At 47.8% G+C, this 71,610-nt stretch overlaps 1 protein-coding gene across 1 annotated transcript; it reads right to left on the reverse strand.

Moving 5' to 3' along the window:
• Window positions 1-7,400: 7,400 nt before the first annotated feature.
• Window positions 7,401-42,072, reverse strand: LOC129514425 (O-acyltransferase like protein-like). The gene is made up of 10 exons (XM_055332978.1): window positions 41,946-42,072; window positions 40,878-40,980; window positions 34,167-34,268; window positions 27,653-27,818; window positions 25,997-26,076; window positions 18,358-18,471; window positions 16,295-16,427; window positions 13,416-13,602; window positions 8,436-8,578; window positions 7,401-8,156 (listed from the first exon to the last, which is right to left on the reverse strand). Exons 1-10 carry the CDS (start codon window positions 42,070-42,072, stop codon window positions 8,031-8,033), a joined length of 1,281 nt encoding a protein of 426 aa, XP_055188953.1. The 3' UTR covers window positions 7,401-8,030.
• Window positions 42,073-71,610: the final 29,538 nt, after the last annotated feature.

Below are 71,610 nucleotides of genomic sequence, written 5' to 3' on the forward strand. Positions count from 1 at the left end.
TCTTGGAGAAGTTGCTATTTGCACATGAGTGTCATTATGTCATTAATTCAGACTCTGTGGCATAGAACAAATCCCATCACTCATTGAGTCTGATGGTTCAGAAACACAGGTGGCTACTTACTAGAATCCTTTAGGAATTTTCGAGAGTATAGATTTCTGAGTCCGACCCCCCACCCCCACCCCGGCAAATCCCCCAGAGTTTGTCCTGGGGGCCTGTATTTGTTCAAAGCTCCTCAGGTGTTTCTGCAGCCTGCACAGACCACCATTTGAGAACCTCTCATCTTGCCAAATGTCATCATTGCACAGAGAAAGAAACAGAGACACACTGACACCATGCCAAGATTGATAGCATGATTTTTTTTTAATGAACTACAAAGGAAACATAATTTAGTTGGGACCAGAAAATATGGGGTGCCTTTTGAAACAGAGCATGATGCAAATAATGCTCGTTGGAGTTCATCAGCATGGCAATAAGGCCCTGAGGAGAAAGCCTGGGCAGCACCGCTTCTCCCTCCTATTGTGATCTGAGCAAGGATATCAGGTTGTCTGGCAGACTCGGTCAAGTTTCCTCCAGTAGATTTGGTACACTTGGCTGGGGTGTATTTGCCAAGTTCAACACAGAATGACCCAGTGTTACCTGGCTAAGTGTTGGTGGCCCCAGACACCAGGCCAAGTCCCTCCATGTAGGGGCTCTGCACCTGAGAGTTCCTGGTTTTGAGAACATAGCAGTCAAAGTGATCATTCCGAACTCAGAGTTTTGCAACCTGTGCACTATTGACTTTTATCAGATAATTCTTTAATGAGGGAAGAGATAGCTATCCCATGCATTGTAGTATGTTTAGTTTTTCTGGAGTTTGTTTTTTTGTGGGGTTTTTTGTTTGTTTTTTATTTAAATTCAACTTGTCAACATATAGTACATCATTAGTTTCAGATGTAGTTTTCAATAATTCATCAGTTGTGTATAACACTCAGTGCTCATCACATCACATGCCCTCCTTAATGCTGGTCAACTAGTTACCCTATCTCCCCCCACCTCCATGTCTGTTTTTTTTTTTTTAAGTAGGCTCCACACCCATTGTAAAGCCCACTGTGGGGCTTGAACTCACAACCCTGAGATAGAGACCTGAGCTGACATCAAGAATTGGACGCTTAACTGACTGAGCCAACCAGCTGCATCTGCATTATAGTATATCGAACAACATCCATGGCTTCTGCCCACTAAATAACAAGAACGTCTGCAGACATTGCCATATCTCCCCTAGGAAGACAAAATCATCCCCTCTGCCCCACTAAGCACTATTTATTTAACCTTACAGATGTATTACATCATATACCTAACCTTACAATGAATCAAAGGACTTGTAGCATGAGATCAGGAATTTTTACTGGAGCCTTTTTCCCCATGGAGAAAATATTTTTAAAAATATTTCTGTGGATTTCATGAACCAAACCCAAAAATGTATGAGCCAAAAGGAAAAGAAGAGGCAGCCCAGGTAGCTCAGCAGTTTAGCGCCTGCCTTTTAGTCCAGGGCATGATCCTGGAGATCCGGGATCGAGTCCCAAGTCAGGCTCCCTGCATGGAGCCTGCTTCTCCCTCTGCCTGTGTCTGTCCCCCAACCCCTCATGAATAAATAAGTAAAATCTTTAAAAAACAAAACAAAAAACAAAAGGAAAAGAGGGGTAATTTTGCCTACATTAAGAGGTAAAGCACTTATCATTTACAATGTTGCCACAGATTGGGAGAAAGTATTTGCAGCACAATTAATCCACAAAAGATTAGTCTCTGGGATGAATAAAGGACATCTTAGAATCAATAATAACAAGAAAAACACTCAGTAGAAGAACAGGCAAAGGATGTGGCAGGCAGTCTCTGAAAGAGAAGCTCCAAAGGGCCATTACACACATGGAAACACTCAACCCCACTAGTAAACAGGGAAATGCAAATTGAAGTAATCAGACGCCATCTCACATTCCTCAGGGATTTAATAGTAAATTAACAGGTGGATAGAACTGAGCCTTGGGGAGGGTCTTGACTAATGGCATCCACTCCCCTCCTCCACTAGTGGCAGCTTAAATTGGCAAAATCACTTTGGAAAGCTGTGTAGTGTGATCAGGAAAGGTTGAATGTACATATACCTTTTCACCCTGCAATTACTCTCCTGACACTACACCCTGGACAACTAACATATCTCCATGAAGAAACACATGTGAGGAGTTTGTTACAACTCTGTATGCAAAAATAAAGAACTGGAAACATAGCAAATGCCTACCTACTATCTGGTGAATGGATAAATATGTAAATATGTAAGGCACACGTGCACTCCGTAAAACCCTATGAACATGAGAATGAATTGCCAGCTAGACGGACCATGTTTAATGGGGAAAAATCATATTTCAAAAGCATAGATCCAATTATATCGTGCTTAAAAACAACATACTGTATAACATTTATAGACATATGTGTGTTATTAGTAAAAATATAAAAACATGGATGAAACTTGGATAAGAAGGGAGGAAGGAAATGGGATGCAGGAGGTCTACAGTTGCGTTTTATTTTTTTATTTTTTTTTTTTTGCGTTTTATTTTTTAAATAAAAAGAAACACATTTAAAAGAAAAATGGCAAAATGTTAAGCCCGTGTTTATTAGGGATGATGGATGTGTGGGCTGTCAATTGTTTCACTTCTTTAGACTTGTTGGAATGTTTGAAATATTTATTTTTTTAAATTAAACTTCAAAAGATAAATATATTTGGAAAAGGCAGAACTATAAGGATGGGAAATAGATATTGCGAAGGGCTGGGGGTGAGTATAGATGTTGACTCTAAAGGAGACCCAGAAATGTTGAGAGGTGATGGAATTCTATATCCTGCCTATGGTGGTGACAATATATGGATTTGTCAAAACTCAGAAAAGTGTACACTTTTTAAAAAATGGATTTTATTGTATATAAATCATACTTTAATTTTAAAAAAAGAAAAAGAGGGACACCTGGGTGGCTCAGCGGTTGAGCACCTGCCTTCAGCCCAGGGTGTGATCCTGGGGTCCTGGGATCGAGTCCCACATCGGGCTTCCTGCATGGAGCCTGCTTCTCCCTCTGTCTGTATCTCTGCCTTTTTCTCTGTGTGTTTCTCGTGCCTTTCTCACGAATAGAATAAAATCTTTTAAAACAATTTTTTAAAGAAAAAATTCATCTAATAAATATAGGAACAAAAAGGTGAAGAATTCGACATTTTGTGAGCTGATCTAATAAAAACAAAATACTACATAAAATTCCATTGTTACTTGAAAGCCTATATTAATACATTCCTAATCATAATCAATAAATTTTTAAAATTCAAATGACATTTTTAGTAATAAAAACATACAGATCTACCCACACTGCACTGCACAATATGCTAAAATATCCAGCACTTTGTCCTTTCCTTAATCCAAAGCAAAATGCAGCCCCAGGCCACTCTTCCCTGCTCTGGCCGGCCTAGGAGATGAAAGTTCCTTCAAAACAGGATTTCTGATATTCACATGAATAGTCTTAAAGTCCTTATAAAGACGTGGTTATTAGAAATATTTGGTTTGGGGGGAACCTGGGTGGCTTGATGGTTGAGTGTGTTCAGCTCAGGTCATGATCCTGGAGTCCTGGGATCGAGTCCCGCATCGGACTCCCTGCATGGAGCCTGCTTCTCCCTCTGCCTGTGTCTCTGCCTCTCTCTCTCTCTCTGTGTTTCATGAATAAATAAATAAAACTTTAAAAAAAAGAAATATTTGGTCATTGAATGACTAAGTAAAAGAAAGAAGGATCACGGCTTTGTCTCCACATCTTTACTGGAGGCAGTATCTTCTCTCATCTCTTCTCATCTCTTCAAGGACAGTGATGGTTCTCGTAGCTTTTCTTTTTCCCTATGTAACCTCTTCCCTCCAAATTCTTTTGCTTTGTGTGTGTTAATTTTAGACTCGGTCTTCCAGATGTTAAAGACTTTTCGTAGGTTTGTGGGAACCTTGTTCCGCTCATGGTTAAGAGTGAGAAGCTAACAAGCTGACAGAGGGGCACCTGGGTGGTTCATTCAGCTAAGTGTGCAGCTCTGGATTTTGCTCAGGCCACGATCTCAGGGTGGAGTGATGGGAACCCGCCTGGGGCTCTGCATCAGCACAGAGTCTGCTTGGGATTCTCTGCCTCTCCTTCTCCCTCTACCCCTCCCTCTGCTCTCTTGCTCACTCTCTCCTTCTCTCTCTCTCTGGAGTAAATAAAATCTTAAAAACAAATAAATCAGGGCAGCCCCCGTGGCTCAGTGGTTTAGTGCCTGCCTTCGGCCCAGGGTGTGACCCTGGAGTCCCAGAATGGAGTCCCACATAGGGCTCCCTGCAGGGAGCCTGCTTCTCCCTCTCCCTATGTCTCTGCCTCTCTCTCTCTCTCTCTGTGTGTGTCTCTCATAAATTAAAAAAACAAACAAACAAACAAACGCTGACTGTATCCAAGACCTGGTGGAGAGGTGCCTGCCTGTATGCATGAGAAGCCTCCTGTGCAAGAATTCACTCCCCAAAAAAGAAGTAGTTGATCCTATCACTGTGCCAGCTGCCTTTTATCGAACACCTACTGGGTGCCAGCCATGGTGGTCAGGGCTAGTGGTGAACAGGATGCAAATGTAAAGAGGAAGCAATTGTCACTCTGAGCGCCCATAGACTCGCAGTGCACCCAAGGGAGAATGACCTCTATTAGAATAAGGCAAATCTGCAAGAGCAGTTTCTATAAAAATGTACTGAGCAGCTGAGCACTTAGCAGCACCACATCAAAGCCTGAATGAGAAAGCACAGGTGGCATAAGGGGGGACAGAGGGGACCTAACAGCTTGTGGTATTTGTGGAGATCATTTGTGCTCTGAATGGACACAGTGGCCTGAGCACCAAACTAGCCCAGCCCACAAGCTGCCCAGAGAAGTCAGAGGAGGAGGTGGCATGCTTTGGAGAGTGGAGTGGGGACAGCAGGTGTAGGGGGCACTGACCCCACTGGCAGGTCTCAGCAATCCAAAGGCAGGACTGGGGGAGGGGACAGCTCTGAGGAGACCCAGCCCCATTAAAAAAGGAACTAGGAGGGTCCAGGTGTTTATAAGACAAGCAAGATATCTAGACGCTCCCAAGACCAGCCGGAAGGAACTTAAGGAGGACTGGAGTTCCTTTAGATCTGCTGGGAACGACTATACTGTCAATGTGACCTGTTTTATCCATGGGTTGGTACCTGGGGACGAACATGGATTTCAAAATTTAGGAAGAATTAGAGGAGGCACCTATCAATTGAGGCTTACTCTATGCTGATGTTGCTGCCTTTATAAATTTGCTTGAGTTCATTATTTGCTTGAGTTTATTATATACAAAAATAGAAAAAAAAACAGTATAATAAGGTCCCACGTACCCATCACCCAACTTCAAAAATTATCACGACATGCCCAGTCTTGTTACGTCTATCCCACTTCCTCCTGATATTATTTTGAGGTAAATACGAAATTTTTATCATTTTGTCCATAAATATTTCACTATGCATCTAAAACATAAGAGCTGTTAAATATGACCGCAATACCAATATCAGATTAAAAAATTAATAAGTCCTTAATATGATCAAATATACAGGCAGTGTTCAAATTTCCAGCTGTCTCATAAATGTCATGTGCTTTTTTACAGCTTGTTTTGGAATCCAAAGAAGGTCCCCCTATTCTATAAATCTTAAACTCCTAGGGATTTCCCGATCAAAACAAAAGCCAGAGCAAAATTGGATTTCTCTGTCCCTACTTTATATTTTATGAAATTGCAGTAGTGGAGAGGGTATTTTTTTTTCCTTATTAAGAAAACTAACAGAGGCGATGTTGCTAGCAGTTATGAAAGCTATTTCCACGGGCCCCAGGTTTCTGGCCTCATAACTAGAAGCACTTGGCAATTTGACTGCCCAGCAGTGTTGGTAGGCCAGTCATTTCCCACGGGGCTGTCCAGATTGCAGTGTTCCTCCTGTAAACGCCACTGGCCCTCCTCTGAGGGCTAATGAAGTCGGAGGGGTCAGGTGCCACATCAGCCACCAGGGGGCTCCCGAGGAACTCCACGAACCTTGGGGTTCCCCAAAGAGCCCACGCGGTGTGTTCTATCTAACACAGATACTGAACCTGGCAGCAGGGACCTGCCTCCTCGCTTACCTCAGGTTCTTTCAGCAGAATAGACCAGGCCTCTGGGAGATATGGCTCCCCAAGGCGAGCTAGAAAAGGACAAGATTAGCTGTCAAGTGCTCTTTCAAAGGACTGGAGGTTAGCAGCAACCCCCACCCCCAGTGGTCCTCTTAGCAGATCCACTTGGAGAGTAGTGCCTAAGAGATGGGGAGCATTCCGTGCTAATTAGCTCCTTGTAGCCTCATGATTGTTAATAAATCCTTTGATTCTTAAGTACACAAAGAGAGTGTTGTTGTAAGTGATGTTAAGCATATGTGAGTAGGGATTTTTTTTTTTTTTAGATTTTATTTATTTATTCATGAGAGACACAGAGAGACAGAGAGAGAGGCAGAGACACAGGCAGAGGGAGAAGCAGACTCCATGCAGGGAGCCCGATGCAGGACTCGACCCCAGGACCCCGGGGTCATGCCCTGGGCCGAAGGCAGCCGCTCAGCCGTGGAGCCACCCAGGCGTCCCATGAGTAGGGATGGTTAATGTGAAATCACACACCCAGGAAGGAATACAAGGCTGACAGCCTGGACAGCCTGGCTTTATAAATCTCTCTGTTTCAAGGTCTCACTGCTGGAAATCAAGGGGCGGGATGGAAGCCACTCACTAGGTCTCATCCTTCTCCACTGGGAGTTTTGTTGACCAACTGTATTTCTTTGCCGGGGCTGCTGTAACAAAGCAACACAAACTAGCTGATTTACAACCACAGATACGCACCATCTCACTGTTCTGGAAGGCTGGAAGTCCTAACTCAAGGTATCGGCAGGCCTGTACTCCCTCAGAGGGCTCCAGGGGAGGGTCCTTCCTCACCTCATCTAGCTCTGTGTCTCCTGGCAATCCTTGGTGTTCCTTGGCTGGCGGGTGGCTTCCTTATTCCTGTACATTTTCACATCTTCCATCTGTGCAAATCTGTCTCTCTGTTCAGATTTTCCCTTTATATGAGGATACCAGTCATTTTGGATTAGGGCCACCTCCCCCCATGAACTCACATTAACTTGATTACCTCTGGGGCTCCTGGGTGGCTCAGTGGGTTAAGTGTCTGCCTTCAGCTCAGGTCATGATCAGAGTCCTGGGATCAAGCCCTGCATTGGGCTCCTTGCTCAGTGTGGGGTCTGCTTCTCCTACCCTTGCTCCTCCCCCTGCTCATGCTCTCTTTCTCAAATAAATAAATACAATCTTTAAAAATAATAATAACTTGATTACCTCTGTAAAACCCTGACCCCCAAAGAGGTCACATTCTAAGGTACTATAGGATTAGGACTTTATATCTTTTTCAGTGACACATTCAACCCCTACCAGGGATCACACCGTAAAACAGATAATGTTTGGAAGGCCTGTAACAACGCACCCGTGAACTGTACACGCCAATGGGTCATACGATCCTAGGCTCCAGGATAAAGTTACAGGTCTACAAATAATAACACAAAGACAATTATGATGTGAAAAACTGCATGCTGTGGTTTTTACCAAGAAAAGTGAACACTGTAACCTAAATTTCATTCAATTCGCTAAGTTTGATGTTTTCCTATGAGCATTGGTATAGAAAATACATGTAGGATGAGACCCCAGAAATCCAGGTTGGTTTTTCTTTTTCCTGAAAAGGTTCATCAGAGGTGATTATTGTGCTACTACAATAGGCTGTCACAGAATTCTTTTATATAGTAAACACTCGGCACTCATATATATTGAGCACAGAGAAGTTGTGTATCTTAAACATTCACAAAATAGGATTCACACCCCTTGTCAGGGGAGCAAACATTCATTACAGAAATGAAACCATGCTGGCTTTTACTCATCACCGACAGAACGAACCCATCCATTCTTGCGGGTTTTACCAGAACCTTCATGGCCCCGCAGGCAACGGCCCCAGCAGGTACCGCTTCAGTTCCTGACATGGTTTCTCAATGCACAGCGTCAGGGCCAGCCCAGTGACGAAGGTCAGCAAACAGTGGCCAAAGAAAAGATAGAACTGGAGAGAAACAGGGGCAGAGTGGACATGATCTTGCTACCGGATTCCTGGCTATAGGATATCGATCTGCAAGACCAACAGCCCCAAACATTAAATATAAGATAAATAAAATCAAAGAAAGCTACTATCCCGAAGCCTTCCCTCAAATAAGGCAAAGGACAGTAGGCTCCTAGCCACACCAACGCAACAAGCTTCTCGCCAGGCCGGTGGGCGGCTTGGTGGCTCCAGCAGAGAAGGGACAGCAGAGGCACAGCAGAGCCAAGAGCGGGACTCACTTACCATGTTGGTGTCGGTGTAGTGAATGGGCGTTTCCTGCAGCCCGTTGTAGAGCAGGATGAGGATGGGGTGTACCAAGTAGCAGGCGTAACTGATGCTGGCCGGGAAGGTCCAGATGCGGCAAGAAAGCAGCCGGTTCACCGGGCCTGGAGGGAACAGGCAGTGTGGTTCCTGGGGGCACGGGGTCCTCCCTGGCTCCCTGGGACCATCGCTGCGGCCTCTGGGCCCCGCTGCCTAAGTGTGTGAACTTCCCCTAGGAAGATATTTATTCTTCTAATTTTTAAGAGAATGTGCCAAAAAAGAAAAAGAAAAAAAAAAAACAGAAAGCGCTTCCCTTTGCAGGAGTAGGGAAAAAATAAGAGAAGCTAACAGGAGTTTACGGTCGGTTTACTTAGCACATGGCAAGCCCGGAGCACGAAACATGCCACAGGTAAAACCAGGTGCACAGGCCCGGCGCCAGCTGCGGTTCCGGCTCTGGGTGCAGCACAGGGGCCACTCACTGGGCCTCGGGATGAGGCGGTGGCATGGCCAGGCTGCTGACTTGTCATCCGCTAGGGACTGGCTTTGGGGCTTCTAGGTTCCATTCAGGACAAAAATTCTGTAACTCAGTGTAACTTCTAGAACTGTGCTGTCTCACATGATAGCCACAGCCCACTTCAGGCTGTTTAATTTAAATGAATGAAAAGAGGGGTGCCTGGGTGGCTCAGCGGTTGGGCATCTGCCTTTAGCTCAGAACGTGATCCCGGGGTCCTGGGATCGAGTCCCACATTGGGATCCCCGCAGGGAGCCTGCTTCTCCCTCTGTCTGTGTCTTTGCCTTTCTCTCTGTCTCTGTCTCTCACAAATAGGTAAATAAAATCTTTAAAAAAAATTTAAAAAGAAAAAATTCATTTAATAAATGTAAGAACAAAAGGTGCAGAATTCGACATTTTATGAGCTGATCTAAAAAAACACAAAATACTACATAAAAAATTCCATTGTTGGGATCCCTGGGTGGCGCAGCGGTTTGGCGCCTGCCTTTGGCCCAGGGCGCGATCCTGGAGACCCGGGATCGAATCCCACGTCGGGCTCCCGGCGCATGGAGCCTGCTTCTCCCTCTGCCTGTGTCTCTGCCTCTCTCTCTTTCTCTCTCTGTGACTATCATAAATAAATAAAAATTAAAAAAAAAAAAAAGAAATGACCTTTAAAAAAAAAAATTCCATTGTTACTTGAAAGCCTATATTAACACATTCCTAATCATAATCAATAAATTTTTAAAATTCAATTGACATTTTTAGTAATAAAAACATACAGACCTATCTTGATTGTACTGCACAATATGCTAAAATACCCAGCACTTTGTCCTTTCCTTAATCCAAAGCAAAGAGATGAAAGTTCCTTCAAAACAGGATTTCTGATATTCACATGAATAGTCTTGAAGTCCTTTTAAAGACGTGGTTATTAGAAATATTTTGTTAGGGCAGTCCAGGTGGCTCAGTGGTTTAGCACTGCCTTTGGCCTGGGTTGTGATCCTGGAGACCTGGAATCGAGTCCCGTATCAGGCTCCCTGCATGGAGCCTAGTTCTCCCTCTGCCTGTGTCTCTGCCTCTCTGTGTGTGTGTGTCTCTCATGAATAAATAAATAAATTTTTTTTAAAAAGAGAAATATTTGGTATTGGAGCACCTGGGTGGCTTGGTGGTTGAGTGTGTTCAGCTCAGGCCATGATCCTGGGGTCCTAGGATCGAGTCCCACATCAGGCTCCCTGCATGGAGCCTGCTTTTCCCTCTGCCTGTGTCTCTGCCTCTCTCTCTGTGCGTGTCTCTTATGAATAAATAAATAAAATCTTTTAAAAATAAACTAAAAATTAATTAAAATAAAGCACGGTGAGAAATCCCTCTCTGCACAGGACTTACTGCTGATCTCTGTAGTGGGTGGAATAGGGGCCTCCCAAAAGCTGTGTCCGCCTAGAACCCTGCTCTATTTGGAATGAGGGTCTCTGCAGAGAGAATGAAGGTAAGGAACCCGAGATTAGATTATCCAGGGTTACAGTGGGCCTCAAATCCAAAAATGAGTGTCCTTATAAGAGACAGAAAAAGAGACACAGACACATGGAGGAGACACACGGGACGAAGGCCATGTGGAGACGGAGACAGAGATTGGAGAGATGCACGCACGGGCCAGGAAAGTTGGGTCTTGCTGGCAGTCACGGGGTGGGGGTGGGAGGGTGGGCAGGAGAGAGCTCGGAACAGATCCCCCCAGGGCTTCTAGAAGGACCTTGCCAACACTTTGATTTTGGGTTTCTTCAGAATGATGAGAGAATCAATTTCTGTTGTCTTAAGCCACAAAAGAAAGAAAGAAGAGAAAGAGAGAGGGGAAAAAAAAAAAAAGTAAAAAACTTCCGTCTCTCCTTTCCAAGAGTCCCAGCTCAGGTATCATGTTGTTTCAGTTGCTCAGGACAAAAATCTTTGGCGCCATCCCTGATTCTGTTCTTCCTCCCGTATCCCACAGAGTGCTGCCAATCTATCCTTAAAAATGTCTATCTCAAATCAGACCATTTCTCCCCATCTCCTCCACTAACCCCCCACCCCATTGATTCCACCATGGCTTCCTCCTCCATGGGCCTGTACCGTAGCTTCCTCGCAGATCTGTTGGACTCTCTGCTTCGTCCTTGTCACCCTATAGACCCCATGCAAAATCCAGAGCAATCTTTTTTAACCACAGGTCAAATTATGTTACGTGACATTTAAAATAAGATTGTATTTTTAACTAATCTCCACACCCAACCTGGGACTCGAACTTCAAAACCCCAAGAACAAGAGTCACATGCTTTACTGACTGAGCCAGCCAGGTGCCCCATTTTTATGGTTACTTTTTGAATTTGTTTTGGCTTTATAAATTCATGTGTTATAAACATAAAAATTTGTGTCTAGGCTTATGCTTTCTCATGCTTAGGTAAAATTAGAATTAAAATTTAATTTAAGCCAATAATACTAAAGATCTAAAACACTTCTTATTCCTTTGGAATGGGTCCGTATGGTATTAAAGCTTGAGGATTGCTGTAGGAGAGTGGGCCCAGCACTGAAAGGTTTTAACTGGAGGAGTAACATGTCCGAAGATGCCTCTGGCAACTCAACGGAACACGACTTTGCACAGACCCACATGGTCTACACTGGTCCCGACTGATATGACGACAGATGATTCGAGGTATGGGGATCCCTTCTCTCCCTGAGAGCCTCCATGAAACACTTCTTCTTCAAGTGTCCCTTTATAGATGTACTTTTCTAAAGGTCACCAGGTAGACACATATTTTCTAGAATTGTATCTTGTACATTCATTCACTTACTACCCAATCTTGATACCTGAAAATAGTGTTGGAGATGCAAACCTAGAACATCAGTCACACCTAGATAATTGTGATTGGCTAATGACAACACATTCTGGAAAGCTGTATCACTCAAGAACAACCAAAGGGCTGGTCTGTCGCCTGGATTAATAGAGGTCTCATCCATACTCAGCCTGATGATTGATAGCACTGACTAGCTCCACTGTAACAATAATGCTGCAAATTCGATTAGTCTTCTAACTTGACCGAAGTCACTCCCTCTAGCAGGTTAGTTCTTCATTTAGCATGACTCTCCACATCAGACGGGAGTACTGTGGTGTTTGCCACCCCATCGTGGGCCAGGGGGAGTAGTTGCTTATATTCTGAGGCTCTAGGGACAGTTTAGGGTCATTGTCACCATGTGGAAGCAGTGTTGGGGTGTGGTCATGTGATTCAACAGCTGCCCGGAAATGCAAATACCTGTCAGAGAGAATGGAGCCCATTTCTTCCTTAATGTCATTTCTCCATATAAGGAAAAGCTTATAAATTTGAAATATTAAAGAACAAATCGTTCCTCACCAAATTCAAAAACAACTTTACCAATCAAATGTCTGAGAAGGGTACTGTTGCACAGAAATGAAGATCATGGGCTTTGGGCATCGCTTTGTGCTTGGTCTGGGATTCATTTTCTAGCTCAGTGACTACTGCACTGCGTGACCTTCACACGTTACCTCATCTCCAGGCATCATCTTTCTCACAGAGAAACAGCTCCTGATAGTTCTACCCATGGGGGCTGTGGCCAGTGTCACCCGGGATCCTATGGGTGAAGTTCTCCATGGGGCCTGGCATAAGCCTGCGCTCAGTCAGCAGGAATTGTGATCATTTTTATCATTTTTCTCTTTAAACCATGATTTCCAAACACCTTCGCTGAGGCTACCTGGGTGGCGTTCACAGGCCCAGGTGTAAACTCACCCTGATTATTTCCCTAGGGTCACAAGGTGTCATGGCTGCACCTGGCTGTACAGCCATCACTTCGGAGCTTCTGGGCACTGTGGGGCCAGAACTTTTTCTAGATGATTCTTGCCAGGCTTTCTCCTGTCATTTTCTGACACCTCAAGTACCCAGTTCTTACCTCATGCCAAGTGGGAAAGAAAAGGAAAGAGTGTCAGGTGACTTGAATAGACATTTCTAATCTGGAGAAAATTCCTTCCTTTCCATTTCAGCTCTTTTCTTGACCTTTCCACACACTGAAAACCAGCTCAATAGAAACGGGTTTTCCCAGATCAAAGGGCCAAAGGGGATCTTGGGAACTACTCAGTCTACACCCTCAGATAAGGAAACCGAGGCCCAGGCTGAGTGTGACCAGAACTTCTGTCCCTGGCACTGGTATTTTGTTTTTACCATAAGCCCCTGCCTGTTCTCCTCCAGCTTCTGAACTAGCTTCACTGGAGAGACTGCAGATTTTTCTTTCAGACCCTGCATTTGTACGTAAACCAGGGTAAAAATCTTAAACAGAATATGTGGCCAGTTCCCACCCACCCCCAAGATAGAAGCAAATTGATGTCATTCACCAAACACTCCAGCAAACAAAAAAGCCCCTCTGTGCACAACGTGTTCTCACATTCTTTGCCCTTAAAGGGACACAGTGTGAGCCCATGAGCAGCACCCCGTGCTGTGCCGTACCTCCGTAGCCCTCCTGACACGCTAGCATGATCCAGCCCACGCCTGCCGCCCACAGGGTCCGGTGGAGAGCCTGGTACAGAGCCACAGCAGGTGAAGAGGTGGCAAAGGTGTCATCCACCACGTATGCCAGAGCGACCACTGTGAACAGGGTAGACAGGCAGCAAATCCACCCCAGCACAGCCTGCGCCTACAGGGAGAGGAGAGACCTGGGTCAAGCCCATTTTGGACATCTACTTTCTTTTACAGTAATTCACTTTTCTGTGTTACTATTGTCACTTTAGGTATCGATTTGTAAACCCCAATTGGTGCCCAAGTTTGACTAAAATAGAAGGTTCAGACTAGTGGTTATGAGAGGTTAGGGTTAGGGCGGGGTAGGGGAGGGGGGGAGTGTGGCCAACAAGAAGTATCACAAGGGAGCTCTTTGCTATGACAGCAGAGCTCTGTGCCTCACTTGTGGTGGTGGTTATGCAAATCTCCACGTGCTAAAATTACACAAAACTATATACACGCACAAATGAGTGCACATAAAACTAGTGGACCTGAGGCCTGTGGATTGTGCCAGTGTCAATCTCTTGGTTGTGATCATTTGCCATAGTTCTGTAGCATGTTGCCAGCGAAAGAACCTGGGTCATGGGCACACAAGACCTTCTGTGCTGTTTTTGCAACTTGCCATGAACCTTGAATACTTATGAAATGAAAGTTAAAAGGGAAGAAAGAAAGATAATGTTCTAATCCACTCCTGACCTCCCATTCTGTTCCTTGACCTAATAAAGCTCCTTGACTGGTTCTGTGTCTCCCAACAACGCACACGGTCTCTACCTGGGCTGGACCCTTGTCCTTGGGAGTCATAAAATAGTGGAAGAGCGAGAGAATGGAGAACTCTTCAGCTCAGAGAACAGCCCCGTGGGTTGAATTCTATTATGGGCTCAGTTCAAGATCTTAGATCTTATGTCACCTAATTTGACCGTTTAGACCCAGACCTGTCTTCCAAGAATCTTTCTAGCTTCCTTGTTCCAATTTCAAAGTTGCTATGATGACCTCTCCATTGAACCGAACTAGCGTCTTATCAGTCCACCATCTAGTCTCCAGAGAGAAGCTCTCTTCTCCTTGGCATCAGATTCCTGCACTAAGCTCTGGCTGCATGAGAAGAAAGGTCTGTCCTCGGGAGATCCCCACAAGCCCTCTGTTTTAGGCTAGGGTCCCCTTCACTCTTTCACTGAGCATGCCCCCTCTCATCTCATTCCTAGCATATGGCATAGGCCCCCGCTGCCTCCAGCGTGGTCTCTGTGTCCATCTTTCCTGGCTTCTAGAGGTTTGACTTTGGTCTACCCATCCCTTCTACCTTGTTTCTCCAGCTCAGCCTGACTTGTGTTCTGGCTCCATACTCCCTGATCCTGACTCAACCCCTGGAAGATTCGCAAATGCTCTGTCCACGTCTTAGGTCCCCCCACTGCTCCCTGGGTACCATGGAGCCCGGGTGACACTGAAGCATGTCTTTAATGGCATTCTGTTTTAATCTACAACTGGATTATGCGTCTTCAGGGGATCAGCATAACTCCAACCTACAGGAAAAGTCATGCAGCCTTTGTGTATCCATTCTGTCTTGTGAAGCTCTATCTCCTGTTCCTGCCATGAGCAACACAAGATTTTCCAAGGACAGAGGCCTCTTCTCTGGAGCATCTAGGTGAGGCACCCACAAGACCTAGGTAAACAAAGGTAGGGCCTAGCAGAGAAGATTTGGGGCTATCACTGTACTCTAATAGTGCAAAGAAATTTTTGGCCTTTTGCCCATTGAAAAGCAAATTAACCTTCATTCATTCATTTATTAAGTGCCTTCAGTGATTTCAGAATCAGATGTTGGTAATTCAGTGGTAAGTCAGACCTCAAGGTCTTAAGGGTCAATTAAAGCCACATGAAGAGCTTTTGTACAGTTCAAGAGCAACACCAAAGTAGAGTTTTAAATAGGTTGGCCCAAGGGTGGATTATGAGATGCACAAGACAAGAAGTCAAGGCAAGAGATGAGAAGAGCTTCAGTGAGGTTAGTTAGGCCAAGAGAGGACAGCAGAAGAAACAATAACGGGGGGCCTGGTGGACATTTGCATGGGAGGAGTGGTCAGTGAGGAGGACATGTCCAAGATAAACCCAGGCTTCTGGCTTGAGTAATAAGCCTGAGTGGCAAACCAGAACAATTACCCATTTTTTACCTGGGAAGCAATTTTACCTGGAAGACAAAGCAACAGCTTGTTTCCCCTTAGACATCTTGATTCCCAAATGGAACCATTGAATCTGACCAAGATCTATAGAAACCAAGAGTTTGTGCTATTAAAAAGTAACTATGCCCTTCCAGGGACGCCTGGGTGGCTCAGCAGTTAAGCGTCTGACTTGGGCTCAGGTCCTGATCCTGGAGTCCCCGAATCCAGTCTGCATCGGGCTCCCTGCATGGAGCCTGCTTCTCCCTCTGCCTATGTCTCTGCCTCTCTCTCTGTGTGTCTCTCATGAATAAATAAATAAAATCTTAAAAAAAAATAACTATGCCCATCCAGAAGAGAGTCTTGCCATTGCAAATTCACTAGGTGTGTTTTTCCTATAGCAGTGAGTTCTCTGGGTCTGTACTAAGGCTCCAATGGGTGGAACACCACAGGGGGTCAATTCTGGAGCTTTCTTAAAGGAACTCAGTGAGGAAAGCAGAGAATCAGGATCCAGCAGGAAGATAAGATCTCTCTTATTCTCTAGAGCCAAGAAACATTGCTAACATACCACAGCACAATAAAGTACTGAGCAGTCTGATTCCTGCCCATGGCTTGTGACGAGCCTGGCCAAATGGGCCACTCCGGTCCCAAGCAGACCCGGCCTTACAGCGAGGTAGGGGGCAGGCTTACCTTGGTTTTAAGAATGTTTGCCTGGTGGTTTTGGTGCATGAAAATGCTCAGCAAGAGGCCCACGAGGAATGGCCCATATCTGCAGTAGGGCTTAGTGTAGTACTCCGAGAAATACAACATGGTCGCATTTTCACTGAAAAACACAAAAACGGAAGGCAAAAGTTTCTTTTTGATCTGGACCTGAGAAAGGGAATCTCTCAGATGTCCATTGGTACAGTCAGCAAATCCAAAGGAAAATTTGGGGTACATTTGTTCATTTCCTCAGTAATGATCCCCAAACTATAATCTCATGATCTTACCTTAGAGACACAGCTAACTTGCTAAGATTCCAGATTTCCCTGGGCAACCCCACCTTGGCTCCCAAGGAAATATGAAGACTGCATCCATTTTTTAAGGAGTTGTTTCTGGTAGCTGGTATGCCAGGCTAGCTCTAGAAACGTGGTTCTCAGGACTGCACCTCTTCGTGGAAGCGCTTACAGAATTTGGTTGCTTGGGCCACACCCCTGGAGATTGCGATTCAGGTGGTCTGAGGCGGCGCTGGCTGGAAGCAGCGGTGGATTTAAAATCTCCCCAGGTGACTCTCTTGTGCTTCCAGAGTTGAGAACCCCTGGGCCAGGTGGGAATGAGCCTCTTCCTCAGTCACCTGGCAATGCCCACAGAGGCTGGTGACGTGATGAGAAGGGCATGGTGCTTGCTCCCCGGTCACAAAATCTGGGATGCCTTCCTTCCTTCCTCCCTCCCTTCCTTCCTTCTTTCCTCCCTCCGTCCCTCCCTCCCTCCCTTCCTTTCTTTTCCTTCCTTCCTCCTTCTTTCTTTCTTTCCTTCTTTCTTTCTTCCTTTCTTCCTTCCCTCCCTCTTCCTTCCTTTCTTCCTTCCTTCTTCTCTTTCTTTTTTCTCTCCCTCCTCCTCCTCCTTCTTCTTCCCTTCCTTCCTTTTTTTTTTAATTTATTTATGATAGTCACAGAGAGAGAGAGAGAGAGAGGCAGAGACACAGGCAAAGGGAGAAGCAGGCTCCATGCACCGGGAGCCCGATGTGGGATTCGATCCCGGGTCTCCAGGATCGCGCCCTGGGCCAAAGGCAGGCGCCAAACCGCTGCGCCACCCAGAGATCCCTCCCTCCCTTCCCTCCCTTCCCTCCCTCCCTCCCTTCCTTCCTTCCTTCCTTCCTTCCTTCCTTCCTTCCTTCCTTCCTTCCTTCCTTCCTTCCTTCCTTCCCCTCACAAACAGAGTGCACACTGTGCACAGAGTGCCAGATAAGGTTCAGGGCTATTTTACATCGGGAGGTCAGTGAAGGCCGCTCTGAGAACCGCTGTTTGCACCGACACCTACAGGAAATGAAGGCGCAAGCCCTGCATTCTCGTGTGGGGAAACAGCAGGTGCAAGGGCCTGACGGAGGAAGGAACATGCTTGGCATGTGGAGGTTTAAAGGCTAGTCTGACTGGTCCAGAGCCAGCAGGTGGGGGAGTGACAGGGGAGGTCAGGCAGGAATTCCACTTCGAGAGCAACCGGCGCCGTGGGAGGAATTGGAGCCGGTGACTGAGAAGATGGGGGCTCCATCTGCCCCACTCGGCTGCACGGAGAGCAGATCCGCGAGGAATGGTCCCACGTTCCCCATGTGACAGGCAGGCTGGTTATAAGGGAGAAGGGCTGCACGTCCTCCCCCGGGGGGGAGCACAATGGCACAGCGGGTAGGGCCGCGGGTTCCACTCCCTCGTCCCTGCGTGGCAGCCTCTCCATCCCCAGCGGGCCGCGGAGGAGAACCCCCGGCAGCCACGTGGGGGCGCGCCCTTCCTCCGAGAAGCACTCGCACGGGGCGGCCCCTTTCGGGCGGGACAACCCCCCCCATTCCCCCTCCCCCCTCCACCTCCACCCCCATCCCCGTCCCCATCTCCCCCATCCCCATCCCCCCATCCCCCCTAGTGCACGTGGGAAGGCTCTCGAGTTTGGCCGCAAGGCCACCTGCGGGCTGGGCCGCTCCGGGGCTCCCCGGTGCCGCCTCCGCCCGGCCGCCGCCCGCCGCCCGCCGCCCCCTGCCCCCGCCCGCGCTCACCTGCCGCGCTCACCTGGCTTCGCTGACCGCCGCGACCGGCAGGCTGTGCGCGCGAGTGAGCAGGGCCGCGGCGGCGGCAGGTGCCAGGAGGAGCGCGGCCCCGAGCAGCGCGAGGACCCGCCTGCTTCTGCGGAGACAGGGACGGGAAGGTGGAAGGTGCGCGGCCGCCAGGCACCTGCCGCCTGTGGGCCCCGGGCCGCCGCACCTGGCCCTTTGCAGGCCCCGGGACCCGAGGCTGCATCTCCTGGCTCCCCCCGGAAATTCCCGCTGCAGCCCCAAGGGACGCCAGGCGTGGAGGTCCCCTGCCGCCCACCAGGCACTACAGGGACGTCGTGGGGGGTGACCTCGGGGAGAGGTGACTGCCAGGCACAGGGGGACAAGGGGCAGCGCAAGAGGGGGATCCCGGGGTTCTTCCCCCACCCGGACGCAATCTGAGACAAATATCCGGGTGCTGGTAGTCCACAGGGGGTTGGGAATGAGGGATGGGGTGTGAAGCGGGAGGCAGGGCAAGCTAATACAAGGATGCTGCGCCGTCCAGGTGGCTGATGCTCCGCTCTTCCAGAATGCTCTATGGAGCCTCAGGCAATGCGCCCGAAAACTGTTCTTGAGAGACGAAAGAAAGAAGCCTTTTCTAGTGTCTTCTATCCATCCCCCGTGAGTCAAGGGTGGCCCCACAAAAACTCATTCTGCCTCACTTTTGTGACTAAGGCCAAAAGGAGTCCTGAAGGAGTCCCGGCTGTAGGAGGTTCTGGGGCAGGAAATGAGACTTAGAGACACAGGCTCAGAGCGAGGCAATGTCTGGTTGTACCTGCTCACAATCATGAGGGCCCGAACCCAAATGATCTGCAGTGGCACAGGTGCAATGTGAAGCACAGGTGCAATGTGAAGCACAGGTGCGATGTGAAGCACAGGTGCGAGGCTATCCAGGCACAGCCCAGCCGGGAGGATGCCTCTGACAATCCCATGCCGCTGCTTGAAGCTGCCCTTGGTTATTCACGCAGAGGGGATAAGGTACCATCCCTATATGGTGAGGGAGGCAGGGAGCAAACCATCTTCCTCCAGAGTGCCAATCCTGCTTGGAATGGAGGAGTGGTAGCTCGGTGGTGCTGTGATGGATTAGTCATGTCTGCTGTGAGCGTGGGCTGGGAAGTTATGACAACTATGCTGTCCACTCACTGTGCCTTTTGCCAGACCATCTAGTGCTGCCCTCCTTGAATTACTGGCATTCCATACGAGTGGGTTCTCCAAAGAAAAAAGCCCTACCTTTCATACCTCCCACAATTTTTTTTAATTTTAATTTTATTTTTTTTAAATTTATGATAGTCACAGAGAGAGAGAGAGAGAGAGAGAGAGAAAGGCAGAGACACAGGCAGAGGGAGAAGCAGGCTCCATGCAGGGAGCCCGATATGGGACTCAATCCCAGGTCTCCAGGATCACGCCCTGGGCTGAAGGCAGTGCTAAACTGCTGAGCCACCCGGGCTGCCCACCTCCCACCATTTAGAAGCTTAAATGTAGTTGTACGGCCACAAGCTTGGAGAGTGCTGATTTTTTCTTTTCTTTTTTTTTTTAAGATTTTATTTATTCATGAAAGACACACACAGAGAGAGAGAGAGAGAGAGAGAGGCAGAGACACAGGCAGAGGGAGAAGCAGGCTCTACACAGGGAGCCCAACGTGGGACTCGATCCCGAGTCTCCAGGATCACACCCAAGGCCCAAGGCAGTGCTAAACCGCTGAGCCACCGGGGCTGCCCGAGAGTGCTGGTTTTTAGCTGAGGGATTGAAATCTGCCTTCCAGGACAGCCTCCAGGGAAGATGCTGATATTGGGGCCAGGGCTTCTGAGTCACAAGGCCACTCAAGTAGGTCCCCACCAGGTCTAGAGTTGGGAGGTACTAAGACCTCATTGTCTCAGGTGGGTGGTAAACCATCCAGACAGGCCATCCAATAAAAACCCACATTCACCCAAGTAAATATTTGTCTAACTCCCCGGGGGACTTGAGCCCAATGCACAGCACCTCCTCTCAGGAGTCCGACGGGTCTCCACTGGCCAGCCACTGCTATGATAAAACTAATAAAGCCTCCTAAACAGACTATTAAGGCTGGATGGTGTACCCCCCAAATTCTAACATCCAGAACCTCCGAATGTGAGTCTATCCGGAGACAGCATCTTTAAAGGGATAATTAAGGTGAAATGAGCTCATTGGGATGGGCCCTCATCCAATCTAAATGATACCATCCTGAGAAGAGGAGATTAAGCTCGGACAGCCCGGGCGCCTGGGTGGCTCAGTGGTCGAGCATCTGCCTTTGGCTCAGGGCATGATCCTGGGGGCCTGGGATCAAGTCCCACATCAGGCTCCCTGTGGGGAACTTGTTTCTCTCTCTGCCTTTCTCTCTGTGTCTCTCATGAATTAAAAAAAAAAAAAAGACTTGGACAATCACACGGGGAAGACCATGTGAAGGCATGGGGAGAACCTCAGAAGAAACCAAACCTACTGACACCTTGATCTTAGACATTTACTCTCCAGAACCATGAGGAAATGAATTTCTGTTGTGTCAGCCCCTTCATGTATGGCACCTTGTCACGCAGCCCAAGCCAGCGAATGCACGTAGGTACCAGGTGCCCTGTGCCCCGCCTTACGTCCTATGAGTCCCATCCTCCTGGGCCCCTGAGCCCACAGCACAAATGGCCCAGTGCCAAAGGGCTCCCCTGCCACCTCAGGTCAGCAGTTACATTTTCTGGCTTTTTAAGGGGACTAGTCCTGCGACAATGGGATGGAGAAAACCCCAGAGCTTCAGGTGCCGACCGCCATCCTCATTCTCTCCAGAGGTTGGTCCCTCAACAAGGTCCACTGAGGGGCCATAGCCCAAGAGGAAGGAATAGCGTAGTGTCTCCTGAAAAGTAGTTGTGTCTGAGAAGATCCCAGTCTTCCTTGCAAGCTGTCAGCCCCCAGCGTCCTGGCCAGGATCCCCTACAGGATTTCTCTCGCTCTTTCTTCACAAATACCTGGAGCAGCAATCAGCACGTCCTGCTGCAAACGCCACCTCCGAGGAAGCCTGCAGAGGCTTGCCCTTCCTCCCCTGCCAGGGCTGCCGGGCCTGCTGAGGCCTCACGCCTGACACACCTGTTCCCGCAGGCACTTGCCAAGGTCTCCAGAGCCCTTGGAGCAGCCGTACCCCTCAGGGAGCCGAGGCCTGTGACAGCGCCCCAGAACTGGTCCGCCTGGCTCTGCTGGGCCCAGCGGCTCCCCCTCCCCTAGGGAGCTCTCAGGGTTCACTGTCTTGTAGGAGGGAGAATCCACCCCTGTGGGCCTGAGGCCTCTCCACTCCTGTTTAGGCAGCAGGAGAAATCAGCGACTCAGGAGCACCCCAGGAATCAGCCTGCCCTCTCAAAGGGGCCTGGGGGGGGGGGGTTGGTCAGCATCCCAGAGCTATCTCTACTACCTATCTTGACTTTCCTTGTCCATCCATGTGAGGGGGAGGGTAGGAGGTCACACTAATCCCTAATTCCCAGCAGTCTTGGGGATTTCATCCTGGGACGTGTGAGTATAAATTAAGCAGGCATCCAGTGGTAGGTCTTTCTTCTACCAAAGGATGTTCAGAGCTATTTTTTTTTAAAATCTCTGTTTCCAAAATAAATAGCAGTGTAATTATTAGATCTCATTTCCATCTTATTACCAGATTTTTTCTCTCCTCTTTCTTTCTTTCTTTCTTTCTTTCTTTCTTTCTTTTTCTTTCTTTCTTTCTTCTTTTCTTTTTCTTTCTTTTCTTTCTTTCTTTCTTTCTTCTTTTTCTTTCCTTTCCTTTTCTTTTTTCTTTTCTTTTCTTTTCTTTTCTTTCTTTCTTTCTTTCTTTCTTTCTTTCTTTCTTTCTTATCTTATTTATTTGAGAGAGAGAGAGCACAAGCAGTGGGGGAGGCAGAGGGAAAGGGAGAAGCAGAGTCTCCACCCAGCAGGGAGCCATAAGACTCGATCCCAGGACCCTGAGATCATGACCTGTGCCAAAGGCAGATGCTCAACCAACTGAGCCACTCAGGTGCCTCTCTTTTATTTTATAATTTTATTTATTTATTCATGAGAGACACAGGGAAAGAGGCAGAGACACAGGCAGAGGGAGAAGCAGGCTCCCCACAGGGAGCCTGATGTGGGACTCGATCCCAGGATCCCAGGATCACACCCTGAGCCAAAGGCAGATGCTCAACCACAGGGCCACCCAGACGTCCCTACCAGGTTTTATTTCAGTCTCATATGCTTTTCTCAGTTCTGTTATGCTATCAAAAATTATACTCCCTGCCCCTGAACCCCCACTCTGAGAAAATAAACCATTTGAATTCAGATGCTTTTGTTTCAGGAGACTGGGTAAGGGAGAACTTGGACCTCCTCGCTCTCCCCACAGCAATCACACAGAGGCAGACACCCCCCAGCACCGGGCACTGGTTCGGGTCTCCACACAGGCTCACCTACCTCAGAGGAGTGGAATGAAGAAGGGGTGAAGCGGCAAGTGTATGGGAAGGGGTGAGGCTGAGAAGAGGAATGCAGACCTTTCAATCTGGGAAGCCTTCATTAAGAACTGCTCCACACCAGCACCTTCTGGAAAGGGTGTTTTGAGAAAAAGCCAAGGAAGGGGACCAACTGCCCAGATAAGGGTACCCTTTGTGGAATAGGGATGGTGCAGAGAAAATAGGGAGATGGCCACTCCTGAATGGGTTTAGTGAAGCAGATGCTCACAGTGGCTTATCCAGCCACCCTTCCCCCACCTCCCTGTGCGACTGGGAGGGGCAAAGGGCTGCCCCAGCTTGGGGACAGCAGCTGGGGACAATGATGATCACATGGAATCTCAAATAATAGGTAGCTGAGTGACATGTGGTTGCACATTACTGACAGGCAAGCCCTGTGCTGGTTCCCATGTGTATGATTTGCTTTGTCCTCCAACCCCGACCTGAAGCACCACCATCTCCATTTTATGGACATGAAAGCTGAAGATGAGAGTCTCACAACTTACCCCGGGGTCCCCTCACCAGTGACTTACCAGTCATGATTGGAACCCATGTCTTCTGACTTGAACTCACTATACCAGCAAACTGCCTTTGTGCTTAGTGGGAGCCATGGAACTTTTTTTAATGACTTAGTAAACAAACAAACAAAACACCTCTTTACATTGAAAGTTAGAAAGCATTGTGTGTCTAAGATACGTGAAGAAGCAGATTTTCCTTTTTTTTTTTAGGTGCTTAATTCTTAGATTAAATGAAAATTAGGATGCTCTAAAATAAATAAAATCTTTTTTTAAAAAGATTTTATTTATTTATTCATGAGAGACACAGAGAGAGAGGCAGAGACACAGGCAGAGGGAGAAGCAGGCTCCATGCAGGGAGCCTGATGTGGGACTCGATCCCAGGACTCCAGGATCATGCCCTGGGCCGAAGGCAGCTGCTCAGCCACTGAGCCCCCGAGGCATCCCATAAATAAATAAATCTTTAAAAAAAATTAGGATGCATTTCCCTTGCCCAGGATGCTTGAATGTTTGCATGTGGCTGGAATGGGCAACATCGTGGGTCAGCCTGTGATTTAAAAATCTGTCCTGCAGGGGCAGCCCGGTGGCTCAGCGGTTTAGCGCTGCCTTGGGCCCAGGGCCTGATCTGGGAGACCCGGGATCGAGTCCCACGTCAGGCTCCTTGCATGGCGCCTGCTTCTCCCTCTGCCTGTGTCTCTGCCTCTCTCTCTCCTCTCTGTGTATTCTCAGAAATAAATAAATAAAATCTTAAAAAAAAAAAAAAGTCTGTCCTGCAAAGAGCATTAACAGGTAACCGTGATGCAGAGCTGGTCAACACATATTTGGAACTTAGCTGCACCCCTACTAAGTGAAGACTTGGAAGTCAGATGTGAAAAATGACTGTTTCTTATATATCAAAATAGCAAGGTTTGTATTTTGTTTTGTATTAGTATTAACATTCCATACTGGCAACTAATTAGATGGCCAGAGGACTGAATATTGATAGACCTTAAGGGAAGTGATTTGTCTTTATGCTTCAAGAGCCTAGAAGCCATTCATGCTCCTTTGACCCAGTAATCCCCTTAAAGATATGCATTCTAAAGAAATACCAGAATTGGAGACAAACGGTTACCATGAAAATATTTATCAGACTATTATTGATAAAAGCATAAAATTGGAAATAATCTAAGTATTTAATGATAGGGGAAGGTTTGACTAAATTAGAGTTCATTCATGGAATGGAGTGTTACGCAGACATTAAAATTATGTTTACTTAGAAGTAAAATAATCTAGGAAATTGCTTATGTCATAAAACTATTAAAAGAAAGATATTAGTGTAGAGATACAGATTCCTTTCACGTATAAAAAGTTGTGCAGGGGGTGGGGGTGACTGGGTGGCGGGCACTGAGGTGGGCACTTGACGGGATGAGCACTGGGTGTTATTCTGTATGTTGACAAATTGAACACCAATAAAAAATAAATTTATTTTTAAAAAAAGAAGTTACTATATCCTAATTGCAACCAATAATAGTGTTATTGAAGCTTACCCCAGTGTCTTGGGACTTCTGAGGTGACCTGCCACAGTGAGGCCAGTGCATATCTCCAAGTTCACATAGAGCTTGTTCTTTAAATTAATTTTTTATACACTACTAGTGGTATTTCCCTTGGAATACTTATCTTGGTTTTCTATATCCTAAAAATACTGGGGACCACTACTTACTAACCATGATTCTCATATTGTTAAGTCTGTTTTTACCCCTCCATTTCAATTATTTAAAAACAGTTCTTTTGGGGTTTTGTTTTTTAAACCATGAAATAAAGGCTTTTTTTCCCTTAAAAAAAAAAAAGGTTGTGCAGGAAAAGATCAGAAAGATATTTACAGAGAGTCCTTTCCTTGCATGAGGAACAGATCAAGGTGATAGGGTTTTCCCCTCTCTTCATCCCATTATTTCCTGTGTTTCTTAAATTGAACAAGTATTTGAACAACAAAAAAAAGAGATATCTTTTAAAATATGGCATGGATAACTCATAAGCTAGAAGTCTCCTTGTGTATTATTGAGGCCTTAGAGCTTTTCTAGAACTAACAAAAATTAAGCTAATAAATATCGGATATGGGGAACAGGTACACTGATGCATTGCTTGGGGCGCTGTAAATGACCTCATTCTTTCTGGAGAATAACCACACAATTTGCAACAAGCGCCACAAAATCGTTCCTACCCTTTGACCTAGTAATTCCTCTTGGAAATAGGACCCCAAGGAAATGAATAAGAGGGAAAAGTAGCACATTCAAAGACAGTATTGGGGTGTCATTTGGAGTCACGAAAAATTGGAACTAATCTAGACGGCCAACCACAAAAATGGCACAGAACTCCTAAAATTGAGAAGTAGGCAGATGGCTATGTGGAAATGTTTACAAGGACCATTAAGTTGGAAAAGCAGAGGCTATTAGTGCCCGCTGGTGAGAACTCTGCAAGAACACAGGGGCAGTTGTGTAGGACAAAGATCAGAGGAGGACGCAGAGAAAGGTAAACAGGAGCATTCGGTGTCTGAACTGTTCTAAAAGGTTCGTCTCCTACATCATAAAAGCTGCTCTTTTACTGCAGCGCTCGCTGAGAGGTCAGTGGGAGACATCCCACGGGGCGACACTCCTGTCGCAGGGACACTCACTTTCTGTGGATGAGGACGATCGCCGGCGTGGTGAGATGGAACTGAAAGTCATTGGCGAGGTACCACGTCCAACCATTACACTGAAATGAGAGGAGCCGAGGTTACTCCTGCCCCTGGTGCCCGGGGCTGCCCCACATTTTCTAACCTGTCGGGAGCTGGATGGAGGAGGAATCCACAGGGCACCTGTGGGTGGAGGGTGGGGCGCTTCCATGGAAAGACAAAGGAATTTGGGGTTACAGGTATTTCACGTACCTCACTCATTTACTCATTTAACAAGCCTGTGTGATGGGGGTGATCATTGCCAGCTTACAGGATGGAAATGCAGACAAGTTTTCCCTCTTGTTGGAAAAAGCAGTAATAGCTAAGCTCCCAGGATGGTTGTGGGAGCTCAGTGCTATCCCATGACACGAATGTTAGGAGCAGTCATCGTTTTGGTGCCATGGGGGTGGGAAGGGTCCATGCTGCTCCCTCTTCCGGGCCTTGCCAGCCCTCCCCAACTCCAGGGGAGGGGCGTGCTCATTTAGGATGGAGGCCTGGCTCCGGAAGCCCCAGGGTGCCCACGCATGCCTGACAGGTGATCGGCAGGCTGAAGCCCCGTCGGTCCGCTGGCTGCCTGTGTTTGTGTGAAGCGAGGCAGTTACCTGTATTTCTTCAATCTCTCCAGGGCTTCAGAGATAAAAGTCTCCTTTTGCATCCGATCCACCCCCACCTCCCCACTCCAAGGGAGACCAGACTCATCTGGTGGAAGGGACAGCTTTCCTTGTCCCAGTTAGGAAGAAGTTCCCTTGATGGGGAAATCTGTGAATTCTCACGGCTTGACGGCCCTCACATCTGCTCTCAGGGGCCCACGGTGGGCTGGCTCACATCCTTGCCACCGATTCTCACCTATGGGCCAAGCCAGTGTGCATCTGGGCAAACAGCCAGCCTGTCCTCCCGGGGCCTTGTCACAGACCCACCCGAAGGCAGTTAGACTGTGATGTGCGCCCTGCCCGAGCTGCTGGGCACCTGCTCACGGAAGGCAGTCACCCGCTTGGTAAGTCGTCACGTGCAGGGATTAGCCACACTTTAGTGGTTCTCTCTGCAGCCCTGCTTTCAAGGCATATGCAAAAGTCAGTGACATGATCTAATCAGAATGATTTCCCTTCCGTTTACTCCAGCGTCTTCATGAGGATGGGAGGGCCCTGGGGAGGCCACAACCAATGTGCGCAGATGTGGTGGCCCTGCCACATCTGGCTGGAAGCGGAAAAGAACTCATCACAGCAAAGGTGCAGTGCGATGTTCTGTCCCAGTGACAGGCCGTCTGCGTAGAGGTGGAGAAAGTGTCCTATCTCCATGGGGTGACACAGACTGGAACCCAGCGGAGCCAGGCCACTGGGCCCTAGATGCCCGCTGCTTTGCTCCGTCCCTGCCTCCCACTGCTTTTCACAGCAGCTGCACCTGCCCAGACGGTTTGGTTACGCTCACCCATCCTGGGAGGCTAGTCTCCCTGCCCACAGCCCACCCTCCCGTGGCTTCACTGTTACTCCGGAGAATATGCCAGAAGAAAGGGCATCAGACTAGGGCTGGTCCTGGGAAAGCTCACCAAACCGGGTAAAGTGAGGCCCCGCGCTTGCTCACGGCCCCCAGCCTGGCCCCAGCCGAGAACCTGGGACTCACCGCATTCCCGACGGACAGGAAATCGTTGAGCAGCAGCAGATTTGTCCACCATGCGAGCCGGCAGTTATCCAGGTGGGACTTGGGCACCTCCCAGACGGGCCCCCAGGGGGCCAGAGAGAACAATCCAACCAACAAGCACACGGAATACATGTGCAGAGGCTGTAACCTGGCAGGGGAGAGCCGGGGTGGAGGCCAGGGAGGGTGACTCTCCGCGCTGGTCCCACTCTGTCCCCTGGGTGAGCCACAGAGAGGCTCCAAAGCACATTGTGCGGGTGGGAGGCCAGCAACCCACCCACGCCTCGAGGCTCCTCTGTTCGTGGGTAAAGCATCGTGGGCTACCACATGAGCCGGTTCTGGGGCCGCGATGCAAAACTCTCAATCATTGAGCAAGTGGTGCGTGTCGGCCACCGCGCTAGGGCTTCTCAGATGCCTCTACGCCTCGGAAGGTTCCTGGCAGGGACATAGTACCTCTGCTCTACTGATGGGGACACTAGAGCTCTGAGAACTGTGGCCACTTGGCCAAGGTGGCCCGGCCATACAGCAGAGCTGAGATGGGACATGTGCGGTCCTCTCTGCCCCGGTGCCAGGACAATACCTTTCCTCCCTCCCTCTGTCTTTTCCTCTCTCCCTTCATTGCTTTATTTCTCCCTCCCTTCCTTCATACCCTACCCCCTTCCAAGCAGGACTTGAAGCAGCTACAAAAATGATGGGGGGAAGAAAAGCACAGGTGTCCTTTAGAAACAGAAGAGCCACACCTGCCACCTGGTTTATACTTTCTAGTAGCCGCATTTGTCAGTGGAAAGAAATAGCTACAACGAATTTTAATAATATACTTTATGTGGCCCAATGAATCCAAAATATTGTCATTTCAATAAGTAATCAATCTAAAAAATTACTGAGCTGCTTTACATCCTTTCTTCTTTGACTAAGAATCCAGTGTGTAAACTGCATACTCGCCACGCGTTGCCATGGGCCACGTGTCTGGTGGGTACTTATTGGACATCACTGGTGTCCAGTTTAGAAGTGAGGTTGGGACACAGTCCTGGCATTCTGGGTGAGCTATGATCCCAGCCATCTTGTAAAAGAACACATGTCAAAATTCAGAGTACAGCATGTGGCCCAGCAGCATCTCCGAACATCTCAGGGGGCATGTCAGGGAGGTGACAGATGGGAAGGGCAGGACTGCTGCAGGCACACCCCCCAGCAGAGTCATAGGGCAGCACCCAGCCTCCGCTTGGTCCCGGGCCCCAGACCTGGTGGCCTCCTGTCCTCCCCATAACGATAACATCCTGGCATGTGTCTGGTAGGCCGGAGGGCTGGGGGCATGCAGGGAGCAGGCTGGAGTTGCAGATCACAGTCAGACAGAAAGGGCCACCGACTGTGCCAAGACGCGTCTCCCCAGATCGGCTCAGACAGCAGCCTCAGAGCCCTCCCTGGGCCTGGGCCCTGCCACATCAGCCATCTGACCGTGCTGCCCCGCAGCTGCTCCTACAGGCCTGGGCTCCGCTTCCCAAGCCTCTCTCCCCACCATCTGTCACCTCCCTCGGGGAGAGTAAGTCAACCCCCTCCTCCCCTCAGAGCCAGAGTTCAGGTCAGATGCCCTCTGGAAGGAACAGGGTAGGGGCAGGGCCTCCCCGACAGGCAGCCTCTGGGGTGGGGCCTGTGCGGGCAGGAGACCTGCTGGGGTGGGCCCCATCTTGAGGAGGAGCAAGGCTCCAGAGATGTGTGCTCTAGTTTTGTCTAAATTTTCACACTGAGAAAATTACAAGACTTCTCTCTCTTTCACCTGGAGAGGAAATGGGGGGGGGGAATGGTAATCCTTCAGATCAGTTTTTTTTTTTATATTTTATTTATTTATTCATGAGAGACACAGAGAGAGGGAAAGAGATGGAGAGACCCAGGCAAAGGGAGAAGCAGACTCCATGCAGGGAGCCCGACATGGGACTCGATCCTGGGTCTCCAGGATCATGCCCTGGGCCAAAGGCAGGCGCTAAACCGCCAAGCCACCCAGGGATTCCCCCCCTTTCAGGTCGTTTTAAGAAGAATCATGATTCCCACATCCTGAGATTTTTTTTGAGAACCAAAGGAGATGGGTGAGACAACAGTTGGAGGGCACCTGGGTAGCTCAATGGTTGAGCCTCAGCCTTCGGCCCAGGGCGATCGAGTCCCACATCGGGCTCCCCACAGGGAGCCTGCTTCTCTCTCTCTGTCTCTGCCTCTCTCTCTGTGTCTCTCATGAACAAATAAATAAAATCTTTTTTAAAAAAGAAAACAGTTGGAAACCTCAAAAGCATCATATAAGTGTAAGTGCTCTTCATTTTTGTTCAAGCTTCTGGAAGATTTAAAGTCAAAGTTTTCAAAGTTTAAAAAGTACATCAGCTGTTGTAAGGAGCACGAGAAGCAGGTGGGAAGGTAAATTGGAAAATACCCATCGAAATGTTAGATGCACCAGACTAGCAATTCTACTTGTAGGCATTTACCCATAAACACTTTCAGAGGGCAGCCCGGGTGGCGCAGCGGTTTAGCGCCGCCTTCGGACCAGGGCGTGACCCTGGAGACCCAGGATGGAGTCCCATGTCGGACTCCCTGCGAGGAGACTGCTTCTCCCTCTGCTTGTGTCTCTGCCTCTCTTTCTCTCTGTGTCTCTTATGAATAAATAAACAAAATCTTAAAAAAAAACGCTTTCAGAAAAGTGCACAAAAATGTATAGACATTGCATTATTGTTTAAGATAACAAAAAAACTTGGAAGTACCGCCATGCCCATTAATAGTGACAGGTGGAGCTCCAATGGCCCACCCACACGGCACCTTCCCAGGCAACCTTTCAAGTCAGTAAGATGGGTCCTTTCTTTCTTCTTCTTCTTTTTTTTTTTTTTTTTTTTTGGTGGGTCCTCTCATGCAGAGACATACCAACAACCAACATTCAATCAATAAGTGAAAAAAAAAGGTACATGCAAAATAGCACAGCATATAATGAGAAAAAAAAACAATGTATATAAATACATGGAAAGCATCTGCAAGAATTCACAAGAAGCTGTTAACAGAGGTGGCCTGCGGGGAGTGAGACGGGATTGGGTGTCCTTACTTTTAGTGCATAACCTTCTGTTACAGACATTTTTATCAGAAATTTTTTACTTATATTAAAAAAAAGAACCTCCTGACTTTTATTTATTTTATTTTATTTTATTTTATTATTTTATTTTATTTTATTTTATTTTATTTTATTTTATTTTATTTTATTTTATTTTATTTTATTTTATTTTTTACCTCCTGACTTTTAAAATGTGGCTCCTGGTTGGAATAATCACACAGTTTTAAGGGTCAGGAACATCTACTCCCCTCATTTCCAGTTACATAATCTTTGTTCTCATTTGCCCCTGGAAGCTGGGTTTTTGCATTTTCTTATAGCTGCAAAAGTTCCCAGCTGCCTCCCCTCCCTGCCTCTGTCCTCTCACTGTCTATTCTCAGAGTGATTCTTGGAAAATGTAAATCTGACCGTGCCACTCCCCTTCTGGAACCCTCCAAAGCCATCTTGTCTCCAAATAAAATAGAAAGTCCTTAAGGCAGCTAAGAGGTCCGGAACGACCCAACCCGGGCCCTGGAGCCCATGCCCCACCTTCCTGACCCCACTTCCTTCTGTTCCCCAAGTGCTGCTCACTCCACTCTGGTGGGCTCTCTGGGGTTGTTGTTGTTGTTTTTTTTTTTAAGATTATGTATTTATTTATGCATGAGAGACACAGAGAGAGAGGCAGAGAGAGAAGCAGGCTCCCTGCAGGGAGCCCAACAGGGGACTAGATCCCGGGACTCCAGGATCACGCCCTGGGTTGAAGGCAGACGCTCAACTGCTGAGCCACCCAGGCGTCACCTCTCAAAGACACCAACCGTGTTCCCTTCTCTGCACCCACTCCTCATATAGGCCCTTCTTCCATCACAGCCTTCTCTTTGCATAGAACCTTCTTTTATTTCCTTTGACAAATGTCACCTTCCCTGACTACCCTTCCAGAGGAAGACTGCATCGTGCCTCCCTCTCCACATTAGCACTTTGTGACACTTCTCATCACTGACCTGTAATAAATGTATTTGCACGTTGCAACTTAATGTTGCCTGTTTATTTGTTGACTGCCTGTCTCTATTCTCTAGAACATAACCCTCAGGCCAGAAGGCACCGGCATGGTCATCGAGTGCTGAGTCCCCAGGGCTTACAACAGCGCCTGGCACACGGGGGGTCCTCAAATACAGAGGAGAGAGTGAACAAATGATCTTACTTCCAGGTAAGTAGGCAAGCAATCCATCGTAAGTGAATAATAACAAGAATGAGAATATCAAACAGGCTAGGAGCGTGGCTGCTTTCTCACTGGGTTTACCTCACAGAGTGAGTTCAAACTCAGTTGGTGATGCTTCTTCTAATTTTTATTTTCTTTTCTTTTTTTGGTTTTTAAAGATTTTACTTATTTATTCACGAGAGACACAGAGAGAGGCAGAGACACAGGCAGAGGGAGAAACAGGGCCCATGCAGGGAGCCCGATTAGGACCTATCCCGGGACTCCAGGATCACACCCTGAGCCAAAGGCAGACACTCAACCACTGAGACACCCAGGCATCCCTACTTCCTCTAATTTTTCAACAAAATTTTGTCCTAGGTTGGACTCTTTCTTCCTGGCTCCCATCTGCCACCTTCCCAGAGCTCCCTATCTCAAGAGCATTACCACCATCCACCATGTTGTTCAGGCTAGAAAATCTGAGTGTTCCTGACTTGCCCTCTCTCCATTCCCAATGCCAACACCAGTCCAGATCTGCTGTCCTGTCCAGATATGGCAACAATTTAATCATGGGATCCTCACAGGCATCTTGCCCCATGAGGCCTCACACACACACACACACACACACACACTCTCTCTCTCTCTCTCTCTCTCTCTCTCTCTCTCTCTCCCCCGCTACTGCTGTATCTGCCGGCTAAAACACATCCCACTCTTCAGTCCCCCGCTCTAGGACTTTCCTTCTGAAGCAGGGTTCCCAGCCAGAACCCAGTGTGCCATTGGATCCCACGCCCCACCCCACCCATCAACATCCCCCACTAAGAAACTCCAGTCTGAATGCCAGTCCCTCTACAGAAGACCCCAGGGTAGAATAAGCTAAACCCAGTGCCAAGGACCCAAAAGATATTGAAAGACTAAGCACTCTGCCAAGTGTCCAGGTCAAGGGGCTGGATTTAGTAGCATTTGGAAGAAACCACAAAGGTCATAGTGAAAAGAAATCAGTAGAGGTCTATTCTTAGCTCAGACTCATTCTTACCCCATTTACCAGAAAAGTTACAAGGTGCAAGTAGCAACCACAGTAATGATGGCAGCTTGTACTTATGGAAGGCTTACTGGGTGTCACACATTTTTTCTAAGTTCTTAGCACACGTTCTCTCATTTAATCCTCACAAGAGTCCAATGGCATGAGTGCCATTATTCTTCTCATTTTTTGAGATGAGAAAACTCCAACACAGAAAGGTGGAGCCACTTTCTCAAGGTCACACAGCTGGTGGGGGATTGAGCAGAGTCAGATCTTACCTACTGCATTTTACTAGGTCAGAAGACTGTCCCCCCTTCCTGTTTCGTGACAATGAAGCGTAGCAGGAGAGGCATAGACCATCAGTAGCAAGAGCTGGCTCCAGCTCAGCCAGCAACATCCCACGACTTAGAGAAAATACAAAAGGGTTGAGTTGACGTCTCCTCTTCTCCCTACGCTCCGTGGGTCTGATTGCATCACTACCTGTCTGCCACCCCACGGACTCCATACTCCGTCCTGATACTGTATCCCCTCCCACCCCAACCACCCACACATTGGTGAAGAGGACCATGTCCTCCCTGCCTCCCTCTGAGCAGAAGGACCACCGTCTCAAGCTTCACCTGCCCCTCTCCTTGTTCGATCTTATTTTATTTTTTATCATTACCATTAGTACTCTGACTTACAGGACCCATTACTACCAATTTAGAGGAGCCATGCACATTCCCCTGTTGAATACACATTCCAGGGAAAACTGACAGTACATTTATTGAAATCTGCTGCCCATCAGCTGAGGAAGAAGGCTGTTTTAATATAGATCAAATTCTCTTAGGATAAATACCAGGAAAATTGGAATCTTCCACTGACAAAAGCCATTAAGCCAGCAAAAATCAATTTTATGAAGAAAACTATGTCTCTCGGTTTCTCTTTGAAAATTATTTCAAAAGAGGGCTGAAGACCAAAAAGTAATAAATTGTTACACAGTAATAATTAATTAAGAAATTATACAGGGTGCCTGGGTGGCTCAGTCAGTTGAGCATCTGCCTTCGGCTCAGGTCATGACCCCAGGGTCGTGGGATCGGGTCCTGCATCGGGGTCCCTGCTCTTCGGGGGCCTACTTCTCCCTCTCCCTCTGCCTGCAGCTCCCCCTGCTTATGCTCTCTCTTTCTTTCTCTCTCAAATAAATAAATAATAAATAAATAAATAGTCTTTTTTAAAAAAGAGATTATACAAAGAGACCTACCTTGTAAGGCGGCTGAGGACATATCTGAATATGACGCTGAGGGTTCTTCCTTGGTCTGAATCCTGGTGTATCTTTAAAAATGACCTTGCACTTAACCAGCCACTGAGAGAGAGAGAGAAGACCAATCACAGGAGGAACTTACCAGTGATGCAGTTCACTGGATGGTTAACTTGGCTCTCTATCACGTTACAGTAAGTTATGCTGTAGTAACAAGATACCTCCAATACTAAAACCATAGGTTTTTATCATGCTTAGGCCGCATGCCCATGGCCAGTTACCTTGAGGTCAGCATCTTCCTCACCGGGAGACCCAGGCTGGGGGAGCAGTCACTATCCAAAAGGTCACCAGCAACCAGGGCAGAGAACAAGAACATGTGGGAGGGCTTCAAACCAGCAATGGAAGGTTCTAGCCCAGGGACACCTGGGTGGCTCAGCTCTTGAGCATCTGCCTTTAGCTCAAGTCATGATCCTATGGTCCTGGGATCAAGTCCCATGTCAGGCACCCTACATGGAGCTTGCTTCTCCTTCTGCCTATGTCTCTGCTTCTCTGTGTGCCTCTCATGAATAAATAAATAAATAAATCTTTAAAAAAATAAAAATAAAAAAATAAATGTTCTAGCCCAGAAGTGACATGTTTAAAGCTCTTTAGCATACTGGCAACACCAGGTATCCATCATCGGCCAGACCTCATTCCCACCCAACTGCAGTGGGGCCGGAAGTAGTAGACTGTTATCAAGGGACTGGAAGAAAGAGAACCAGAAATATTTGGTGAACCACTCTAAGAGCTACCACATTAGCCTTTTGAAGTAATAACATCCAAAGCCCTCTACTTCTATAGGGCCACACTGTTTTCTTTTTTTTTTAAGATTTTATTTATTTATTCATGAGAGACACAGAGAGAGACAGAGACACAGGCAGAGGGAGAAGCAGGCTCCCCACAGGGAGCCCAATTCTGGACTCCATCCCAGGACCCCGGGATCACACCCTGAGCCGAAGGCGGACACTCACCTGCTGAGCCTCCCAGGCGTCCCAGTACCACATCATTTTCAAAGTACTTTCACTAATGGTGTTGCTTTTGCTTCTAGGGCAATACCAAACTACTTGACAATAAATGTTTGTTGAGTGAGTGATTGGTAAAAGGGAAGATATTACCATCCCTGCTTACCTTGTAGGGCAATAGAGGCTCAAAGACTCAGTGAGGTTGCCCAAGATTCTCAACCAACACATCCTGATGACAAATGTGTTCCCCAGCATGTTCAACTAAAGAAACAGGCTATGTCTCTTGAGTGCCAACTTGATGACAAGCAAGTTTGTGAGTGAGTTTCCTGACCTTTCGACATTCATGCCAATGATCCTTGTGGGTGTTTCCCTAAGGAACGAATGCATTTCCTATTGCAAAAGAAGGCTGTGTGTGTGTGTTGGAAGGGATCGGGGAGGGTGAGAGAATGTTTTTGTTCTCTGCCAGCACGATTTTCTTTTGAAACGCAGCAAGTTGGGTTCACTATAATAGGACACAATTGATAGAGACATGTTGAAGGGAGCACTGGGATGTGGAAGTAGGACAGCCAATTCCAATTCCGGCCTCCTCTTCATTTCAGAAAAGAATGAATCGGGGTCCCTCTCTGCGGGCCTGCACCATCCAGCCATTCAGTTCATCCAGAGGACAATGAGAAAGGCTGGTAGGAAACAGGCTGTGAGCAGAAGTCGCTATAGGATGCCGGGAAGACCCAGAGACCTGACCCCACTGGGGAAGAGTACAATCCCGCAGTAGAGATGCGCGAAGTCAGAGGGCTAGAAAGGGACCCCCCCAACTGTCACCAGGGAGAGTCAGAAGTCTTTAGTTGTACTATGTAAACATATGAGTGACATGGTGGGTAAGACACACTTCGGACACAAAACAGACATTATGCTTCCATTCTGACTCTCACTTTCCTAGCTGGGGGGACTGGGGCAAGTTATTTCATCTCTGCACATCAACTTTCCCAGCTGTAAAAACGGGCATGATATTCATTCCAACCTCCTAGGTTTAGTAAATGTAATTAAAAAAAAATCGTAGGCTCTTAGCGTGATGGCAATACAAGGAATCACTCAGTAATATGTCCATTGTCCAAATGAAAATTTTATTTAAGAGAATATGTGCACTTTCTTTTTTACTTTCTATTTGTTAAAGTTTATTTATTTAAGTCATCTCTACCCGCCACCCCCCCCCCCCAATGTGGGGCTTGAACTCACGACCCTGAGATCAAGAATCACCTGCTCTTCCGATTGAGCCACACTGGCACCTCCAATGTGCACTTTCTAAGTAAAAAAAAAAAAAAAAAAAAAAAAGAATACTGGAGGGGGAAAAAAATAGTTCCTGAGCCAGGCGATGAGAAAGAGAAGAGGGAAAAGAGATGGATGCCTTGATCTCTTAGGCTGGGTCAGGAGCTGCTGGTTTCCACTCTGCCTTCCTCAGCTCCTCCCACCGTGGTTCGCAGACTTTAGCAGATGGCAGCAGCCAGAAGCACCCCAAGGGCTTCTTACAGCCCAGACTGTATGATTCAGTGGGTCTGGGACGGGGCCCGAGAATCTGCATTTCTAACAGCCTTCCAGACGATGCTGGAACAACTGCATTGGGGCTATATTCTGAGAACCGATAAAAGGCCCGGCACTTCCCAGGCCCCAGAGCGACCCAGGAGTCAGATAAGTAGTCTTTACAATAAAGGGGCGCATATTTGTCATTTTCTTGAACATCTGAAATTTCAGGGCCCTGGCCTGTGTTTTGGGATTCTCAGGGCTGACCCAATGGCGTCCCTGTCGTCTCAGAGATTCACACCGATAGTCCAGGCACGACCAGTGGCTTCTCAGGCCTTCATTCTTCCCTCCTGGTGGCAGTCCTCCAGCTTGAGTTTTGGCTTTGCTTCCAGCCATCCCGATCCGTCCTTGCCAGCCTCCCTCCCACGGCTTGGAGCTGTGCCACTCAGTCCCATCCAGCATTTGGTGTCTTGTTTTGCCTTGTTCTTACAGTCCTCTTGCAGGGAACAGAGGTCCAGACTTTGAAAGCTGTCTCCGGGGCAGACTTCCCACCCACCAGGTCCCTGCAGTTGGGCTTTGCCTGCCCGGTTAGACTCAGCTGTGCCCCCTTGGAAAGTCTGGTGCCTAGTGGTTCCCATATCACTGCAGACAGTGGCCTCTGACCCTTGCCTGTGTGGACCATTCTACTGTCACCCTGGCCACCTCCTAGCATGAGCTGCTGCCCTGGTGGCCTGGTCTCAGCTCGTTCTGTACCCTACTTTTTCTCCATTAACCCCAAGAAACTATCACACCAGAATCTAGGGCTAAAATAATTAAGAAATAATTTCCAAAACAAAAAAGGAAAGAAAGAAAATAATTTTAACAGCTACTTATTGAGCAATACACTTGACACTGATTTAAGGCACCAATGTCAGCAGGACACAAAGCAGAAAAAGTCCTACCTTATGTTCCAGTGGGGAGACACAGATGATTAATATGAAGTAATAAGTAAGTGGCATCCCTGAGCATGTATGATAAAGAGAAAAAATAAATCAGGCAAAATGAAGCTAAGAGTGCTGGTGGGTCCGTTTCCGACAAGGAGAACAATCAAGGAGTCGTTGGGAAGGGAACGTTTGGGTGAACATCTGGAGGAGGACGGGGAGCAAGTCACCCAGTAGGTAAGTGCTGCAGAAACTGGTGGTCAGTAGGCCCCCTCCTGACGCTCCGCCCTGTTTGTGGGCTAGCTCCCTCCTAGTCTGGTGGCTCGTACACTTTGGAATTTCATAGACCTTTTTTTTTTTCAAGATTTTATTTATTTATTCATGAGACACACACACAGAGGTAAAGACACAGGCAGAGGGAGAAGCAGGCTCCATGCAGGGAGCCCGACATGGGACTTGATCCTGGGACTCCAGGATCACGCCCTGGCCAAAGGCAGAGACTCAACCGCTGAGCCACTCAGGCGTCCCAAGAATATCATAGACTTTAAAATTAAAAAAATAAAATTTTAATAAAAAAAAAAAGCCAACTACGAGGCCCTTATCAGAAGCTGGCTGCGGGCCCTCTGGCCAGCAGCACTGTGCAGCTGCGCGGCGCTTCCCTTGGGTCCTTCCCAGCATGTGATGCAGGTATGTGGTGGGGTCCCCTGTCTTTCCTGGGACCCTCCCCACACACGGCACGGCACCCCCGCCACGGTCAGCACCTCCACGCCACGCCGTCCTTGCTGCACCTGCCAGGCGGCCACCCCCGGGCCCCAGACGGGGACCCCAGTAGCCTCCACCCCAGAGCCATACACAGAGGTCGCCTCTGTGCACAGTCAATGCCCGTCCCGCGGGCCTGTTGATGACGCCCATCCTTCGTGAACCACTTTCCTGTCTTGGCTCCCTGGTGCCTGCAGCGTCGCACTTGTCCTCACATTTCACCGGTCACTCCTTCTCAGACTCCCTAGGGAGCCTACAGGCCGGGCGGCCGAGGCCTTGGCACCCAGGCCTGACCTGCCGTTCTGCTCTCCATCCGGCACAATCTGCCCAGCTCTGTGGCCTCCACGCTGCCCGTAACTCAAGGGCTCCAAGGTCGCCCTCTCCGGCCTCGACATTCCCACTGAGCTCCAGGTTGCAGAGCCCTGCCGACACCTCGACGTGGGCGTCTACGGGCTCCCTTTATCTTCACTTGGTCGGGCCGTTCGATTCCAGCAGAAAGCCTGAGTCTCCCTCCAAACCCGGCTTCTCCTCCAGGCTCTCCACTCAGTGAGTGTCACCTCCGTGACCTCGGTCACCCAGCCACACCAGAAATCCCTCTCCGGTCCCCTCTAGACAGAGGACATCGGACACATCTCGTCCGATGAGCAACAGGCCTGCTTCTGCCTCTAAAGCCTATCTTGACCCTGACCTTCTCCCTCTGTCCCTCACCCCTCCTCCGTCCCCTCATTGTTTCTCATCCAAAGCACAGCCAAGGTCACCAGACTGACCTCCCTACTTCCATCCTGGCCTTTATCCTTAGGCCTGTTACTAACACAGGAGCCAGAGTGATCGCTTTTCAAATGTCAGATGATACGGCTTTTCAAAGGAGACTGTCCAACTACTTCTTGTCCCACCAAGCCGAAGCCCAAACTCCTGAGTCTCGCTACGTGGTCCCCTGGGGTCTGGCCCTGCCTGGCTCGCTCTTCCCTCTCTCCCCACCTTCGCTATGCTTCAGCCTTCTTTCTGCTCCTTTAACAAGACACACACGTTCTCTCTCTCTCTCCCTCCTTAGCCCTTCTGCACTAGTGGCTCCCTTTGCCTGAAACCTTCTCATCCTGGATTTTCCCGTGGCCAGCTCCCCTTGCCACTTAGACCCAGTAGCCCCTTCTCCGATGAGTCGAAATAGTTACCCACTTGCTCTCTACAACCACTGTTCTATTCTTTCCTAGTATTTATTACTAAAACATTTTTTCTTGTTTATTTGCTTGCTTATTGCTGGACACACACACACACACACACACACACATTACTGGAAACCCCATAAGAAGTGCCTGTTTGTTTTATCCTTGGTTGTCTCCCTCAGCGACTAGAACGATGCCCCGCAAACAGGGACTCAGTAGATCATGGTTGGATGGATGAATGCTTAGCATTTGATAAAAACAGCTGCCACCTACTATCACTATCTCCCTGTGAAGGAAGAGGCATTGATCCCCAAAGAGATCAAGGCAGGTCAGCATGGGGACTAAGAATATAGACTCTAGAGTCAGATTGCCTGGGTTTGGATAGCGGGTCCACACCAGGAACATCTCCCTCAGTCTCAGAGGTCTTACCTTGGAGGTAGAGATTTTGTAGTCTATCCATACAATGGAATATTATTTGGTCATGAAAAGGAATGAAGTGTTGATACATGCTACGATGCACCTGAGTGTCTGGAACATCATGCTAAATAAAGGAAGCCAGGCACAGAAAGGCCAAGCATTATGTGGCCCATTGGTACAAAATATCTAGAAGAGGTAAATGCACGGATTCAGAGAGCAGATTTCTAGGAACTGGGGTGGGGAATGGGTTAGGAAATAACTGCTGAGTGGGTATGAGGTTTCCTTTGGGGATGTTGAAAGTGTGTTGGAACTAGTTAGAAGGGGTGGTTGTGCAATCCTGGAAATGTGCTAGATGCCACTGAATTGTTCACTTGAGGCGCTTAATTTTATCATGTGAATTTCACCTTAGCAACAAAAAGAGAAGAAAATGGGGATTTTAACAGTGGTCCCCACTGTATGGGGACATCGTTAGGATTAAGCAAGGTAATGCGGCAGCCCTCAACATGGTGCCTGACATTTATCACACAATTAAGAAGATGTACCTCCTAGTAGTTAAATTAAATAAAGATAGCTTCATGAAATGTCACATCATATTTGTTCACACTTCACTCTAGTGAGAACTGTCAACTTTATCACGGATTTTCATCAGTCCATGGGCCAGAATTTGAGAACCACTGAAATAATCAATTTTGATTCAAATAAAACCACCTTTTGGAAAAAAAATTCAGAGAACCATTCTAACTCATTTAATAAACTGAAGATACAAAAGAGAGGAGCTTATGACAGCAGTACTATCCACAGTTGGACAGAAGCAAAGGCCAGGTGAGGAAATAAATAGGAGTCATTCGGTTTTTCTCACTAAAGTGATAATGGCGTCCCAGGCATGCACCCGTCCCCCGACAAACAGAGACACGTACAGTAGCAGAGAAAACACCCTATTACCTGATCAGGAAAAATGTGTCAACCCCAAGATAGAACGGGCCACTCCGAGAATAAAGGTACAGTGGGTTTTTAAGCACTCTGGTCTTCCACTCGAGCACATTATCTGCAACAAACATAAAAACAGTGTCTTGGTTTCACGGAAGAAAGTCATGTGATTTATGTCTTCAAAAAACCAAGAGGAATGCCTTCAGCTTTCACAGCATCAAGGGGATTTTGGGCAACCCCACAACTTAAGAGGAGAAGGTAGGAGCGCCTGGGTGGCCAGTTGGTTAGACAGTTGCCTTTGGCTTGGGTCGTGATCCCGGGGTCCTGGGATCAAGGCCCGAGTCGGGCTCCCTGCTCAGTGGGGAGTCACCTGCTTCTCCCTCTCCCTCTGCCTACAGCATCCCCCACTAGTGCTCCCTCTTGTCAAATAAGTAAATAAAATCTTATAAAAAAAAAAAGAGGAGAAGGTAGATTGGCATTGGAGGTGGTGATGAGCACCGTGGAACCGTGACCAAGGCTTTGAGCTGCTTCCTGCTCTCACGGTGCCCACGGCCACTCGGGGGCCCCAGCTGCATTGCCTGCCCACGGACTGGGTGCCGATCCCCCAGGGGGTCCTTCAAGCCCCCCCAGGCTGGCCTTCCCCTCAACGCTGACCACGCTTACGCAGGGTTGCTGCTGCTGGCGGCCTTCCACCAGGGAGGCAACCGGCGGAGGGCCGAGAAACGCTCGTGTAACACCAGCGCACAATCCTTATTTATGCCTGTTTTTCCAGGAGAAGGAAGCGTTCGTTTCTGGCCTCGTTAATCATCACTAGAAGGAACCCAGCTCTCTGGACAACGAACGTACAATCCTCAGGCATCACTGCTCACCTGGTAATCAGGTGCCTGGTTCACACTCGGGAGGAGGTAATGCAACCACAGGCACCGGCCTGTTGGCCTGGAAAACTCACTCGTGGGCGGTCCCGGCTCTGTCTCTAAAACCGAGGAAGGCTGCAGCCTCACGTCTGGAGGCCCAGCGTGCTCCCCTCACTTGAAAGCATCTCTCTTCCTCGACTGCTCACAAAGACCCATCAGTCCTCCTCACCCAAAGACAGCCACGCAGTCATCTGACTGGTGTGCCCCGACAAGATCCAGAGGAGGCTCAGAACTCGGATGCCATTCAGCGCAGAGCACGTGCTTCTTGGCGTCCTTGTGGTCCAGATGGCCAGCATGTTCTTCTGCCAAGAAAAGCATGTCAGCGCACGCCCCGTGGCTCCTAAAAACCCTGGACAAGAGCACAGGTATTACAGGCCACGCTGAGAGCCAGACCAGCCCACACGCTGGCCCGCAAACAGGAGTCAAAACACACACACCAGTGATCCTGGCTGTCACGCGGACACTCCTTTGCTGTGGCCCTGGACTGCTCCACCCCGTGCTTCACGGCCCCCTCTTGATCTATCTGTGCACCTTTGGGTGTGGTCTCCCTCCTTTTCCCTAACGTGCCCGATTTGACGTTGGTGTCCACACTGCCACGCACAGAATATGCTAACCGAGCTCAGGCCCCCGGGATGCCAACACCTGACCCCAGTCCTGTTGGACAAAAGTGGGGGGTTGGAGGAGGGTGGGGAAGAGAACTTAGGCATCCTTCAGAAACCACATGCTCCATAAAGCCAGCATTTCACTTGACAATGGCATTTCTTCCGTCCTCCCAAGAACGAACTACTTGCAAACAGCATCCCTACCTGTCAAGTACAGGTGTGAGAACAGGGGCAGGTGGTACAGCAGCTAAGGATGCTGGCTTTATAGTTGGCTGCTCGTGGCTCTGACTCTGGCTGTCCTTTGTTGGATGCTCCGTAACCTCTGGCAAGTGAATTAAATTCTCCAGCCTATGTTTCCACATCTACAAAACGGGAATCGACGTAGATCTTGCAACCGTAGGAATATCGTGAAGAACAAACGAGATGCTAGCACACCTGCTCGACTCACTACATTAAGCCCTGCTGCTCTAATCCCTTCTCCTAACTCATGTCTTCTCATTTAAAAAAAATTAATTGGATGCATTTAGATTAATTCCAAATAGCTGGAATCGCGAGCCGGCACCTCCGAAGGAAGGCTTGAGCGAGCTGCTCCACGAGACTCCTATTTTCCTCTTGGATGTAGCTTTGGTGCTTAAACATTGCAGGTGCAAGGGTGTAGGATTGAGACTTCTTTACAAATGAGATCTGGCTTGTCACGGGGCGCCAATTTCTTAAATGGGAGGATGAAATTGCCCATTTCTGCACATTTCTGAGGTTCCAGCTGTCCATAGGAGTCTCTCCACTGGGGTCACTCCCACCGTGGGCCTGCCCGGAGGCTCGGAGCTTGCTCCGTCGGCTGGAGGCATTTGCGCTCACCGGCACCTGGCCCAGCCCTGAGAAGCCACCTGCCACAGCGGAGAGATGTGGTCGGGCTCTCTCTGCCCGGCCCCAGCTCACTCTTCACCTCTCAGGACCCCTTCCCTCACTTTTAAGCCGAGCACGCTTTTTGGCGGTGCTGCTGTGAGCCTTTGAGCACGTCTGTCAAACATCTGGCCTGATGTCCACCTTGGCAAGCGAGCACTGAATACGTTTTGCTACAATTTGACTTTTTTCTATCTAAATTCTACTTGTGGGTGAACTTAACTAGTAGCAGCTTCTAACGTTGTCTGAAAATAACTGGTCCTGTGGGGAGGACGGCCTCTGGGCCCCGTGTACCCATTCATAGATGGAAAGGATGAGCCAAAGGGGCATGGGGAGGATGTGATCTGTGGTTCTCAAAGTGAGGGCTCACCAGTCCAGCAGCTTCAGCATCACCTGGGGACCTGTTAGAAAGGCACAGTCCCAGGTCTCATCCCAGACCTACTGTCTCAGAATCTTCGAGGGCCAGGCCCAGCAATCTGTGCTGTGATGTGCTGAAGCCCTCCAGGTGCTTCCAATGCTCCCCAAAGTTTGAGAACCGTGGGGTGTGACGGTGCTTTGGGAAGCCTGGTGGCCCCTTTGGATTTTCTCAGTGATTATTACTTGAGGTGAGCCCACCTCAAGCAATGGACCACAGACCAAGAGCCCTGTTTCAAGGGCTGAAATCCAAGCTATTTACTTCATGGAAACTTCCTCAAACACGAACTCATATTTTTGTCATCTAAGTAGGAAAGGACAGACTCATGTAACAGGAAACTGCCCTAAGCGAATGCAATGATTATTTGGAGGATAAAGAACCAGGAATCTGAAATACCCAATTTGGCTCTGAACTTTGAGAAGACACGGTAGTCTTATGTTGATTTGACTCGCTGGTGAGTGTAAACGTGGAGAGGGAAAATGATGCCAACCCTAGGGCTCTCTCCGCCTTGATTTTTATTTCCAACCGTTCAAGATGTGATATTTTATTCTGATGGTATTAAATACAAAAAAAAATTGCTACAGCAACAGAACACAGAAGACACCGCCCCCCAATATGCCTTTTTGAAGCCACACTTAAATGTCATTGCTGAAAAAGCTAACATGACCCTCCCGCCCCGATCACAGACAACCCTATTTTGGGCTAAATCCCTAACGTCTCAGGGGCTCATTCCTGACACCATACCAGGTGTGCCTGCCTGAAATCCTGCGATCTGGCCTTAGAACATCAGGTTCTGAGGCTCAGCCTTCCCCCGAATGCTAGCCGAGGGTGAATCTTGGTGACTGTAGGCTCACCCCCAGTCTGACAACCAGAAGCATGTGGCAGGTGCCCGGGACCCAGCTGACCTCAGCAAGGTCAGTGTTAGTGAGAGGTCTTGGCCAATTAAAGCTGCTACCCTTTCCTCCTTCTGGCTTAAGGGAAGAGAATGAAGAAATGAGCAATGAATCAGGAGGAGGACAGCTCACATTATCTCATTTACTTCCTTCAACAAATCCCAGCGTATGCCCCTGTTTTATGCACGTGGAGACTGAGCTCCTAGAGGTCAAACAACCTGACCAAGGGCAGAGTTAGAAACCAAGGCAGGTTTGACCAAGGGGTGGGGGGGTCACTCAACATGTGCTGTTTGTGTCATGTCCATGGAACCTTCTAGGTGGCAGCCAGGTAGCCGAGTTCTTGAGCCATGTCACATGAGGAGTGAGCAGGGAACTCTGAGACGTGGCGGGGGCCCATTGTATCCGTCCCCGGTATCTGATGTGATGGAGTAAAAATAGGGCAAAATGATGGCCAGTGGGTAGAAATTACGAAGCAGCCCAGGGACTGACCCCCGTGCAGGAGCTGAACAATGAGCACTTCCCTTGAGGATGATGGGTGCCGGGGACCCGCCAGGCCCCTGGGCGCCCTCGGACACGTGAAGGAGGGTGAGGATTCTCAGCTCTTCTATTATGTCATCCTGACACAAAGCGTGCTTTGTGTTGCTTTCCTTGTTGGGAGTTTGTGGTGGTGTTAACATTCGCTTTTGTCTTTGCCTGAAGATCCAGAGGATCTGATCAAATCATCACTGTGCCCTCCGTTGTGCAGGTGGACATGCTGCCTGAAGCTACTCGATCACATAGTCATAATCTGTTGGCCTGGTCACTGAAGTTGTGTCTTTTTTATCCTCTTAGGTGGAGTAAGGGAAGGTCAGCTCCGTGCCCCTCCAGGGGCTCTGCTGGACGTGATTCCCCATATTCTAAAGATGTTCGCACGGGGACGCTATTCTTATTTCAGAGGGGGTGTGTGGTCTTTGCCTCGCCATATGGGCAGGCGGAAATGAGGGAAATGCATTTGACTTTTAACCACAACCCAACGCAAGGCGGCCACCTGCTCACTGCGGTCCAGCTCGCTCTTCGTTAAGTGGGTTGGTTATCTGGTCCTGGTTCAGCTGCCCCTGCCAGGCTCTAACTGGTTGCACAATGACTCCCCTGGCTTCGATTGACACGTAAATCCTTTACCTTAGTGATGCCAGGAAGGTTCTGTGAGTCATCTGCGTAGCTGTGACACTGCAAATAGGCACTGGGATCATGGGATTGTCCTTTAAAGGATTACTCCAGTGAAACCCAAGCTCTGTTCCGACCTAGTCATTGGGGAGCACAAAGGACACTGGATAATTGTACCCAAGAAAGAAAGCAGCATTTTTAGTGACCTCGCCTCAACACTTTGACAGCAAACAAAGATGGGATTGTAAAGAGCAGAGACCCAACCTCCACATTGGCATTTGGAAGCTGCTGGGCTTTCACTAGATTCCAGCACCGAAGTATTTATTTTCTGACTGCAACTCGTCTGAGTCACCTCTCGTGAGTGGCCTTAGGTTCTTAGAGTGCCTACCTTTTCCTCTGCTTGGGGTTCCTGATAGTGAGGGCTGGGCCAGGCACCCTGCTCCGTGTCTCAGTTCAGTCCTCTGCATCTCTCTCAAAGGCAGACTTGGGTCGGTGGCTGGAGGCAGCGGGGAGGCCGGCCATCAGACCCCCTCCGCCTGGCTGCCTCGTAGACAGTCCCGGCCAGGGGCAGGGCCAGGCCCAGCGCAGTGAGGCATCTGCAGGGAGAAGACTCGTGTGAGCAAAGCCTCATCACGCCAGCACCAAGGAACATGCAGAGAAAACAGCCCAGTGAGACCCAAACCACTACACCCTCACTAAAATACAGATAAATAATACCTAACAGTTTTAAGGGGGAGGGGGGTGGCGTTCAAGAATAAATAATGAAAAATGATAAAGTCAAAGATTAATGGATTTAACTAAATTCCATATTATAATTGTAAAGAAAGATCATAAGCCAAAGCACCCTAAACACTGGGGAAGATACTTGCAGCTGAGAGGACTAAGGATTCCTATCTTTCATCTACATTATATGGGTTCAAAATCAGTAGGAACCCAACTCATACACACATGGGGAAAGAGGAATGAAAGGTAGGAATCAGATAAACTTGGGGAGAAAAAAAAACTTGGGGAGAAAACTCTTTGTTATCATTTTTTTAAATGTTAGTTAAACCAATTTATTTAACCTACCTAATTGGTAACCAGTTTTAATAAAGGTGGCTTTTTTTTTTTGAGATTTTACTTATTTATTCATGAGGGACACACAGAGAGAGGTAGAGACATATGCAGAGGGAGAAGCAGGCTCCCCATCGGGACTCGATCCCAGGACCCCGGGATCACACCCTGAGCCAAAGGCAGATGCTTAGCCACTGAGCCCTCCAGGGGCCCCTAAAGGTAACTTTTGATGCGGGTGACGGGGTGATGGTATAGACGTGGATGTCTCCGAGGGGGCAGTCACATAAGTGAGGTTTTCTTACCAGCAGTTCCAGCTACGGGCCAATTCTATCCATGTATCCTGAGGACCAAGGTGTGATGCAAACAAAAAGTAACAGGCAGGATGGGGGAGGTGCTTGTGGGAGAAGCCCTGCCTCAGACAAAAGAAATTAATCTTCAGAGGTCACATGACAGGAACAGGAGTATTTTGGGACAGGAGACATTTCTCAGAGACTCTGAAATTCAATCACACATGGGTGTGGCCAGCCTTCCCCTCCCACACTTCCGAATTTTCTGGGTTAAGGTACAAGGTGACCTGCCACGGAGCACGTGGCCAGACATCAATCAGGAATAAAAAGTAAATGACTCCATGTAGTTGGCGAGTGGCAGTTGATGACACGGCCCGGACACAAACCTCCCAACCAGGTACCTCGGATGCACGTGACTATACTCACAGACACACGGCAACAAAGGTGTCGAGGGGGAACATTCCAGCAGCACATCTAGCCACACCGGTGCCAGATGAGGAGGAAGGCTTTCTTGTAAAGAGGGAGAGAGAAGGGGCCGAAAATGAAGTGTTTCTGAATCTTAAAATATCTACGAAGGGGGGGGAAAAAGAGAGATCGTGTTAATAATACGATAAATAGACTTTTCAAAGAGCCTTAAGTCTATTATTTCAAAACAAAACTTTGATATTAAAAGGGCAGTTGGGTTTTCATAAATCTAATGTACAGATGGGGAAAATAAGGCACGAAAATGCTGAGATTCACAGAAGGAGGAACCCAGCCCAGCACGTGGTGTGGCCTGAGCTCCCCAGAATTCTTAGCTCGCCCAGACTCCCGCATCCTCCCCCGGCACAGCGCTGGGAAGGATGATCCAAAAGGCACCATTGCCAGCTCAAATCTGTTTGTAAACAGGTTCCTACCAGAGGGAGAGAAACGCAATATGAGATGAAAAAAATGCAATGGGAGCCCCCAGGCCGGTGAAAGGTGCTCCCTAAAACTGAAGCTTAGAAGCACCAACCCAGGGCACGTCTATTGTCATTGCAAGTAGTTCGCAGGGACATTAGTGGTAAAAGGAGGGCATTGATCCCAAACTTTCGAGTGCTCCAGAATTATCTGGAGGGCCGCTCCATCGAGGGCTCCCTGTCTCCCCTCCCCTGTAGGCTGATGCAGTAGGTCTGGGGTGGGGCCTGAGAATTTTCTAAGCAGACACCCAGGTGCTCATGTTGCTGACCAGGGCGCACACACTGAGAACTGCACGACCAGCAAACTTGCGAAGCTTCAGCAAAGGTTGGGGGGACACAGTGTGGCTTCATCAAACAGCAAATCTGATTATAAATAACAACAACAACAAAAAAGAATAAAATATTAAGTGCCCACTGGATATGAGACATGTTTCGGTCATTACCTTTAATCCATCAAAAACCTACAAGGATCTATTATTTACCTTATTTTACAGACGGGGAAAGTTCTCCTCGGGTTAAGTTCACGCACTTAAGCATAGTAGCTGAGAATACAGGTTCTGCAGTTTTGCGCCTGCATCTACCCTTTATAATATGACCATGGACAAGTTACTTCGTTGCTCTGTGCCTCAGTTTCCCCCTTTGCAAAACAGAGATAACAGTTCCTTACAGGGTCGTTGCAAAAACCAAATGTAGCAATAACTGTAAAGCACTTAGCAAACACCTGGTACAGTCAGAGCTCAATAAACGTCAGCTGTCTCTCTTATTGCTGCTACGTGGCCGGGACAAAACTCACCCAGGTCTGTATGAACCTGAAGAGCGCCGTCCTCAGGCTACCTCGTTTCACCACAATGCACTGCCTAGACTGGCACTCAGGAGGCTCGGGTTTGAGCCAGCTTGCTGTGTGACCCTGGGTAAGTTACTTCACCTCTCTGGGTCTCGTGTCCCCCTCTGGGTAATGAGGAAGGGTGGATGGGACACACTGTCTTCTAATGTCCCTTCTACCTCCAACACCCATCGTTGCCATGAGTGTGACCAGAGGGTTTCTGAACTGTGCCAATAGGTCACTACAAGATTAATAATATGTATTAACCGTGATTCTTAATTGTAACCTGCTAAGGGTGGAGGTAGGAAGGAAGGCGGAGCTGTCCAGGTGTCCCCAGCACTGGCCAAGGGGGGGTGCTCCATCACGCAGTTCCCCAGAGGGGACACAGCAGCAGACTCCTCGGTATCTGATTCCATTTGCTCGGAATCCACGCCCCCGCCCAGCTGCTGCCTGGCTGTACTTGAATTTACCAGACTCTTCCACTGAACACAAGCGTGCGCACCAGCCGCCCTGTCTGTCCCCGTTGGAAGCTTTATGTCTAATTTTAAAAGGAATCAACTGGCAATCTGTTGATCCATGAAGCACTCGGGAGCCTCTGGGGAGGCTGCAGCAGGCCCTCCGGCCTGACTCTGGACGCACTGGGAGCCTCCTGGACCTACAAAGCAAAGCCCTGCTCCATCCCTGTGGTGACCAGCAAGCATCCTCGGAGGTCACAGCAGCCAGGACCTTCCTTTGTCAGCTCGAACTGCGCAGCACGTGCTGGAGGCCACAGAGAAATCCAAAACCAAGATGTTACAAAGCCTTGTAGCTGATACTTTTAAAAATCTTAAAAAATTTTTTTTTTTTTTTAATCCAGGAGGCCCTGGACATAATGAGAACCACAAGACCATGGAATTAGGAACTAAATGATAAAGTGTACGTCTGTCTGGGCTGCCAGACTAAACTTCCTTCCTTCATCTTCCATTATTTTTAAAAGTCTGCTTCTCGGGGATCCCTGGGTGGCTCAGCAGTTTAGCGCCTGCCTTTGACCCAGGGCATGATCCTGGAGGCCCCGGATCGAGTCCCGGGTTGGGCTCCCGGCATGGAGCCTGCTTCTCCCTCCTCATGTGTCTCTGCCTCTCCTCTCTCTCTCTCTCTCTATGTCTATCATAAATTAAATAAATAAATCTTAAAAAAAAAATGAGGGATCCCTGGGTGGTGCAGCGGTTTGGCGCCTGCCTTTGGCCCAGGGTGCGATCCTGGAGACCCGGGATCGAATCCCATGTCGGGCTCCCGGTGCATGGAGCCTGCTTCTCCCTCTGCCTATGTCTCTGCCTCTCTCTCTCTCTCTCTCTCTCTCTCTGTGTGTGTGTGTGTGACTATCATAAATAAAAATTAAAAAAAAATGAAAGTCTGCTTCTCCTGAGACCTGCAGCTTCCCGTCTCCAGGGGCACTGGCTGCAGGGCGGCTGGAACACGCTCGCAGATGATGGTCTTCCTTTTTTTTTTTTTTTTACATATTTATTTTTTATTGGTGTTCAATTTGCCAACATATAGAATAACACCCAGTGCTCATCCCATCAAGCGCCCCCCTCAGTGCCCATCACCCAGTCACCCTGTCACCCCATCCCCCCGCCCACCTCCCCTTCCACCCCCCCCCTTAGTTCATTTCCAGAGTTAGGAGTCTCTCATGTTCTGTCTCCCTCACTGATATTTCCCACTCATTTTTTCTCCTTTCCCCTTTATTCCCTTTCACTATTATTTATATTCCCCAAATGAATGAGAACATACACTGTTTGTCCTTCTCCGATTGACTTACTTCACTCAGCATAATACCCTCCAGTTCCATCCACGTTGAAGCAAATGGTGGGTATTTGTCGTTTCTAATGGCTGAGGAATATCCCATTGTGTACATAGACCACATCTTCTTTATCCATTAGATGATGGTCTCCCTGCATCCCCGTCACGGGGAGTCTGCACAGGCCCCAAGGCCCACGAAAGCCGCTTACAACCCACGTTGCCTCAGTCTCCCTGGGGGAATCTCTCCCGGAGGTCAGCGGTCGCCCCTGGATGAAATCTAAAGCGCTAAGCAACAGTGTCCAGACCCGGACAGCCAGAAGCGGGATAACCCTGCCCCCCCCCCGTGACCCCAAACATACTCCAGGCTGTTGGACACCAACCATTAGAGCACTAGGCAGCCCTGGGCCAGCCCAAGAAGCCAGAACAATGTGGCAAGTGTGTGTGTGTTGGGGGACGTAGCAGAAAGGGTTGACCTCGGTCGCGCTGCAATGGTCATCAGCTTTGGCCTCCAGACACTCGGGCCCCTCCTCATTCCCATGGGGCAAGAACACAAGTGGGGGGCTCTGCAGGATGCCCCCACCAGCTCCCACCCCACCACTTTTCTCTTCCCACCTTCTCCCTATTCCAAACCACTAAGTTCCTTACCTGTGGAGTGTGGACAACCTAAGCCCCATCTCCCTAGCCACCCCCCATAGCCCCCCCCCACTTAAGGGGGGGCTGGAGGCCAGCTGGGCAGGGAATTCTGGGGTTCCAGATGCCCAGAATGTGACCAGAAGAGGAGAGAAGGTGGGCATGGCCCCGCAGACACCTCATCCCATGGGGAGGACACAGCGAGAGGAAGGCCAGAGGGGTGGCCCTTAAAGTGTGGGGCCGAGGGCCGAGGGCTGCACTGCAGACAGCACCCCGCGTCCCCAGCCTCCAAGGCACCCACCCTCCTCTCAGGCCAATCCCAGGGCATCAGGGAGTCCAAGGGTCAGGAGAGGAACAGAGTGAGTAGAACAGAATTGAAAGGACCCTAAAATCAAAGGGACTCCCAGAAGAGACTGTTACAGACTGAATCGTGTCCCCCCCTGTGCCCCCAAATTCCTACTGCAGCCCTAACCACCAGGACCTCAGATTGCGGCTGGAGGTAAGGCCTCTGGAGAGGGGACTGGGTGAAAGGGATCTGGTCCAGCTGGGGTCCTTATATGAGACGAGGCTTGGACACACGCACACACACACAGACACATGTGGGCACACGCGCAGCCAGTGAGCCCGGCAGAGAGGCCTCAGGAGAAGCCAACCCTGCCGACACCTGGGCCCTGGACCCCGGATCCCCAGGACCCGAGAGGTGCATTTCTGTTGCTGAGTGCCCCGGCCTGTGGTATTTTGTCAGGGCAGCTCTGGCCAACAATCCGGAGACTCGCCCCATGTCTACACTCGATGAGTGGACACTCGGGCTGGGTGGACAGTTGGGTTTCCTGGGCTCGCCCACCCTCCCCAAGGGTCCGGAGTCAACGTCCTCTGTCCTAGCAGCATTGAGAAGAAGCGCCAAGTCCCGTGCTAAATCCTGCCGCCGGAATAAACCCAACCGACGGCCTGTGCACGTCCAGTGGAAGTGTCTACACTGCCAGATTCTAGGTCTCTACAGGGGGAACAGGAGAGCTCTGTTTGCTCTGTTTCCCACCAATATCTCTCCACGCACCATCTGCAGCCCCTTCGGGAACACAGGGCAGCTCTGGCCCACACACCCCTTCACCCTAACCACCCTGGTTCTCTCCCGGCGGCCCCGCGGCACCCCAGAGCACCCCAGAGCCCCTCTGCTCGGCTGCCCGACCCGAGCCCTCGGTGGGAGCTCCAGCGCCGACTGCCCCGCAGCCTTCCGCTCCAGGCACACACCTCCCCTACTACCTAGATTGTAGGGTCCCCCAAATGAGCGCCTCCCAAGTCCTCTGATTCCCCCTCACCCGGCGCGCACAGGTGGCAGCACACAAAGGCCAGACAGGAAGAGGCCAAGGAATATTTTCTGGATTAAACTGAGAAACTGGTGTTCCGAGAAACGTTTCGGAAGCCTTTGAGTCCTACTGAGGCGCTCGTGCGGGTGATGCCGGAGATGCTATTAAAATAGCTCCATTTTCTCAATCAGAGCTCAGGGACTCCCTGAGAGACAGTGGGGGGCAGGGGGAGAAGTCACCCCTCGACGTGCCAGCGCCGTCGGTCTATAGAGGCTCCTACTCTTGATTACACGAGGCAGGGAGGGATAAACTAGCCTAAGGGAGCACGGGAGAGAGGACGCCTGTCAGGGACGGTCACACATTGAGGGTCGGCAGCTCGGTTCTCATTGCTTTGGGCCACTGACAACAGAGACACAGTGGCCACCATATAATGTCATAAAGTTTCCGTGAGGGGGGCACCTGGGTGGCTCCGTGGGTCAGGCCTCTGCCTTCGGCTCAGGCCAGGATCCCAGGGTCCCAGGATCGGGCCCCGCATCGGGCTCCCTGCTCAGCGGGGAGCCTGCTTCTCCCTCTGCCTGCCTCTCCCCCTGCTTGTGCTCTCTAGCAAATAAATAAATAAAATCTTTTAAAAAATAATAATAAAATAGGGGCACCTGGGCGGCTCAGTGGTTAAGCGTCTGCCTTCGGCTCAGGGCGTGATCCTGGAGACCCGGGATCGAGTCCTGCATGGGGCTCCCTGCATGGAGCCTGCTTCTCCCTCTGCCTGTGTCTCTGCCTCTCTCTCTGGGTCTCATGAATAAATCAACAAAACCTTTAAAAATAAAGTAAAATAAAATAAAATTTCCATGAGGACAGGGGACTGAGAGTGAGTCCCCAAGAATGGAAATATGTAGCCCTTCAAAGTGGAGTCTGGATAAAATTTGCTAACTCGAGCTTATAGACCCTTCCCCAAGGCCCCTGCTTCTCCAGCTCTGTGCTCCCCATTAAACTCCAGGCCGATTTGCCCGCCTCGCCTCAGCCTCGTAGCAAGCACATTCTAAGTGCAGGGCCCCAGGGCGTGTGGCTGTGAGTCACTGTGTTCCCGACTCCCTGTGGCATTTAAGGGACCTCAGGGATGGAGGCAAACTAGGAACTAGGTATTGGGTAGCCTTCTGGGTTGAAAACAGTCCTGCTTGAATTGTGTTTCTCCCCCCCCCCCAGCTCCCTAACCCCTCGGGGCTATGATTGTGGCCTTGGGGGAAACAGGGTCTTTGTGGATACCATCAACTTAAGAGGAGGTCCTCCCTGGTTAGGATGTGAGTGGTCCCTAAATCCTGGGCCCTCAGACACAGAGGGGAATTTGGTAGCAGAGAGACAGGGAGGAAAGCCATGTAACCAGGGACGTAAAGACAGGAGGGATGCGCCGCCCGGCCTGTGGCACTTTGTTCCAGGAGCCAAGCGGGCCAGGCCCGGGGCGCTCAGGGGGCTGGGCCATCACCGGGTTTGAGCTCCTCACCCTTGGGGAGGACCCTCGTGCCAGAGGTGACTGTCAGCCTCCTCGACCCTCTCCAGCGACTTCTAGGAGATGCCAGAACCAGAAAGCCAGTTTAGCAGAGGCACCCAGGCTCTATTTTGGAACAATCAGATATGATAGAAATAGAATGTATTTTTTTTAAGATTTTATTTATTTGAGAGAGAGCAGGTGAGCGAGAGAGTAGGTGAGCGAGCATGAGCAGGAGGGAGCAGCAGAGGGAGAGGGAGAAGCCGGCTCCCCACTGAGCAGGGGGCCCACCCTGGGACTCGATCCCAGTGAGTTAGGGAAAAGTGGGGCAAGGCAGGGCTAGGCAGGGGGGCACGGAAACAGGCTCACAAAAACCCCCAAAATGCTGAGGTATAAGGAAACTGGAGATAGAGAACAAGCCAGGCCACCCTGCCCAAAGGGGTGGGTGGGGAGGGTGCCCTGTTAGAACAGCTACTTGCGACCAACAAGGAGTAACCCAGACCCCAAAGAAGAAGTGAGCCATTAAAGATGGTGTCACTAGTCCTTACTCAGTGGTGATGCCAACAGATAACGTTAAAGGGATTTAGGTTCCCCGATTAGGCTCTCATAAAAGGCCAACCCTACAAGCCCTCAGGGCAGCCCTGCGGGGACCCCGCTCACTTCTGAGAGCTTTCCCTGTGCCTTGACTTAATAAACCTCTAACCCTTCACTCACTCCCCCGTGTCCGCAAGATTCATTCCTCGACTCCGTGAGACCAGAGCCAAGCTCTCCCGGGTCACCAGGACCCGGAGATCATGACCAGAGCCGAAGGCAGACACCCAGCCGACTGAGCCACCCAGGTGCCCCAGAAATCGAGTAAGACGACTTAAGGGTCTTTCATGTGTCTGCGTGGAAATGAGAAAACCTTTATTTTTAAGACCAAACAAATAATGCCTTGTGACTCACACATATTTGAGGAACCGCTTGCGGGCGTGGGTCCCCCTTTTACTGCCTGTATAGACTCCCCAGCAGCTACAGGCTTCGGAGCCGCTCTTCAGGACAACCTGGGCCACAGTCCTCAGGGAGACCACGAACAAAGGGTTTGCTAACCTACTTGGCTTGGCCTTCTGTGGGTCCACACGCTCAGCACGCTGGTGTGACATACTTTCCTTCTCCAGAGCTCGCACAAAGTCAGGTAGCTGAAATGTTAGAATATCCTACACCAACCACGCTCTGCAGTTTTTGTTTTTGTTTTTTTTTTGCCTGGAAGCAATACACTGTGCCTTGTCCAGAACCCTCTTCCCTCTCTCTGCAGTCTCGGGCTCATTTCTTCTTGGCTTGTCCATATGGTCCCCACATGTGAACTCCCTGCTCTCCTGCTCTGGGTGAGCGAGGCCTGTGTAGACAGCTACCTACGGGCGCCACTGCTCAGCTGGCTGCCCCCACATCTGTAAAGGGAATATTGGCTACTCCAGCAAAAAGCTTTGAGGGACAGCCAACGAATCCTTTCCGGACAGAGACCTTTTTTTTCCTGGGCAGAAAAAGCTCCCATTTCTACCTGTTGCCTCTGTGCAGAAGCTGGGACCCCCTCAGTGGTAAGAGGAAGCTCCCCGTTATATCCACCACCCTACCCCCAACCCCCCAACCACCCCAGGGCAGGGCCCTTCCTCTGCCCAGTTCCTCAAAAGGTAATCATCAAGGTATCTTTTATTGATAATAGCGGCTCACCTTCCACTTGATTCTAATGTCAACTCTGGCTAATCAGCTAAGCATTTGCCAGAAAAACTAGGCTAATTGATAAATCTCTTAAATAATAATGAACATTAACTCAGACTTAGTGAGCCATTTATTCACTTGAAATGCTAATCTAATAACAGTCCCCTGTGCATTCATCTTCGTTGCTAGGATATTGATGGCCTCGCCAACCAGAACTGAAATTGAAATTTAATTCTTCAGAATTGGTTTTCTTTTTAACAGCACATAAAATATTGGCCTAGATAGACAGATACTCGACCTGAATCTGTAGGGATGATCATAAATTCAGAGGACGGTGTCAGGTCATTGAAAACTAACTGCGGGATGAACACTTCAAAGAAGATGTTTAATAAGCGTGCGATATTGTGATATAATAAGAAATCTATATTTGGTCTTCGTGCCGGGTCTACATGCTCTGGCCCAGAGCTCGTAAAGCCCTTGGAATTTCCTGAGCGGCAGGGGTGGGAGGAGTGTGTGCTCTTATGCATAATAAGGCCCTTTCAACCAGACTTGAGTTGATGCTAACAAGATGACTCCAGGAGGAAGGGGCTGTGATTACAGGACTGGAACCTTCCAGCCCATCTCCCACTTCCGGGAGGGATGGAGGCTGAGTTCATCACTAATGGCCTGTGACTTAAGTGTATCTACATAATGGGACTTCCAGGAAAACCCCACACAAAGGGGCTCGGAGAGCTTCAAGGTTGGTGAACACATGGGTACCGGGTTGGGGGGTACCCTTTGAGGGCGGGGAAGCTCTGCACCCCTTTCCCAATGCCTTGCCCTGGGCATCTCTTCCATCTGGTTATTCCTTTATAATAAGCCAGTCGTAGTAAAGCGTCTGAGCCATGAGAGCAAATGATCAAACCTGAGGAGGACACCATGGGAACCCCGGATTTGTAGGCACATTAGACAGGATAGGAGTGTGGGTAACCCCAGGACCCCCTCCTTGGCACTGGTGACTGAAGCTGGGGGGATAGTCTTGTGGGAGAGAACGAGCCCTTCACCTGTGGGGTCAGCACTGTCTCCAGGTAGGTAGCGTCAGGGTTGTGCAAGGTGACAGGGGAAACACACACATTTGGGGTCAGAAGTGTTCTCTAGAAAGAGGGTCTTCCTTTGAATGTGTTGTGTGAGCTCCTATTTGTAAAACCGGAATAAATACAGAAGACCCTAGCAATAAAAGCCCTGGGCTTTAAAACTCTCCATTTGAAAATTCTGGAAGAGTTGGAACTGAAATGTGTTCATCCCGAGAGGCTAAGGCCAGAAGAGCCTGCGAGGCTGCAGCGAGATGGAGCCTCACTGAGCTTCGCTGGCTCCCTTCTCCCTGCAGAGGAAGTGGCTGGAACCCCGGGAGATTAAGTGATTTGCCCGGGATCGCACAGCTGGGGAGGCCACCCTGGGACCAGACTGGGGCCTCCTAGTGCTAATCCATCACAACACAGCGGCTCCCCAGCGTCCGGGTCCGGAATGGCCTGGATCTGCCAGGGGACAGATTCCCACCCCTGGGCCCCGGCACAGAAGGCTCACCACAGAGAACCAGGCCCCACCGGGCGCTGTGGGGGACGGGAGATCGTTTACATTAAAAATTTCATTGTGTTGGGGCACCTGGGGGGCTCAGTGGTTGAGCACCTGGCTTCGGCCCAGGTCGTGATCCTGGAGACCCGGGATCAAGTCCCACATCGGGCTCCCTGCCTGGACCTTGCTTCTCCCTCGGCCTGTGTCTCTGCCTCTCTCTCTCTCTGCCTCTCATGAATAAAGAAAATCTTTTTAAAAATCAAATAAAATTTGATTGTGTCAAATTTTAGCCTTTGCCTTCTCATTATTCTTTCTCCCCCTTCCTACCTACTCCCTTCCCCTCCCACCACCTCTGTTCCCAAATCCCCCAAAAGCCATTATTCTCCATTTCTTGGACTGAACAGGATGAAAGGTTGGCACATTCCTGAAGGAATGGCCTTCTCTGGCTCCAAGGAGTTGGGGGGCGGGGGGTGCCTTTCAAACTTTAATGCTGCGACCATAGTTTCCCCCTGGTATCTTTCAGACCTACCCAATTGGGACATCACAGTCACATCCTCTTCAGTGCAAGAATCAGGGACACACAAGCCCACGCTGTATTCGGTTCCATCCTGGAAAACGCAATGTCACAACGTGCTCAGCCTACGTGCACCGTCACCTATAAGGCCGCTGTCGAGCGCTGCCCGAGAATTAAGATTGGGGTGAGGAGAGAAGGGGACTGAAGGAAGTTTGCTGACATCTGGGAGACGGCTTTCCCATCACAGAGTGGTTTGAGTAAATTCACAGAGGATCAGATGCTGCACTCATATTTAAATCAAAGTACGCAGCTGATTACCTAAAAAGCCACCCCCCGCTTCATAGGACAATCTGCCCGGGAGAACCTGTCCCCCACGGGACAGGTCACAGTAAGGTCCAACAGTCCTACAGTTTTCAACAGAATCACCAAGTTGCGATTTCTTTGTGACAAGACACAACATACCAAGTAAAGATTTTGTTTATCAATCAAGCCCATGACTTGAAGGCCCGTCCCAATCAAGAAAAGATCAAATCACAACTAAAACATTTCCAGAATGCTTCTTCTAAACGTGTAACTTATATGACTGCCTACACCTGACCTTTTGGCCTGACATCAAAACCATTAATCTGGGATCCCTGGGTGGCGCAGCGGTTTGGCGCCTGCCTTTGGCCCAGGGCGCGATCCTGGAGACCCGGGATCGAATCCCACATCGGGCTCCCGGTGCATGGAGCCTGCTTCTCCCTCTGCCTGTGTCTCTGCCTCTCTCTCTCTCTCTGTGTAACTATCATAAATAAAAAAAAAAACCATTAATCTGCTTCAAAAATAAGATATGACATTTGTACCCTCTGATCAAACCCTCAAGTCATCACCCTCAGTGGGACAAGGGGAGCTGGGTGCTAATTTCTTTCTCTCTAATGAGTAACCAGCGCCAAGACTGTTCTACAGCATTAGTGTTAGAGAGCTTGGATTTCTTATAGCTCTTTTATATGGCGGTTTTTAGGCAGCCTGTTATTTTTTGTTTGTGTCGTGTGACATCATAAAATCTATTTTTGTATTTGACAGGAGGCCATGTTGTTCCCGGTTTTATTTTCCAGCAGCAGAAGAATTAACGTGCTTTGGAGCTGGTGAGCCCTGTGACCTTAGTCACAGACCTCAGTCAGATGTAGGGATGTTTTCATAGAAGTCCTGGCCCATCTGCTAAAATGACCTCAAATTCCTAGCGCGGAGCTCTGTTTCTGGGACAAGATTATAGGTAATGGGAAGGCCGGCCTCCTTTTGGTATTTCCAAAAACAGATGGTGAGTCAGGAGTTAATGCCCAGAGACATGGGCTGGGACTTGCCCTTGGATTCCGCATGAAGGTTGTCCAGAAGTCTTGCCCCATACAGTGTGGCGGGAAGAATGTCTGAAGGCCTATGCGGTTTGTGGACAACTGCCCCTTATAACATTCCACACTCAGAACGTGCAAGTGCAGCTGTTTGCAATTTACTTTTAACTTTCTGCAAAACATCTTAATAGTTTTGGGGTTTTTTTATTAAGAAAAGCAACTGATGGTGTTGTATGGGGCTCCCTATCATGAAGTTCAGTTGTCCTCCAAGAGCATGCGTGCAGACCCCCCAAGCTCACCTGCAGGATACGAAGCTTGCAGTACTGCCCTTGGAAACTCGCCGAGGGAGCCCGGCTGGAGAGGCATTCGCTGTAGGATCCCAGCCTGTCCACATTTCCATTAAGAACATTGCTCCCAAGCTTCCCAGCGGAGTCATACACTGAATTTCAAAGCAAAAGAAGTAGGCGAGGTTAGCTTTGTGGTGTTACTTTCAGATGAATTTATAGGCCCTCGGTTCCACCTTTGCAAGCAATCGGTCTGAGCTGACCGCAGAGAGGCAGGTGCATTCAGAGGCCATCCTTCGAGGCTGCGTCTTGGATCCGCAGCCCCTGTCGTCACTGAGGGAGAACGATGATGTATGTTCTCGATTCGGTTGCATGGTCTGTTGCTGGGAGAAAAACTTAGGAATTTGAATTCTTTTAAATAATAAATGTGGGCGCCTGGGTGGCTCAGGGGGTCTAAGTGTCAGCCTCCGGCTCAGGTCATGATCCCGGGGCCCTGGGGTCAAGTCCCACATCGGGCTCCCTGCTCCATGGGGGAGTCTGCTTCTCCCTCTCCCTCTGCTGCTCCCCCTCCTGATGCTCTCTGTCTCTCTCTTTCTGACAAGAAAATAAATAAAACCTTTTTAAAAAAGAAAAAAATGAATTTATAAAAAAAAAATAAATAAATGCTTTGAGGGAGTAAAAAAAAGATGCAGGAATAAAAATTGGTAGATTTTCTTTCTCCTCCATATAGCCAGGAGAAGATACACAGTCTTTAACATTTTTTTTATCCAGTTTTATGGGAACTTATTTTAGACTATTTATTTATTTATTTATTTATTTATGAGAGAGAGAGAGAAAGAAAGCACAAGCAGGGGGAGCAGGAGAGGGAGAAGCAGACTCCCCCCTGAGCTGGGAGCCCAATGTAGGGCTCGATCCCAGGACCCCGGGGTCGTGACCTGAGCCGAAGGCAGACACTTAACCAACTGAACCACCCGGGCACCCCTATTTTTTTTTTAAACCCTCAGGAGCAGAGCAGTCATCAGGCTCTACTGCTAATGGCACTTTTCACTCTGGTCCAGCAAATCCCTTCTTGTTTGTTGGTGCTCATTTATGTCCTTGTGCCCTTTGATTTAAATAATTCATTTCCTTTCATTTTTCTTCATCTCTCCCTTCCTCTCTCCCTTCATTACTACCCCCACCCCATACATTTGACGTCCATCCTCTCATTCTTAGGTGTTCTTGTTTTGTGTAAGTGAATTTATAATTCATATAAAGGATTTTGTGCTTCAAATCTCCTGTTTCTATACAAGTCACTCAGTGCTACGTTTGTGGTATTATTCATGTTATATTTATGGTGTTACTGTGCTCACCTAGTCCAGACCTTCTAACTACCTGTACTAATTCATCAGAATCTTAGACTTAACTAGCTATTCCCTGGGTGACAGACACAGAGATGACCTCTAACCCACAGAAACACCCAGAGTGTCCCCATACAGACCTATGCGAGGCTTTAGCTCTTGAGCATATAATTGTTGATCTCAGGGTCATGAGTTCAAGATCCATGTTGAGTGGGGGGGGTGTTTTTGGGTGGGGAAAAAAAAGATCCAGTGTATTTCCACTGTATTTCCAGTGTATTTGGCGGCGGGGGGGGGGGATAGCTAAAATGTTATCCGGGGGTACCTGGGCGGCTCAGGCAGTTAAGCATCTGATTTCATCTCAGGTCATGATCTCAGGGTCCTGGGATCAATTCCTGCATCACATTGGGCTCCCTGCTCAGCGGGGAATCTGCTTCTCCTTCTCCCTCTGCCTCTGCCCCTCCCTCCACTCATGCTCCCTCTAATAAACAAATAAAATCTTTCTAAAAAATTAAAATTAAATGCTATCCATTTCTTGTTTTGATTTTCATGTCTCTAATATAAAGAAATCGGGATATTTTTGTTTGTCAGCCACCCATTTAAGTCTTCTCTTCTGTGAAGTACTATTTGTATCCTTGGCCCATTTTTAATAGGCTCTTTGATGTGTAAAAGCTCCTTCTTACTCTATCTACTTGTCCTTGTCTACACGAGTCATTGAAACGTTCAGACTCATCTGCGGGTTCCTTACCCATGGCGTCCTCTGTTGGACAGAAATCCATTCTTCCGAGTCTGCACTCTCTGTTCCAGGCTTTCAACAATCTTTGTTCTGCTCAGTCTGGCTACGTAATCGTTAGGGCTAATGCAAAACGAAAATGCAGGGCCTCCTGATTAAAAATTATTAAGAATGTCGAGATGGTGACAACAAATTACACCTAAAGCAAGCATGGGACTCTTTTACGCGTGGGGCCTTGTGTGACTGCAAAGGTCACTTGTCTCGGACGCCAGTCCTGGTTCCAACGCCAGAACCATATGGTTTTTGTTAATATGGATTTGTAGTATGTTACGTATCTGCCTTTAGTCTTCTTTTCAAAGTTGAGCTAATTTGTAGGCCATTAAGCATTCATACAAATTTCAGAAACTTTGTATTCAGAAAATATCAGAAAAAGTGTATTGAGCTCCTTGAAACATCTAACTAGAATACTGATTGAAATTGCTTCAAATTTATAGATGATGTGGGGGTAAGTTGACATCATTTTTGTATTAAGGCATCATTGGATGTCATGCAATTTACTCCAGTCCTCTTCTGTGTTCTAACACGAAATTTTACATCTTTCCTTGGTAATCTTAAAACAGATTGTATAAACAATTCCTAGATAGTGTATAGTTGGTTATTTTCCTTGATGTTCTATCTTCAATTATATTTTCCAATATATTTGGTGTGGAAAAATGCCATTGATTTTTGTAATGGGTTCTGGCATCTAGCACATTTGCTGAACATTCTTATTAGTTTCACAATCTTATTTCTTCCTCGTCAATTCTTATAACCCCCCCCTTTGCGAGTTTTGGAATTGAAATTATAATCAAATTTATAAAGTGCATTGGGCAGCTTTCATACTTTGTAGTTTCTGGAACAACTGTAATTAATACTGGTCGCTAAGAATTGGTAACAGTAGAAGGAGGGGTTACACACATCAGCAACATGAAGGAGATCTTCGTGGTGATAGATGGTTTGGTGCCCTGACTGTAGTGTGGGTCACACAATCTGCACATGTGCTCAAATGACAGAGCTATCCACACACATGGTTCCCGTGGCAATTTTTTTTTATATTGTACTATAATTACGTTCGAAGCAACCATTGGGAAGAACTGGAGGAAAGACATGGGGCCCCTCTTATTCCATGTTTTCCTAGATTCTGTATTTTTTCCCTTGGCATCCTTTTATCATGGGGCCAGTTTTTGAATTAACCACATTTTCTTATTTTTTGTATTTGTGATGCTCTGACATTTGTTGCCTCTCTGGCTGGGGAGAGACTGCCCCTCCTAGGGTTACCCAATTCTTAGAGCAAATGCTTCCCCACATGGTCCCCTGACACGGCATGGCATGCCCCTACCTTGGGAAATATAATAAAAATCTTCCAATGGCATTGACCTCTTCATGTTGTCACTCAGTCACCTCCATAAATTAAAGCCTAAAATAAATCAAGGCACAACTGATATTCTTCTATACAATTTTTGCAAATTCCTGTAAATCTATCATTCTTTAAAAATAAAAAGGTATTTTAAAAAGTAAGTGTTGAGCGGCTTTTACATTTTCAGAATTTTTAATTTTGAAACCTGGGGTTTTCATGGTCATTTAGTGTTCTAAGTGTTTTGTGAACATGTTTTTTAATCTTCCACTATGGTGTCTTTTTGTGACCCAAGGGCTCTCTAGTAACATGTTACTCGGTTTCCATACATGTAGGGTTTCTCTTTTAGCTCTGCTTTTGTCATTTCAAAGTCAGGTACCTGATTATCTTTCTTTCTGGAAATTTTCACAATTTCCTCATTGTTTCTCATGTTCTTAATTCTAGGTCTTCCCTGATGTGTACGCTGATGTGAATTTTCCTTATCAGTCTGGTTTGGCGATCTGTAAACCATTACAATCTGACATTTTTTATCTTCTTCTAATTCTGGAGAAAATATTGCTATTATTTGTTAAACATTTCCTTCCTTCTGCTTGTTTTGTTACATTTCTCCTTCTGATGGCATTTCTGGTCTCAAAATCTCTTAGTGTTTTGTTTCCCAACTCATTATCCCTTCTGGCTACATTTTGAGGGTCGTCTTAAATGGATCCTCCAGCTCCTCGTGTTTCTTGGCCTCAATGTACCTTACTATTTATCCCATCTATTGTGCTATTTACCTATTTCAACTATTGTTACTCTAATAGTCCCTCTTGATTTTATGATCCTTTTTTTAAAAAAAGATAGATTTATTTATTTATTTATTTATTTATTTATTTATTTGAGAGAATTTGCACATGAGTGGGGGAAGGAGCAGAGGGCCAGGGAGAGAATCTTTAAGGAGGCTCCCCATTGAGCAGGGAGCCCCAAGCAGGGCTCGATCCCAGCACCCTGAGATCATGACCTGCACTGAAATCAAGAGTCAGATACTTAACCAACTGAACCACCCAGCAGCCCTTGACTTTATGATTTCTTATTCATATTTTGTATTACCAATATTCTTCATTAGCTCTGATTATATTTATTGTGTTCATTTTTTTTTAAGATTTATTTATTTATTTGAGAAAGAAAGAAGAGGGAGGCAGAGGGAGAAGGAGATGAAGAGAATCCCAAGCGAACTCCCCTCTGGGCACAGAGCTCAATGCGGGGCTCAATCTCTTGATCATGAGATCATGACCAGAGTGGAAATCAAGAGTAAGATGCTCAACTGACTGAGCCATCCAGGTGCCCCTACTGTGTTTATTTTAAATCTTTGATGACGCATCTGTTCCAATAATTCAGCTTCATATTTGTTCAATTCATAGTCATTAGCTTCAAGAATATAGTAAATATGATATAGTTGGATTTTCTTTTAAGCTTGATTAATAGGATTCAGTTAATCACTTTCCTTTAAAATTACTTGGTATTTTATAAGCCTCACATTATGCCAGCAACAATCAACATATGGAGCCTATTATGTGCCAGGCGCTGTTTTGAATGCCTTCTGTCCATTTTCTCATTTACCCTGCACACAATCCAGTGAGATTATGAGTAATCATTTTACTCTCCATTTTACAGATTCATAAACTGAGGCAAAAGATGTAAACAACAACATGAATCTGCCCCTTCTTAACTGCTCACAAGAATTAGAGCTGGGTGTTTAAACTAGCTAGTAAGGATCAGAGCCGTGTATTCAAATCCATCTTGACCTGAACCCATAGCCTCTTGCCCTCTGAAATACCCCAAATTACTCTGTTTTTGTCAGTTATATAAGTTCTTATATATAAATAAAGATAATGATATTCCTTAGGATGAGTGGGGAATAATACCCCACCTACAGCTTGGCAAATTATGCACGTCTTCTTGCATTTCTGCCTTTGTCTTTCCTAATAATTGGGTTTCTGAGAGTTAACCTAAAAATCAAATTGAAGGAACTCTCTCTTGCTTACCATGCTGTGCTTAAAAACAAACAAACAAACAAACAAAAACAAAAAACTATACATTATTTTAAAAATCTCCTAGCCAGAACTGGGCAAACAGTCCTTGATGAGTAATCCAGGGTAACCTGACTTTCGCCAGGAGCTCCCGACTCTTCTGGCCAGCTCTGCTGCTCAAGCCACTTGGGCTGAGCCAGCAGGTGTCTGTTATCACTGGCCTCTTTAAATGATTCTAACTATTCCAGGTTGTTGCTATAATGACAATAGCTGACCCTCCCTTATTCCCCCCTCTCTAATCTCTTACCACTCCGAATTTTAGAGCTGGCATCCATCTGGTCATCTGTAGCCAGCAATCATCTTTTAAGCTAAACTGTCTGAATTACAAGACTGACCATGTCCTTCCCCTCCTCACAATTGTTTCCAGACACTATGAATAAAGTTAAAAGGTAACTTTCAGAAAAGAGGACATATTTACCGTATTAATAACTTGGACAAAGTGTTGTATTCAGATTATATAAAGAACCCTTACAAATCAATTATTTTTTAAAAGTCAAAGAAGCTAACTTAAAATCTGCAAAGGATATGAACAGGCAACTCTTGGAGAAGGAAATCCCAGTGACCAAAAAACATGAGAAAGTTGTTGAGTCTCACCAGCAAACCACAATTAGACACCATTCTTTTCTACCCATCTGATGGCTTAAAAAATTATAAGGTTAACGGAATTAAATGTTAGTAATTGGTTCTATCAGTTTGGCCTCCTAGAAGCTATCCTCTCCGCTAACAGCAACTAGGTGCTTGGACAATTACCACTCCCCTACTGTGTACAGTCTTGACAATCAAAGTGCTCTTTCCTGTCACTATAGCCAGTGGGGTCCCTGGTAGCTGCTGTCACTCTACCCTCCCATTCCCTGTGACATGAGGTCAACCGGCACTAGTGTGGAGTAAAGTCAAGGCCCAAGGCAAAGCTTGGGCTTTGTTCATCTACCAGTGGTCGGCTGGGAGGCTGCAGACTGGGCACGGCCATGGTAAGTATTGGAACAGTTCTGAGCTCAGCAGGTCATTGGGCTTCCTCATCATCCTGTGAGCTGCCTTGTGGTCTGCCAATAAACTCCCCTTTTTGCTGACACTTCTCAGAGTTGGCATCTGTGGTTGAACCAAAGACTCCTTCCTAACTGATAGCCCCAGTGATCCAGCAAGCTGATCCAGCAAATGATTCAGCAGCTCAGAATCTGCCCCAGGGAAACACATATGAGCATGCAACTGCAAGATGGTTGTGGCAGTAATGCCCATAAAGGCAAAGAAAAGGTAGACACAAACTATTAGGTTGGACCATAAGAAAAGTCCATTTTGTGGGACAAGAACTGTTTAATGTCAGAAATTTCAAATAGTTTGGCCTCTGTCAAGCAAAGGTGCTTTCATATTTTATAATGCTCTGCAACAACTAAAATGAGATAGATCTCTATTTGTTGCTATAGGAAATGCTCCAAGAGATACTATTCTGAGGGGAAAAAGTTCAGGAACAATAAATGTAGGGGCACCTGGGTGGCTTAGTTGGTTAAGTGGTCAACTCCTGATTTCACCTCTCTCTGGTCATGATCTTAGGGTCATGAGATGGAGTCCCATGTTGGGCTCTATGCTCAGTGGAGAGTCTGCTTGAGGATTCTCTCTCTAACCTTCTTCCTTTGCCCCACTCCCTGCTCGCATGCTCTCTCTCTCAAATAATCTCATCTTTTAAAAAATACTTTTTAATTTTACAAAACAATATGATATCTTTCTAGTAGATATATAGACCCAAAAATGCAAGGAGAAGGTTCTAGAAAGTTCTAGAAGGATAGATACCTATTGTTAACAGCTGGGGACTGAGAATTAAATAAGGGAACAAGAAACTGCTTAAACTTGGTCTGTACTAGGGGTACCTGGGTGGCTCAGTCAGTTAAGTACCTGCCTTCGGCTCAGGCCATTTTCTCAGAGTCCTGGGATCGAGCCCCATCTCAGGCTCCCTACTGAGGGGGGAGTCTGCTTCTCCCCCTCCTTCTCCCTCTGCCTTTCCCCCTGCTCATGCTTTCTATCTCAAACAAATAAGTAAAAACCTTAAAAAAAAACTTGGTCTGTATTTTTTGATTCCTTTACAGCGAGAATAGATTCATATATTATTTAGTAAATATGATATATAAACAATAAAATATGTTTTAATTTTTTTAATCTATATATATATATATATATATATATATATATATTTTAAATTCTTCAGTGGTATTTCATTATGTAGAGTTAGGAGCTGGCACACTGTGGCCCTGTTTTTGTAAGTAAACTTTTATAGGAATACAGCATCTCGCATGTTTACACGTTGTTAACACTGCTTTCTAGAGATACAGAAGGGTTCAGTAGCTGCAACAAGGGCTTCCCACAAAAGGGAAATGTTTACTATCTGGTCATTCAGGGGGGATACTGCAGACCTCTTCTCCAGAGCTGGGATTCTGAAGCCTGCATAGACACTGGAATCTCCTGCGGTATCTTTAAAAAATACTAAGACCCAGCTTCACCCTCACAAAGAATGAGCTCTGAGTGTGGCTTGGGCATTAACTGGGCATTAATTTTTAAATTTTCCCAGGTGATACTCTGTGCAGCCAGGCTGGATGGCTCTGATCTTTAGGATTAATTCCAGACTCCTCAGGGTGGTTTAAAAGGCCCTTCATGACCTAACCTGCCTCTCCAGGCTCATCCTCCCACACCCACACCCATTTCCTCTGCTCCATTATACAGAACTCACCAGGCCTGCACTTGTCTGTTTTTCTGCCTGGAATGCCCTTCCTTCCTGTCTGCCTGGCAAATGCTGAATCATCCTTTGGGTCTTGGCAGAAAGGTGGTCTCCCCTGGGATGGAATCTAGACCCTTGCTTGGTGTATCACACTAAAAGGCGTGTAATGGTTCACCTGTCTGTCTCCCATGCGAGGGAAGGGTTGTGTTCCACCAATGGATATCTCAGAGGAGGAGTTCAAAAAAACATTTGCTGAGATGAATTAAACTTTCAAAAAATAAAATTTAAATGCCAAAAATCCAGCTCCATGAATATATTTTGAAGTCCTCCATGTGTCAGCAGTAATTTTTTAATATTGGATGTATTTATTAGAGATAAACTAAATGATTCCCTGATTTCATTCTCTATCACTGAGTATCTCAAACGCTGTAGCTGGAAGTTTAAGGAACTGGAACTAATAAGAGTCCAAGGAGATTAAAACAAGAGAGATGCCGATACCAAGCCTGACTTTACCCTTACATAAAACTCTAAAGGATTAATAGAGAGGGGTATCTAATTATTCAGTTGAAAAGATCAAATTCCGCCTTTTTTTTTCTTGTTGGGGTTCTGCTTTGTAAACTCATTGGATTTATGGCTTTCTGGCTGAGGTTATTTTGGATGCTATGCAAATTTCCAATTGCATTTGCTTCCTTTCTGATTATGAACTCAAACGGACAAGTTGCCCTTTCCCTGCCTCCTGCTTAATTGGTTTTTGTCAGGAAGCTGAGATGCTGGGCCATAGGCACCATCCAAATAAAAATACAAAGTGATTGTCTTGGGAGGGAGACAAAGGATAAACTAATGATTAATCCCACCTGCTACTTCAAATCACATGGCAGTTGTTTCAAATTTTCATTTCCAAAAGATGAAAAACAACTCGTTTCCATTCTGCCAGAATGGAAATGCTAATTGGCAGACAGATTTGCTTTCTCACATGGTGGTGATGATATGCAGATATTAAAATATAAAGCTGATTAATTTCTGAGTTTGAAAGGAGGAAAGAAAGACCCTGGTCCAGTGGTCTTATATTTTAAAATATGAATGCACTTATACCATGAAGCTGAAGGCAGCAGAAGCTTCTAGAATGCCAAACCACAAATAAATTCTGAAATTATCATCTACAGCATTAACAGCAAATATTTATTAAGCACCCACCAGATCACTGTGTTACACTGGAGAATTTTAAAAACTAGAATTGAAAAGTCCTTGTGCTATAGAGGATGATACAAGGCATACACATAAAATACTAGCCCTCTGTTGCCAGAGACCTCCTTGGTAGTAAGAAAGAGATCTGAAGGTGTTAATCAATTTGATATCCAAAGTTCCTAAAGCAGCTTTTTACAAACACCTTCTGGTAGTCCCCCTTGTGTCTGGTCAACTATTAATCTTGGACTTGGAGAATACAAGCAGGTATATTCGTTTTCTGTGACTATTACAAATTCCTACAAAATTGGTGGCTTAAAACCACAGGTATTTGTTCTCTCACAATTTTGGAGGCCAGAAGTCCAAAATCAGTATCATTGGGCAGAAATCGAGATGCCAGCAGAGTTGCACTCCTTCTGGAGGATCCCCGAGAAAACCCATTTTTTGCCCTTTCCAGCTTTTTTTTTTTTAAGATTTTATCCATTTATTCATGAAGAGACACACAGAGAGGGAGGAAGAGACACAGGCAGAGGGAGAAGCAGGCTCCATGCAGGGAGTCTGACGTGGGACTCGATTCCGGGACTCCAGGATAACACCCTGAGGTGAAGGCAGATGCTCAACCACTGAGCCACCCAGGCGTCCCTGTCCCTTCCAGCTTCTAATGGCTGCTGGCACCCCTTGGCTTGTGGCCACATCACTCTAATGTCTGCCTCTGTGGTTGTATCACCTACTCCTCTGTGTGTCAAATCTCCCTGTGCCTCCCACTTCTAAGGGTACATGTGATTGCATTTAGGCCCCATCTGGATAATCCAGGATAATCTCCTCCATCTCAAGATCTTTAACTTAATCTCATGGGCAAAATCTTGTTTCCATATGAGGTAACATTCACAGGTCTCAGGAATGAGAATGTCGAAATCACTTGCGTGGCCGTGTTTCAACTTACCACAGCATGGATGTGTCTGAAATTCAGCTAATCCAGAGATCTCAGTGGATGACACTGTGTCACCCTTTCTCTATTAAAAGATTTTATTTGTTTACGCATTTTTTCTATTCCTAGGTCCAGCATGAGTGGAGGGGCTGGCCTTGAGTAAAACAGCCTCCAGACAGACAGTCAGGTGGGAAAGAGGCAACGTCTGAGAATCCAAACCAAGTTGATGGTCAGTCCTCCAATGATAACAAGAGAACAAAGGCTCAGCTGGGATCAGTGACCAGCTAGCCCAGTGAGCACCTACCTACAGCTTACCTCCTGAAACAGGGTATAAACCATGGGCCTTCCCTTCCAGGAAAGAAGATGAGACACACAGAGAGGAGACAGGAAATAATCATTCCAAGAGATGAAAGATAAAGGAAGGAAAGAAAGAAAGAGAGAGAGAGAGAGATGAAGCCTAAGCGAGTAAGCTATCAAAGAAGGAAGCTCAGTAACCCTCCCGCCACACCCCCACCCCCGGGTCAAGGAGGGCTGAGAAACTTGACACAGGGACCAGGGACTTAAAGGGTTAAAGATTTTTAAAGCACAAATAGCTTCTTGGGGAAGATTTCAAGGATGTTATGAGATTAGAGAAAACAGGAAATGAAAAGCCCTGCAGACTACTTGGGAACCAGAGGCCTCCCCGCCCCCATTCCATCCCTGAGGAATAAAGCTCAGGAACATGCATACGTCATGTGAACCCAGGGGGCCTCGCTATGCTCAGCACAGTTCTAATTCCACATAAACAGCATCCCCTGAAAGGCCTCTACTGCAGATGGGGGTATAAATGGTCCGAGTGGATTCTATGAAACGGGCGTGGGTGAGCCCAGTACATCCCAAAGAAAATGAGTTCCAGGACCTACCTGAGACTTTGTTTGTTTTGTTTTTCATCTCAGAAATAGATGCAAATGTTTTTTACTCTGGAGGGTGTGTTTGGGAGCCCGTAGTTTTCTGGGTTTTTCATAGTGCTCTCCTAATTTGCACAAACTGGGTGGCTTATAACAAGAGAAATGTATTGTGCCACAGTTCTGGAGATCAGAAGTCTGAAATCAAGAGGTCAGCAGGGTTGGAGACTTTTGGAGACTCTGAGGGAGAATCTGTTTATGCCTCTCCCCTAAATTCTGGTGGTTGCTGGCAATCGTTGGCTTTCCTTAACTTGTAGATGCATCACTCTGATCTCTGTCTCTATCCTTATATGGCAATTCTCCCTGTGGGTCTCTGTGTATAAATTTCCCTCTTACAAAAACACCAGCCATTGTCTTAGGGCACCCCGTGACCCAGCATGATCTCATCCTCACTTGAGCCCATCCGTGAAGATCCTATTTCCAAATAGGATCACCTTCACGGGTACCAGGATTAGGGGATCAGCATATCTTTTTGGAGGACACAATTCAACCCACAGCACTCCCCAGTTGGGTATTCTAATCCAAACCAAAGATGTTTGTGTGAGTTGGTTGGGGATGCTGAGGGTCTGGAGGCAAGAAGCAGCCATGTGCTCAGGGTAGTTGTGATAAGTTTATAAAGAGATACGATCCCAGGATAATGCATGTTGGAGAACCTGGTGGGCCATTGGAAAAGATCTGCAGAAATAGCCAATCAGGTGTCTCCTAGGACCAAAGAAACATAACACAACTTCAACGTCTCCTTTTAGTAGAGTTTCTATCATGCATTCTGGTCATCTGCTCATTAAATTAAGTACATATGGGAATCCCTGGGTGGCTCAGAAGTTTAGCACCTGCCTTCTGATCCTGGAGTCCGGGGATCGAGTCCCATGTCGGGCTCCCTGCATGGAGCCTGCTTCTCCCTCTGCCTGTGTCTCTGACTCTCTCTCTCTCTCTTCTC

Source organism: Nyctereutes procyonoides, unplaced genomic scaffold (assembly GCF_905146905.1).
Source record: "Nyctereutes procyonoides isolate TBG_1078 unplaced genomic scaffold, NYPRO_anot_genome, whole genome shotgun sequence".
NCBI lineage: Eukaryota > Metazoa > Chordata > Mammalia > Carnivora > Canidae > Nyctereutes > Nyctereutes procyonoides.

What these genes read in the sequence shown, in the direction of transcription:
- LOC129514425 (XM_055332978.1), bottom strand. Translation starts at nt 42,072, where the DNA reads ATGCTGGCCATCTGGACCACAAGGACGCCAAGAAGCACGTGCTCTGCG. An exon ending in GTGTCAGGAGGGCTACGGAG is followed by an intron (nt 8,579 to 13,415) that starts GTACGGCACAGC and finishes TGTTCCCTCCAG; the next exon opens with GCCCGGTGAACCGGCTGCTT. An exon ending in ACTACACCGACACCAACATG is followed by an intron (nt 8,157 to 8,435) that starts GTAAGTGAGTCC and finishes GTTTCTCTCCAG; the next exon opens with TTCTATCTTTTCTTTGGCCA.